This window comes from Pyrus communis, chromosome 16, assembly GCF_041283825.1.
Source record: "Pyrus communis isolate YQ-2024b chromosome 16, ASM4128382v1, whole genome shotgun sequence".
Taxonomy (NCBI): Eukaryota; Viridiplantae; Streptophyta; class Magnoliopsida; order Rosales; family Rosaceae; genus Pyrus; species Pyrus communis.
In genome coordinates, this window is record NC_142580.1 from 18,806,869 (window position 1) to 18,877,726 (window position 70,858).

At 38.8% G+C, this 70,858-nt stretch overlaps 7 protein-coding genes, 1 long non-coding RNA gene and 1 pseudogene across 9 annotated transcripts in view; 5 read left to right on the forward strand and 4 right to left on the reverse strand.

Annotated features, from left to right (window-relative positions):
• Positions 1-14,922: 14,922 nt before the first annotated feature.
• On the reverse strand, positions 14,923-16,513 carry LOC137732819 (chloride channel protein CLC-e pseudogene; annotated as a pseudogene).
• Positions 16,514-25,265: 8,752 nt separating this feature from the next.
• LOC137732463 (uncharacterized) lies at positions 25,266-27,917 on the forward strand. 2 transcript variants are annotated; one of them, XM_068471771.2, is made up of 7 exons: positions 25,266-25,392; positions 25,953-26,032; positions 26,307-26,426; positions 26,521-26,599; positions 26,965-27,051; positions 27,455-27,505; positions 27,710-27,917. In XM_068471771.2, exons 2-7 carry the CDS (start codon positions 25,977-25,979, stop codon positions 27,785-27,787), a joined length of 471 nt encoding a protein of 156 aa, XP_068327872.2. In that variant the 5' UTR covers positions 25,266-25,392; positions 25,953-25,976; the 3' UTR covers positions 27,788-27,917. The 2 variants fall into 2 exon arrangements, with proteins under 2 accessions (XP_068327872.2, XP_068327873.2); XM_068471772.2 differs by lacking the exon at positions 25,266-25,392 and adding an exon at positions 25,611-25,732.
• Positions 27,918-32,824: 4,907 nt separating this feature from the next.
• LOC148690099 (uncharacterized) lies at positions 32,825-33,499 on the forward strand. The gene has a single exon (XM_088688223.1). It carries the CDS (start codon positions 32,825-32,827, stop codon positions 33,497-33,499), a length of 675 nt encoding a protein of 224 aa, XP_088544349.1.
• A 3,005-nt stretch (positions 33,500-36,504) lies between these two features.
• LOC148690100 (uncharacterized) lies at positions 36,505-37,326 on the reverse strand. Its single transcript, XM_088687181.1, has 3 exons — positions 36,996-37,326; positions 36,688-36,896; positions 36,505-36,576 (listed from the first exon to the last, which is right to left on the reverse strand). Exons 1-3 carry the CDS (start codon positions 37,324-37,326, stop codon positions 36,505-36,507), a joined length of 612 nt encoding a protein of 203 aa, XP_088543307.1.
• Positions 37,327-37,638: 312 nt separating this feature from the next.
• On the reverse strand, positions 37,639-38,391 carry LOC137719812 (uncharacterized). The gene has a single exon (XM_088687182.1). It carries the CDS (start codon positions 38,389-38,391, stop codon positions 37,639-37,641), a length of 753 nt encoding a protein of 250 aa, XP_088543308.1.
• Positions 38,392-48,530: 10,139 nt separating this feature from the next.
• On the forward strand, positions 48,531-49,453 carry LOC137731997 (uncharacterized). Its single transcript, XR_011068298.2, has 2 exons — positions 48,531-49,036; positions 49,138-49,453. It is a non-coding gene; the product is annotated as an uncharacterized LOC137731997 (long non-coding RNA).
• Positions 49,454-55,402: 5,949 nt separating this feature from the next.
• On the forward strand, positions 55,403-65,364 carry LOC137731998 (oxysterol-binding protein-related protein 4C). Its single transcript, XM_068471273.2, has 7 exons — positions 55,403-55,649; positions 57,089-57,238; positions 62,327-62,572; positions 62,734-62,830; positions 63,421-63,706; positions 64,017-64,119; positions 64,863-65,364. The coding sequence occupies exons 1-7, from the start codon at positions 55,647-55,649 to the stop codon at positions 65,118-65,120; spliced, it is 1,143 nt and encodes a 380-aa protein (XP_068327374.2). The 5' UTR covers positions 55,403-55,646; the 3' UTR covers positions 65,121-65,364.
• A 1,198-nt stretch (positions 65,365-66,562) lies between these two features.
• LOC148690101 (uncharacterized) lies at positions 66,563-67,935 on the forward strand. Its single transcript, XM_088687183.1, has 3 exons — positions 66,563-66,713; positions 67,369-67,523; positions 67,609-67,935. The coding sequence occupies exons 1-3, from the start codon at positions 66,563-66,565 to the stop codon at positions 67,933-67,935; spliced, it is 633 nt and encodes a 210-aa protein (XP_088543309.1).
• Positions 67,936-70,596: 2,661 nt separating this feature from the next.
• LOC148690102 (uncharacterized) overlaps positions 70,597-70,858 on the reverse strand; it is a 935-nt gene continuing 673 nt past the window's right edge. Inside the window, exon 1 of the mRNA XM_088688121.1 lies at positions 70,597-70,858. This exon is cut by the window's right edge and continues 673 nt beyond it. Within this exon, the coding sequence (XP_088544247.1) occupies positions 70,711-70,858 (148 nt within the window). The 3' untranslated portion in view covers positions 70,597-70,710.

The following is a 70,858-nucleotide window of genomic DNA, read 5'->3' on the forward strand; positions in this document are numbered from 1 at the left end:
GAAAGTTAGCCCACCAACCTGCATCAAATCCTGCAGAGAGCGTAATTAAGTCTGGATTAAACACCTTGGCAACAGGAACCAAAACATGGTCCCAAACTGCAAAATAGTCTGCGTCCCCACACTGGCCATTTTCCCAGGGGACATTAATGTTGTATCCTGCTCCTGGTCCTTCTCCAATCATAGTATAGAAGCCGTCACCATTAGCTGGATAAAAACTTCCAAACTCATGCCTGAAAAAAGCACAACACCATACTGTCATCAGAATTAGGAACTTTGATCTTATGCAAGACAAGTCAACCAAACAAGTTACATACTACAAGCTCCAATGTGATAACTTTTGATACAATGATAGAAGTTAGAAAATTGAAAATTACAGAATCCTTGAAAAGTGTAAATTAAACCTTGTAGGAAACTTAAATTCAAGAAAAGAACAAAGGAATCCCAAGCAGCACATCTTAACAAAACACTACATGATGGAATCTAACTTCAACTTTGTTATGTTAAACATAGGCTTAGAAGATCAAGGAAAAGAACAAGTATCAATTCAAAATTCTGGCATAGCTATGAACCGAGAAGAAGAAAACACGAGGATCCTTCCAGAACATCTTTTGAGTACCGTTACCATGATGCACATCCCATACGGATGCTAAGAAGCATCAAAACTCGTCGAAAACATAATAAACAAAGCTCGTGTCGTCAACCTAAAGCAACATATACAATTTCCTAGTAATGTCAAGAAGCATCAAAACGTTTTATATATTAACAATCACAAAGCACGAAAACTCATAACAAACAAACATAATTTTCCTTCAAATTATGAAATAACAATCACAGATCAAAGAGAAAAATAACCTTTTTCATCATTGATTTATGAATTACTCGCATAATTCACAAAGCAATTAAATCATTTCTAACCAAAATAAAAAACTCAAGAACAAACAAGAAAAATTGATCAACATTTGGACCTAAAACTACTTGAACCGCTCAATTCCATTGGCATAAAACCACAACAACTGAAACTCTGGGCACCAAACTGTAAAAACTAATATAAAAATGGAAAGATGAATAACCTAATAACGAAATCCATCAGATCTAAACAGATAAGCAGGGATCGAATCAGCAATCCAAATAAACAAATCGAAACAAAAATCAAAATACTCAAATCCAAAAACCAGATGCAAAAAAGGGGTGAGATCCGAAGAAAGATCAAGAAAATCCATGGCAAGAACAAGCTGACGGCGAGATCAAAGACTAGCGCTGGCGGCGAGGGCAAGGTGTGAGTCGTGTGACCGTGTGAGAGATTGAGAGAGACAGAGCGAGAGAGAGATGAGGCTCACTGGCTCAGGGCCTCAGGCTGCGCGAGACTGAAGAAGAAGAACTGAAGGCAGGGAAGGCCGGAAGGGAAGTTGGGAACGAGAGAGAAGAGGCTTAAGGGTTAGGGTTACAACAGCGGCTTTAGTTACAGGGAGTCAGGGCAGGGTTTTGCTATTTGTTAAGGCTTAAGGGTTTTGTTAAAAACATTAAAAAATTAAAAATAACCTCACAAATCCTGGAGGCATGAGGGTTCGAACCCATGCCTTCAGCTTGTAAAGTTTCTTTGAAACCAACTTGGCAATAGGTTTTGTTTTGTTATGATTGTATGACTAAACAATTTATAAATATTCAAAAAAATTATATATATCTATCGGTTCGGTTCGGTTTCCGAGCCTCAAAAACCGAAACCGAACCAACCAAATTCGGTTCGATTCGGTTTTGTAGTTTCGGTTCGGTTTTTTTTTCGGTTCGGTTTTTTTCGGCCTCGGTTCGGTTTGGTTTTCGGTTTTTTTCGGTTTTCGGTTTTTTGAACCCACCCCTACTTGGCATGATGTGGGATTTAGGTTGGCAAGGGTCATTTTGGAGATAGTGTCTATGAATTGCTTCATGATAATTAGGTGGATAATCAAGCATTCAACGTCTATGTCCAAGGTCTTATAGTATCGTTTTATTACATAACTGTATAATTGTGACAACCGTCTCGAAACATTTTATCGCAAGTGTGAAAAGACGAAATTGCCCTTGGACGTTTTGTGTGGTTGTGTGGTTTTGTTTGTTGTGATTGGATGCCCAAATTTGGACCACACACTCACACCCTCTATGTCACTCCCGTTGACTCTCTCTCTTTCCTCCCTCTCGGATTTTTTTTGCATTTTCGTACAAGTCGTACGGACATCACCCAAATTAGCCATTTTTCTTCACGGATCGAGGTTTTTGATGTCATATTTGTATTCCTTGTAACCATACGATCTCATCTATACCATTTTTAGGACGTGAAGCCGTCGAAAAACCCGAGAACCATAACCTCCGATTTGAGGTACTGTTCATGCACATGTAAATGTGAAGTTTTTGGAAGATTCTAAGCTTATAGGAAGCTTTAGAACACTCTTACGAAGCTCGAAGAAGAAAAACGAGGTGCTTTGGACGTAGGGAAGTCAAGTTGGCAAGATTGAAATTTTGGCCGGATTATCAAGGGTTCTTTGGCCAGTTCCGGGGATTTGAGGGCTTGAAATTGGTAAGAATGTGTTGTTCTCATCCTAAGCTTCATTTTGGTGACAATTTCATGAATTTTGGTTGAAAATCGAGTGAGATATGAAGCTTTGAATATTTTTCCAGTTTTCGGCGATGGCGTCTGGTTATTCACCGGAGAAGAAAAGAGAATATTCCGTCAAAGTTGACAGAATATTCCTAACAGCAGGTAACAGCATCAGGTTAGTTTTAACGGAATATTCTTTACGGCGTTAACTTTTCTGTTAGGCGTGCCAGGCACGTGGCCGCCCGTGGGGGCGCGTGTGGCCGTGCCTTAGCCAGTGCGTGGCGGCTTTAAATTAACGTTTATATAGTTAATTAGGTGGTTAAGTTATTAGCTAGTTTTTTTTATGCGCTTTAAATTAACGTTTAATAGTTGTTTCGCATATAGGTGAGACCTATCCTCAGGACGAGCGCAGTCAATCGAGGCTTGGGGGCTACGACCCTTCCCTATACCAGTGAGTAGGCTTTTGGTTTTCCGTATATATCTATATACTTGAGATTTTTCCCAGAAAATCGATTTAAATAAAATTAAGTTTGAAATATCATGCCTATTGATTTATACTTAGACTATGAATTATTATGATATGTGCATATTATGCTTTCACGCGGTGGATGCTCAGGTAAATACCAGGTGTGTTGTAGACTGTTTATGTGAATTGATGATTATTTGAGATGTGTTGAGAGCTCATAAACATGCACCTCGGTGTTAGTGCTCCCGCCCAGAGTTAGGGCACAGTCTTTCACGTGATGTTCACCTCCCGCACCTTACACTCATCTTGGATCCAAGTTAGGTGCACAGTCCTGTTGTACAAACCACTATAGGTGGTTCCAACTCGTAGGTGACCCATGATTATTCGCACAATCTTCACGTGATCGTAGCACTTGAGCGTATCTATTACACCCAGTCCTGTTGTACAGGCCACTTTAGGTGGTTCCGACTCGTGTGCAGGTATATTTGTTGAGATGTGGATTTGAGCCGTACAGGTCACATTAGGTGACTCCGGCTAGATGGATGAGCTCTAGATTCAACCATACAAGTGACGTTAGGTGACTCCAGCTAACATATCATTTGCATTGAATTATATCACTTGGCTTACATGTTTTATGCTGAGATATTTAACATGGCATATATGTGGATTTTGCTAATTCGAGAATGGTTTCGATATATGTATGTATTCTATTTTCTAGGAAATTATATAGGTTTTACGGCGAATGGTTACAATCTTTGATAATTGAAATGGTTTTGAAAAGCTTTGTTTTTGTCTACTCACACTTTCTGTTTTGCGCCCATTCAGGTTCTAGTTAGGAGTGCCTTTTTGGTGGCTTGCGAGGAATGCACGGTAGCTCTGACAGATTATCACCATTGTACGATTACCTTTAGTGTTGTGTAATTAGTATTTGTCCTGCTGGACTGCACTTAGGCTACTTATGCTCTGGTTGTGAATTCACACTTATTTCGTCTTGCACCTTTACTTATCTAGTGCTTTAGTTAGTTTGGTTTTTAATTATTCGCATTTATTATATTATTATTGCTTCTCCATTGGGCATATGGCTACGTCATGCTCACGTGACGGCCAACATGCCTTGATTTCGGTCGAGGTGTGTCAGTTTGGTATCAGAGCCTAGGTTTGGCAGTCCTGCATATTTGGTGAATATTGTAATTATTTTGGCGTCTTCTGTTGGAACTATGCTGCCTCGTAGAGAGCCACGTCGTTCAGTTGAGCCTAGTTTCCCCGATATAGCTTAGTTAGGGGAAGCTATAGCTCATGCGATTCAGTCTTCGCTTCGCCTTGCTCAGAGAACTCCTCTGGAGACTATGTATAACTTAAAGTTGGATAAGTTTAAGTGTCACATCCCCGCCCGGGTAGGACCACTTCCCGGGCCCGTTCCACCACCGTAGCACGATATTGTCCTCTTTGGGCTTACCATTCCCTCACGGTTTTGTTTTTGGGAACTCACGAGCAACTTCCCAGTGGGTCACCCATCATGGGATTGCTCTAGCCCTCTTCTCGCTTAACTTCGGAGTTCCTATAGAACCCGAAGCCAGTGAGCTCCTAAAAGGCCTCGTGCTAGGTAGGGATAGGAATATACATTTAAGGATCACTCCCCTGGGCGATGTGGGATGTCACAATCCACCCCCCTTAGAGGCCCGACGTCCTCGTCGGCACACACGTGACTAGGGTTAGGCTATGATACCAAATTGTCACATCCCCGCCCGGGGCGGACCACTTCCCGGGCCCGCTCCACCACCGTAGCACGATATTGTCCGCTTTGGGCTTACCATTCCCTCACGGTTTTGTTTTTGGGAACTCACGAGGCACTTCCCAGTGGGTCACCCATCATGGGATTGTTCTAGCCCTTTTCTCGCTTAACTTCGGAGTTCCTACGGAACCCGAAACCAGTGAACTCCCAAAAGGCCTCGTGCTACGTAGGGATGAGAATATACATTTAAGGATCACCCCCCTGGGCGATGTGGGATGTCACAATCCACCCCCCTTAGGGGCCCGACGTCCTCGTCGGCACACCACGGCCAGGGTTAGGCTCTGATACCAAATGTCACATCCCCGCCTGGGACGGATCACTTTCCGGGCCCGCTCCACCACCGCAGCACGATATTGTCCGCTTTGGGCTTACCATTCCCTCACGGTTTTGTTTTTGGGAACTCACGAGCAACTTCCCAGTGGGTCACCCATCATGGGATTGCTCAAGCCTCCTTCTCGCTTAACTTCGGAGTTCCTACGGAACCCGAAGCCAGTGAGCTCCCAAAAGGCCTCGTGCTAGGTAGGGATGAGAATATACATTTAAGGATCACTCTCCTGGGCGATGTGGGATGTTACAATCCACCCCCTTAGGGGCGGCACACACGCGACCAGGGTTAGGCTCTGATACCAAATTGTCACATCCTGCCCCGGGCGGGACTACTTCCCGGGCCCGCTCCACAACTGTAGCACGATATTGTCCGCTTTGGGCTTACCATTCCCTCACGGTTTTGTTTTTGGGAACTCACGAGCAACTTCCCAGTGGGTCACCCATCATGGGATTGCTCTAGCCTCCTACTCGCTTAACTTCGGAGTTCCTACGGAACCCGAAGCCAGTGAGCTCCCAAAAGGCCTCGTGCTAGGTAGGGATGGGAATACACATTTAAGGATCACTCCCCTGGGCGATGTGGGATGTCACAATCCACCCCCCTTAGAGGCCCGACGTCCTCGTCGGCACACACGTGACTAGGGTTAGGCTCTGATACCAAATTGTCACATCCCCGCCCGGGGCGGACCACTTCCCGGGCCCGCTCCACCACCGTAGCACGATATTGTCCGCTTTGGGCTTACCATTCCCTCACGGTTTTGTTTTTGGGAACTCACGAGCAACTTCCCAGTGGGTCACCCATCATGGGATTGTTCTAGCCCTCTTCTCGCTTAACTTCGGAGTTCCTACGGAACCCGAAACCAGTGAACTCCCAAAAGGCCTCGTGCTACGTAGGGATGAGAATATACATTTAAGGATCACCCCCCTGGGCGATGTGGGATGTCACAATCCACCCCCCTTAGGGGCCCGACGTCCTCGTCGGCACACCACGGCCAGGGTTAGGCTTTGATACCAAATGTCACATCCCCACTTGGGACGGATCACTTTCCGGGCCCGCTCCACCACCGCAGCACGATATTGTCCGTTTTGGGCTACCATTCCCTCACGGTTTTGTTTTTGGGAACTCACGAGCAACTTCCCAGTGGGTCACCCATCATGGGATTGCTCAAGCCTCCTTCTCGCTTAACTTCGGAGTTCCTACGGAACCCGAAGCTAGTGAGCTCCCAAAAGGCCTCATGCTAGGTAGGGATGAGAATATACATTTAAGGATCACTCTCCTGGGCGATGTGGGATGTTACAATCCACCCCCTTAAGGGCGGCACACACGCGACCAGGGTTAGGCTCTGATACCAAATTGTCACATCCCGCCCCGGGCGGGACTACTTCCCGGGCCCGCTCCACAACTGTAGCACGATATTGTCCGCTTTGGGCTTACCATTCCCTCACGATTTTGTTTTTGGGAACTCACGAGCAACTTTCCAGTGGGTCACCCATCATGGGATTGCTCTAGCCTCCTACTCGCTTAACTTCGGAGTTCCTACGGAACCCGAAGCCAGTGAGCTCCCAAAAGGCCTCGTGCTAGGTAGGGATGGGAATATACATTTAAGGATCACTCCCCTGGGCGATGTGGGATGTCACATTGAGGGTTATAAAGGACATGAAGGGGTAGAGCGGTGTCTTGAGCATCTTGAAAAGACTTTTCGAGTGATGCAAAGTTAAAGGAATCTTCCTTCTAAAAGGTGGGTCGAGATGACTATATGGTTCTTAGGAAAAGAACCAGCATCCTGGTGGGAACATGAGGCTTATCATTTGACCCCAGAGGAAATTGCTGACTGGGAAGGGTTTAAACGGTTGTTTCAGAAAATGTTTATTCCCCTTGAGTATATTGATTGCAAGAAGCAAGAATTTACTCAAGTGAGACAGGGGAAGATGACGGCGAATGAGTATTATAGGAGATTCACTGACTTGTCTCATTATCATCCGGATGTTGCTGCTAATCTGGTTGAGATGCTCTGTCGTTTCAGATTTGTTACTAAGAAGAAGTGGCATTCTATGGCGACCACTACTCCTGATGCTTCTTACCAGGAGTTCTATGAGATTTTGTTAAGGATTGAGGATTCAGAGAATATGCCTAGTGAGAGTGAGGAAGAAAAGAAGGACGGCAATCAGAAGAAAGATGATAAAGGTAAATGTCAAGCATCTCAAGGACCTCGCAAGACTCAGAGCTTTAAGCGAAGTGGGGCTAGTTCTAGTTCTTCCAGTGGGGGTTTTAGTGCCATTGGTCAGGGAAGAGGTGGTAGATTTTCTGGGGGTCCTAGATTCTAGAGACAGGGGGATGCTAGTAGAGGAATGGCTCTGTTGTGCCGCAGATGTAACAATAGACATTTTGGAGAGTGTAGGCGGGGCATCAATGGATATTTTACTTGTGGGCAGATAGGACATAGAGCTATAAATTGTCCTCAGAATCAACAGAGGCCCCATCAACCTTCCTTGCCACCACTAGCGCTGATCCAGCAAGTTCCAGGGTATGGTAGTTATGGTCAGAGTGGGTATCCTCAGTATTCTGGAGGTTATACGCCATATCCTCCCATTCCAGCTGGTGGATCTCAGTGGTATTAGGGAGGACAGCCCCAGCAAGTAGAGATTACTTCGAGTAGTGTAGGATCTTCTAGGCAACCTGGTCAGCCAAGTCATGGCCGTGGTGTGCAGGGGCGAAATAATCAAGCTAGCAGAGGTCGTGGAGGACGACAACAAGCCCAGGGACGTGTTAACAATATCTCTCTGCAGGATGCACATAATCATCTGGACTTGATCATGGGTATGTTAAACATTCTTGGTCACTTTGCTAGAGTTTTAATTGATTGTGGTTCTACGCATTCTGTCATTTTTCATACATTTGCTCAAGTGACGCAACCTCATCCTACACCCCTAGGGTATAATTTAGAGTTTGCTATGCCTAAAGGGGAGAGATGTTATGTTGGTTGTGTATATCCAGGATGTCTAGTGATGGTAGAAGATGTAGTTATGCCAACTAATCTTATCCCGTTAGATATTGTTGATTTTGATGTGATTTTGGGCACATATTGATTGCATTATAATCGTGCCAATATAGATTGCTACGGGAAAACAGTTACTTTCCATCATCCTGGATTACCTGTGGTTACTTTTGTGGGTGAGCAGAGTGAGGTGAGGCATGGCGTTATTTCTGCTGTGAGAGCAAAAAGGTTATTATTGAAAGGTTGCCAAGGATATTTAGTACATATGGTGTTGAATGATGTTGCTCCTAGTAGTGTGGAGGATGTGAAAGTATCATGCATTTTCCTGATGTATTCCCTGATGATTTACCTGGATTGCCGCTAAACTGAGATGTGGAATTCACTATTGATTTGTTTCCAGGTACAGATCCTATACTTTGACTCCTTATCGAATGGTTCCTACTGAATTGAGGGAATTGAATATTCAGTTGCAGGAATTAGTTGATAAGGGTTTTATTCAGCCTAGTACTTCACCCTGGGGAGTTCCAGTGTTATTTGTGAGGAAAAAAGACGGAACTTTGAGGCTATGCATTGATTATAGGCAATTGAATCGGGTAACAATTAAAAACCGTTATCCATTGCCATATATAGATGATTTATTTGATCAGTTTCGAGGCGTTTGCGTATTTTCTAAGATTGACTTGAGGTCTGGTTACTATTAGTTGAAGATTAAAAGTGAGGATATTCTTAAGACGGCTTTTAGGACTCGATATGGTCATTATAAGTTTCTTGTGATGCCATTCAGATTAACTAATGCACTTGCAGCTTTTATGGATTTGATAAATCGAGTACTCCAGCCATATTTAGACAAGTTTGTCATTGTCTTTATTGACGATATTCTGGTATACTCTAGGTCTAAATCAGAGCATGTTCGACATATCACTTTGGTGTTGAAGAGATTGAGGGAACACCAGTTGTATGCTAAGTTTAGCAAATACCAATTTTGGTTAGATCAAGTGGCATTTTTAGGACATGTTATATCCACCCAAGGTATTTTGGTGGATCCTCAAAAGGTAGCAGCCGTTGAGAATTAAGAGCAACCACGAACTGTCACGAAGGTACGGATTTTCCTTGGTCTAACAGGTTATTATCGACGGTTTGTTAAAGATTTTTCAGTTATTGTTTTACCACTAACGAGGCTAACAACGAAAGATGTTAAATTTGAGTGGGATGATAATTGTGAGTGGAGCTTCCAGCAGTTGAAATATTGTCTCACTCATGCACCTGTTTTGGCGCTTCCAGATGATAGCGGCAATTTCCAGATATATAGTGACGCTTCCTTGAATGGTTTGGAATGTCTGTTGATGCAACATGGTAGGGTGATTGCTTATGCTTCATGACAATTAAAGCCTTATAAGATGAATCACCCTACTCATGATCTGTAATTAGCAGCCATTATCTTTGCTTTGAAGATTTGGAGACATTATCTTTATGGTGAAAAATGTAAGATTTTTACGGATCATAAAAGTTTCCAGTATTTTTTCACTCAGAGGGATCTTAATCTTCAGTAGCGGAGGTGGATTGAGTTGCTAAGTGATTATGAATGCACGATTGAGTATCACCCTAGTCGTGCAAATGTGGTGGCTGATGCACTTAGTAGGAAGACTCCAGTTAGACTTAATGCTTTATATGCTTGTCATATTCCTCTTCTTGTTGATTTGAGGTCCATTGGAGTGAAGTTAGGGGTGGAAGAACAAGAAGAAGCTTTACTTGCTAATTTCCAAGTTAGACCAATTTTAATTGATCATGTGCTTAAGGCTCAGATAAATGATGAAGAAATCCAGAAGTTAATTGAAGCAAGAAGTCAGGGGAAAAAGAAAGATCTCAGAGTTCGGGAGACTGACGGCATGCTTATATAGGAGAGCAGAATGTACGTGCCGAATAATGCGGAATTAAAGAAAGAAATTTTGGATGAAGCGCATTGTTCGGCTTATGCAATGCATCCTGGAGGTACTAAAATGTATCATACCATTCGACCATTTTATTATTGGTCGAGTATGAAAAAAGGAATTGATGAGTATGTGAGTAGGTGTGCCATTTGTCAGCAAGTGGAAATGGGAAAACATTACTATGGATTTTGTGTACAAGCTTCCTTGTACACATAATGGTTATGACATCATTTGGGTGATAGTTGATCGGCTTACAAGTTAGCACATTTTATTCCAGTGAGGGAGAAGTATTCTTTAAGCCGATTAGCTGAATTATTCATATCAAAGTTTATGAAGTATCATGGAGTTCCGGTTAGTATTGTCTCGGATCGTGATCCTAGATTTACTTCTAAGTTCTGGGTAGCATTTCAGGAAGCTCTTGGTTCGAGGTTACTGCACAGTACAAAATATTATCCTCAGATAGATGGACAATGAGAAAGGACTATGCAAACGTTAGAGGATATGCTGAGATCTTCAGTTTTACAGTTTGGTGACGTTTGGCATAAGCGATTGGATTTGATGGATTTTGCCTACAACAATAGTTTTCATTCAAGTATTGGTATGGCACCATTTGAGGCACTTTATGGCAGGGCTTGTTGTACACCTTTGTGTTGGTCTGAGGTTGGCGAAAGAGTTTTGGAAGGCCCTGAGATAGTGGAGGAGACTACTCAGAATATTCAGGTGATTAAGTCTAACCTGAAAGCGGCCCAGGATCGACAGAAGAGCTTAGCAGATAAACATGCCACTGACAGGGTGTTAATGTAGGTGATTAGGTGTTTCTAAAGTTATCACCGTGGAGAGGTGTTGTACGGTTTGGGAAGAAAGGTAGGCTAAGTCCTAGGTACATCGGACTGTATGTGATCACCGAGAGAGTCGGTGAAGTTGCTTACAGGTTTGAGTTGCCTCCAGAGTTGTCTAAAGTGCATGATGTGTTCCATGTTTCCATGCTTCGTCATTATGTTTCAGATCCGTCGCATGTGATACCTCCTCAACCTTTGGAAATTAATCCAGATTTAACTTATGATGAGGAGCCAGTGACTATTCTGGATTGGAAAGATAAATTTATGAGGAATAAGACCGTGCCTTTAGTGAAAGTTTTGTGGAGGAATCACTCAGGGGAGGAAGCTACTTGGGAGACAGATGAGTGTATGAAAGAGATGTACCCACGCCTGTTTTATGATTACTAGTGGTTTGTATTTATTGTGTGAATTTCGAGGATGAAATTTTCTTAAGGAGGGTAGATTGTGATAGCCCGTCCCGAAACATTTTATTGCAGGTGTGAAAAGATAAAATTGCCCTTGGACGTTTTGTGTGGTTGTGTGGTTTTGTTTGTTGTGATTGGATGCCTAAATTTGGACCACACACTCATACCTTCTTTATCACTCCCGTTGACTCTCTCTCTCTCTTCCTTCTCGGATTTTTTCTACTTTTTCGTACAAGTCGTACGGACATCACCCAAATCAGCCATTGTTCTTCACAAATCGAGGTTTCTGATGTCATATTCGTATTCCTTGTAACCATACGATCTCATCGATACCATTTTTAGGACGTGAAGCCGTCGGAAAACCCGAGAACCATAACCTCCGATTTGAGGTATTGTTCATGCACATGTAAATGTGAAGTTTTTGGAAGATTCTAAGCTTATAGGAATCTTTAGAACACTTTCACGAAGCTCAGAGAAGAAAAACGAGGTGTTTTGGACGTAGGGAAGTCGAGTTGGCGAGATTGAAATTTTGGTCGGATTATCGAGGGTTCTCCGGCGAGTTTCCGGGGATTTGAGGGCTTCAATTGGTAAGAATGTGTTCTTCTCATCCCAAGCTTCATTTTGGTGAAAATTTCATGAATTTTGGTTGAAAATCCAATGAGATATGAAGATTTAAATATTTTTTCCAGTTTTCGACGATGGCGACGGCGACGATGTCCGGTTATTCACCGGAGAAGAAAAGAGAATATTCCCTCAAAGTTGACAGAATATTCCTAACGGCAGCTAACGACGTCAGGTTAGTTTTAACGGAATATTCCTTACGGCGTTAACTTTTTCGTTAGGCGTGCCAGGCACGTGGCCGCACCTGGGGGCGCGTCTGGCCGTGCTGTGGACGGCGCGTGGTGGTGTGTGGGTGATCAAAAAAATTTTCTAAAAATATGAGGATGTTCCTGAGGTTGTGTAGATCATGGTGATATATTCAAACACCCCATTTGAGCAATGTTTGAGAAGTTATTAGCTAGTTTTGTTTATGTGCTTTAAATTAACGTTTATATAGTTGTTTCGCATATAGGTGAGACTTATCCTTAGGACGAGCACAGTCAATCGAGGCTTGGGGGCTACGACCCTTCCACATACTAGTGAGTGAGCTTTTGGTTTTCTGTATATACCTATATACTTGAGATTTTTCCCAGAAAATCGATTTAAATGAAATGATGTTTGAAATGCCATGCCTATTTATTTATGCTTAGACTATGAATTTGTATGATATGTGCATATTGTGATTTGACGTGGTGGACGCTCAGGTAAGTACCAGGTGAGTTGTAGACTGTTTATGTGAATTAATGGTTATGTGAGATGTGTTGAGAGCGCATAAACCTGTACCTCGGTGTCAGTGCTCCTGCCCAGAGTTAGGCACAGTCTTTCACATGATGTTCACCTTCCGCACCATACGCTCATCTTAGATCCAAGTTAGGTGCACAGTTCTGTCGTACAGACCATTATAGGTGGTTCCGACACGTAGGTGACCTGCGATTATTCGCACAGTCTTCACATGATCGTAGCACTTGAGCGTATCTATTTACACCTAGTCCTGTCGTACAGGCCACTTTAGGTGGTTCCGACTCGTGTGCAGGTATATTTGTTGAGATGTGGATTTGCTGTATAGGTCACGTTAGGTGACTCCAGCTAGATGGATGAGCTCTAGATTCAGCCATACATGTCACGTTAGGTTACTCCAGCTGACATATCATTTGCATTGATTGGTATCACCTGGCTTACATGTTTTATGCTGAGATATTTGACATGGCATATATGTGGATTTTGCTAATTCGAGAATGGTTTCAATATATGTATGTATTCTATTTTCTGGGAAATTATACAGGTTTTACTGCGAGAGGTGACAATCTTTGATAATTGAAATGGTTTTGAAAAGCTTTGTTGTTGCATACTCACACTTTCTGTTTTGCGCCTCTCCAGGTTCTAGTTAGGAGTGCCTTTTTGGTGGCTTGCGAGGAATCCACGGCAGCTCTGACAGATTATCACCATTGTAGGATTACCTTTGGTGTTGTATAATTAGTATTTGTCCTGCTGGACTGCACTTAGACTACTTATGCTCTAGTTGTGAATTCACACTTATTTCATCTTGCACCTTAACTTATCTAGTGCTCTAGTCAGTTTGGTTTTTAATTATTCGCATTTATTATATTATTATTGCTTCTGCACTGTGCACATGGCTACGTCACGCTCACGTGATGGCCAACACGCCTTCATTTCGGTCGGGGTGTGTCAATAATGAAAACAAAATTAATCTTAAACTCTTAATTGTAAAGCAGACTATACTAATATAACTAATCATTAATTAAACTAACAACTCAATTAATCAATACCAAAAATCATACAAATTATTCAATAAAACAAAATTTAATTCAACTAATCAATATGAATAAGCATATACATTATTCAATAATTCAATTAATCAATCAATAATCAAGAATTCAATTTTTAACCTAAACAACAATTTCATTCATCAATACTCATAGAATTTATATTGATTATCACAACTCAATAATGATATTAGTGTATTATTGTCACATCCCGGCCCAGGGCAGATCACTTCCCGGGCCCGCTCCACCACCGTAGCACGATATTGTCCGCTTTGGGCTTACCATTCCCTCACGGTTTTGTCTTTGGGAACTCACGAGCAACTTCCCAGTGGGTCACCCATCATGGGATTACTCTAGCCCTCTTCTCGCTTAACTTCGAAGTTCCTATGGAACCCGAAGCCAGTGAGCTCCCAAAAGGCCTCGTGCTAGGTAGGAATGAGAATATACATATAATGATCACTTCCCTAGGCGATGTGGGATGTCACAATCCACCCCTCTTAGGGCCCGACGTCCTCGTCGACACATTTCCGACCAGGGATTGGCTCTGATACCAATTTGTCACATCCCGGCCCGGGGAGGATCACTTCCTCGGCCCGCTCCACCACCGTAGCATGATATTGTCCGTTTTGGGCTTACCATTCCCTCACGGTTTTGTTTTTGGGAACTCACGAGCAACTTCCCAGTGGGTCACCCATCATGGGATTGCTCTAGCCCCCTTCTCGCTTAACTTCGGAGTTCCGATGAAACTAGAAGTCAGTGAGCTCCCAAAAGACCTCGTGCTAGGTAGAGATGGGAATATACATATAAGGATCACTTCTCTGGGCGATGTGGGATGTCACAATTATCCTATAATCGTATATTAATTAAATAAAAATAATCAATTAGGTTTGAAATAATATAAATTTAGAAAATAAAAAAATTTATCTCAAAATTGGGAAAGGGCTGCTAACGTGGCGTTTTGATGCTTTATAGGATTGGGGCACACATTTGAAAATTGAAGGGATTTGTCGTTTGGGAAATGTGGAGCGGGTTAGATAGGAAAGGAGACTAGTGGTCCCCCCGCAATATTATAAATTTTTTTTTTTCAGATGGCAAACGAAATGATGCCGTTTTACTTTTAAAATTAAACAACAAAAGCCATGCGCATAGGGAGCCGCACAACAGTATGAACAAACAGAAACACCATCGTGTTTTCCAGTTTCTGACCAAACCAGAGGGGTTTAGGACTCCGTCCTAGGCATGTTTTCCGACGAGGGGAGTGGCAACCGCCACTCCTCGCCCCTATGTAACTTCGCCACTGCCAGGCCATATGCTTGCGATGATGCTACTTCCAAGACGGAAATATGAAGTATATGATTGGACTGAGCAACTGCAGAACTGATGTTTTTGCCGTATGACATTCCTGTTGCTGCACCAATAAAAAGTGATGGAGCATAGTAGGCTCCATCTAATCCAGAAGCTCGACACAATGGGGTTGCACCTATCTTGACTACTACCAACTGAAGCAACAGATCAGCTGGGAGGCTCTTCTCAAGTGGTCGAGATTCCAGCAAAATGTCAACACTCTCAAAACCCCAATAAAGAATTTCAGAATATGCCAATGCCATCAGCCCAATAGCCAAGCCACCCACTATAGGGAACGAAAATTTTGGTAGGCCAACAGTCTTGTGAAGATTGTCAACAAATACCAACATGTATGATGTGCACTTTGATAAGGTTAATGAAACCAAACCACATAGGACACCCAGCAATAGATATAGCGGAAGCTCTGAAATTGATTCGAATACGTCTCAAACAATGACTTGAACATCAACCTCTAGATATACTAAAGGTATGCCTGAAAAATTCATCCCAGTAGAGTGAATAAACTAGTATTGTAACACAATCATATATGAAATTACCCATTTGGAATATGCAATGTAAATCAACTACCTAAATAATGGGAAAATTCAGAAACCATATTCAGTAAAGGCAAATCACATTACCAGGAGCAAGTAAATACTCCGAGATTACGTACTGATGCCATAGTCAATTGCAGAAATTATTTAAATAAAAGAACCATTTTTTGTTCACTCGGCACATAAGTTTTTATATATATATCATTTTGAAGAATCAACAGATAATTGGTAGTGTACTAGCAGGTGAGCGGAAGTCATAGTATGGGACCTTAAAGGCTGGTTCAGAACAAAGACCAGCTTCTGAAACTACGGAAGCTATCACAGCACTAAGTATGACCATAGAAGTGGTATTCACAAGTGAAATGGATGAGGAATTAGTTGGTGATGGACTCTACGGGAAAGAAACAACCAGAAATAGCAGCATTAAACCCTGTCAAAAGAGAACAACAATTACAATGAGGGTATACATGTATTGATAATGGCAGCATAGATATACACAAAACTGAATACCAACCAGAAGAAATTCCAGCAACCACATGAGAGACCCTTCTTTGTGAACTTTTATCAAACACAACACCAATAGAAGTTCCAATCTCAACGCTAGGACCTCGGGACCTAACGAGTTCCCAGTCCCAAGTGTGACACAAGCAGCAATTGCCTTGACAAAAGTACACGATGCTGCCTTGAAACCATCAAAAACCGAAATAGGCATTCCCATTTTCACTAATAAATTCTCTCCTTTTTCTCCTCATTGCTCATTGCCATTGTTATCTTGTGAACCATCCACAAGAGCATCTCGAAACAAGTTTATTATGGCAACAATCAAACTGTTAAGGGTAATAGAGGATCACCATATCACAGTGCACTCAAGGCACCAGATTAGTGTTTACCATAGTGGTAAAGTAATTAGTAGATACGACTGTTATGTAAAATTGGTGACTAGGCAATAGACAGTTATTTATATGTCTATGTCCTTTTGTATAGTGCATTGTGAAAGTTAATGAGAATCATTCTTCACATATTCATTCTATCTCTACAAATTCTCTCTCTCCCTCTCTCTCTCTCTCTCTCTCTCTCTCTCTCTCTCTCTCTCTCTCTCTCTCTCTCTCTCTCTCTCTCTCTCTCTCTCTCTCTCTCTCTCTCTCTCTCTCTCTCTCTCTCTCTCTCTTATTACTGCAAGATATTAGACTTCTACACAAAACCCCAGAAGCTGGAACCAGAATCACCTGTAGACATTGAAATTTTGGTGAAATAAATGTTGACAAACGCATTAAAATTTCAACATGCTGAGGCATACATGTCACGTGCCACGTGTCGTACAAATTGAACGCATGGCTTGTAACTCAACAAAATAAGAAGAAATACCCTTGGAGGATTTAAACAAGTTTCTTTTCTCATTTTGGGCAACGACAAGGCAAGCACATGTCAATCCATTAAGGATCAAAACAAGTTTTTTTTTTCTCATTTTGGGCAATGACAAGGCAAGCACATTTCAAGTTTAAAATGGTATTAAGTGGAAAATTAGGTAATGGTGCATGGAAAGAAAAAAAAATATTTTGTGGTGGTGATTCATTCTCAAAATCTATAAATAGGCTTCTCCATCACAAGGCCAATACACCAATTCACAAATACATTTCTCTACTCCAAAAATGGAAGAGAATATTCCCCACACATCCAAAATCCTTGAAGCTTTGAAACTCTAAAGCTCTCAAGCATCCAACCTCCAAATTCCTAAGAATCCCGAAGAATGGAGAAAGCACTCTTCATTCTTCATCAAATCCTTGAGGCAATCGTTCATCCAAGATCAAGCCCTGATGGCCCTTGAAGATCCGTTCATCCTCATTCATCCAAGATCAAGCCTCGACGGCCCTTGGATCAACAAACAACTATTTTTCAAGATTAAGCCTCGAAGACCCTTAAAGATCCGTTCAACAACTGTTCATCCAAGATCAAGCCCCGATGGCTCTTGGATCAACAAACAATTGTTCTTCAAGATCAAGCCCCAAAGGCCCTTGAAGATCCGTTCAACAACTGTTCTTCAAGATTAAGCCTTGAAGGCCTTTGAAGATCTATTCATCTTCGTTCATCCAAGATCAAGCCCCGACGGCCCTTAGATCAACAAACAACCGCTCATTCAAGATTAAGCCCTGACAGCCCTTGAAGAAGCTCTCAATCGTTCATCCAAGAACAAGCCCCGACGGTCCTTGGATCAACAAACAACTGTTCTTCAAGATCAAGCCCCGAAGGCCTTTGAAGATTCGTTCAACAACTGTTCATCCAAGATCAAGCCCCGAAGGCCCTTAAAGATTCGTTCAATAACTGTTCTTCAAGATCAAACCCTGAAGGCCCTTGAAGATTCGTTCATCCTCATTCATCCAAAATCAAGCCCTAACGGCCTTTGGATCAACAAACAATTATTCATCCAAGATCAAGCCCCGATGGCCTTTGGATCAACAACTGTTCTTCAAAATCAAGCCCCGAAGGCCCTTGAAGATCTGTTCATCCTCATTCATCCAAGATCAAGCCCTGACGACCCTTGGATCAACAAACAACTGTTCTTCAAGATCAAGCCCCGAAGGCCCTTAAAGATCCGTTCAACAACCGTTCATCCAAGATCAAGCCTCGACGGCCCTTGGATTAACACACCCGTTCTTCAAGGTCAAGCCCAAAGGCCCTTGAAGATCGTTCATCGTTCATCAAGATCAAGCCTTAAAGGCCCTTGAAGATCGTTCATCATTCATCCATTCTTCAAGATCAAGCCCAAAGGCCCTTGAAGATCACTCATCGTTCATCAAGACCAAGCCTCAAAGGCCGTTGAAGATCGTTTTCTTTGCAAACTACAAACGATGAAATGTTTTTTTCCTACTCTCCTTTCGCCTATTCTCTGCATTTGTAATTCCTTATTTGTTTTGGTGAAATGTGAAGTTATTTTATGTGTAATAAATTGCTAGGTTTATGTTTGAGTAGCTTCTCCTTCAAGTGTTTGGATTTTGTTAAGTTCTAGGTAGTATGTGAGATCCTACATCGCCTAACAAAAAGGGAGTGATGTGCTTTATATGTACATGCCCACCTCCATATAACACAAGGCCTTTTAGGGACTCACTGGCTTTGGATTCCATATGAACTCCGAAGTTAAGCGAGTTCGGGCGAGAGTAATCCTAGGATGGGTGACCCATTGGGAAGTTCTCGTGTGAGTTCCTAGAAACAAAAAAGTGAGGATGTGGCCCAAATCGAACAATATCCTGCTACGGCGGAGTCAAGACTGGGATGTGACATAATGGTACCAGAGCCACTCTGTTGTTCGGTACAGATATGCTAGCGAAGACACTGGGTTCCCTTTAAGTGGGGTGAATTGTGAGATCCCACATCAAGTAACGGAGAGTGGGTGATGTGCCTTATATGTACATGCTCCCCTCCTTATAGCATGAGGCATTTTGGGAACTCACTGGTTTCAGATTCCATCGGAACTCCGAAGTTAAGCGAAATTAGGCTAGAGCAATCCCAAGATGGGTGACCCACTGGGAAGTGCTCGTGAGTTCCCAGAAACAAAATCATAAGGGCGTGGTCGGGGCCCAAAGCAGACAATATCGTGCTATGGCGGAGTTGGGACTAGGACGTGACATAGTATTATTCTGCAGTTTTTAGTACATAATTTGAACAACATGACCTTATTAACTACTATAACAAAGATGAAGAATTATTGAAGTTAACTTAATTTCAGGTTTGTGTTGGTCCATTACATATTAATAACAAACATTTGACATGTTCCTGACTAGTAACCTTGCATAGGCTTGTGACTGTTATTTATTTCAATAACTTATTAATCTTGTGTACAAGTCAAAAGCTCCCATTTGATGGACGATGACTCCTTTGTCTGTTGTCTTTTCTTAAGCTTAACTTATTGAGGGCTTTCCATACAGGATTTAACGGTAGTTTATATTGGATTTTTTTTAATGTCAAATACTGTTTTTAGTTTTCAAATTCTCTTCCTGTCTATTTATTTTCTTCCTCTCAATTTTTGTTTCCAAATTTACATTAAGTTAGAGTAATGAAATTGGTATACATCTTGGTGTTATGGGGACCTTACATTAAGTTAGAGTAATGAAACTCATATACTTTTGCATTTAGCCTTTTTGGGTTGCTTGAAAAAAACCTATGCATCTGAGACCCACTATAACCCCATCATGTTCATTTACTACCATAACCAAAGCCAAACAGTTATCGAATTATAAGAACTTCTATTTCATAATTTAAAATTTAAACCACAGCTTATGCTTAATGTGGTTTTATTTGGCGACTTACTCTGATGCACAATCCACAATCCAAGTACAATCCACAAACACCGTTTAGTTTACCCTGATGCACACTTACCTTTCTATACACATATGAAATTTTTATACTTTCATGATTTTAGGATTGAAGGTGCTCAAGGTTGAGATTAATTAAGTACAAGACCAAAGCTTCAAGTACGTATGTTGTCTTAATGATTGCAATTTACAATTACATAGTATTAATGCTACCTCTAGCCAAATTATCATGGCATCTGAAAAGTAATGATGAGTATGAAGTATTGTGCATGTATTGAAAGCATGCTGGTTATTTCAATTTGTTATCTAGCATGCTGATTTTTGTGTGATTTTGCTATTTTCTAGTATGCTTATTTTAGTATCTAGTTGCTCTTGAGTTGGGATATGTCTATTTTTTTAATTAGCTTCTTGACGTTTTTGGTTGTTATATTATATGTCTATCTTAACAATTTTACATATATATTTTATTAGGGTAATGCTAGGGAGTTCAAATTATTTAAACCAAATCTGCAAACCAAATGATGTTGTTGTAGATGATTTGATTATTAACTTAGTGTCTATTAACGTGCTTGTTTCTTATTGGTGACACATCATTTGGTTTGCAATTCGGTTCCCTAACATTATCCATTTTATTATGGCAACATATGGAAATAAGGGTGTGCAGCTCAATACTAGGAGTCTAGGATTGAAGTGATTTGACTTCATGGATCGACAATGGAATCGTAGTCAGGTTCACCTTAGTTCCGAATATAGAGAAGGGGTCAAGTCATTTATTGACATTGCTTGTCAATGTGAACTAGAATAATCAAATACCATGTCCTTGCAGAGTTTGTCATAACACATTTTTTTCAATTAGTTGAAGATGTTCATCTTCATTTGTTGAATTCTAGTATGGATGTGAATTATGATGGATGGATATATCATGGGGAACATATCCATCAAAAACATAGGTCACTGACTTTTGTATTTTGTGACGCTGATATCGTCACATATTAGATTTATAAGTGAAGACAGAAGTATCATGTAAAAGTAAAATATGTGGCGACTCTACCTTTTTGTCACTTAAATTATCGTTGACGTTGTATAGGCGACAATAAATGGGATGTTGGAATTTCGTCACATATAGTCATATGTGACGAATTTTCATATATATGTGATGAATGTTGGTCGCTACAAGAGTCCTGTTTTCTTGTGGTGGGTGCTTTGCAATGGTTTTGAAGGATATATAATTGTGTTTTCTCTTCAAGTGATGGTATGTGTTTACCTTGTGTATTTAAAGGTGTTGGATCCAGCTTGTAATGTTTAAGTATTGTGAGCTTATCTAATTTGTTGGGTAGGTGTGGATCTTCCGTAGCTAAGGAATCATACTTGCGAGGAGTTGGTTTTGGATTGTGTTATTTTGTTTGTTTTGTTTGTGGTTTTGTGATGCCTCATAGAATGACGTCTTTGTCGAAGGAGCATAGTCTGTTGCAAGTTCATCAAAAAGTGATGCAAGGTTTTGTCCTTGTGCGCATTGTGACTTTCCATGATAGTAATGCTAGAGTGAGATTGACTTTGTTAATTTACAGGAAAAAAAAACACACGAAGGAAAAAAAAGGCTAAAAAAAAAACTCAAAAATTGTGTTTTTTGTTATAGTATGAATTTAGTGAATGAAGAAAAAGGGAGATCAGCTAGAGAGAAGAGGAGGGAGAGAAGTGCTTGAGTAATTCGTAAGTCATATTCCTCATGCCTTGTGCCTTCATTTATACTAACAAAGGAGAGAGAAACTTGCTCAGTAATACAAGTTGTACAAAGAAAATCTTCTAAATCTCATAGGATTTGTATACATAATCTACTAAGATTTACACAATCATATTCCTAATTAAATTAGAATTGCATCACTCCTTCATGAGTGTGTAAGTACTCAAGTAGATGACACATCAAGTCTTCAACGATAATGTAGAGGTAGTTGATGAAGTTATTGACACAATGAATGAATGTGAGTCTAAAAAACAAACTGAAGAATGCATATAGTAGTAAAATTTACAAAACCTGGCTATGTTAAAAATCAAGGCAGGATAAAACCCATAGTCTAAGGAAAAGGATGAGAAGATACATTATGTCAAAACTAAAGGCCTTCACAATGCAAGTACAACGCACACAAAGGTATGACCAACCCATGATAGGTGCCTCATTAAAACTTCGTTAGGTAGCAAAAAGTTAGTGGAAAAAAGATCCTAATATAAGGGGAAAAGAGTACATTAGGTCAAATGAGTGTACTTCTGGATACTCCCCCTGAGTTTGACTAAGCTTTCAAATGATAATACAAGCATTGCAAATGAGATAATTTATGCACACAAATTTCTTGAACAAATTTTTGGAAGCTTAGTGACTTTGTGACGAGATCAACAAGGTTCTACTAAGATTAGATATGCTTGACTTCAATCTTATGATGCTTTGTTGATATGATGTTGAATATGCTTAACAAGAGCTCTTGATCATATCTCTCATGTATGGCTTATGTAGGTGCAATGAGCTTGTATTGATTTGAAGATTTCGCAACTAAAGTTTATTTTGTCGACCTCCAAGATATTGTAGTATTCCTAACGGTAAGGATATAACTGTCTAGGAATGTGCCTTGTGCGGGTTTGATAATAACCTTAGTTAGTGAACTTCGGGTTCCACAACCTCTTCAAACCAATAGTGAAGGAAGTTTCATGTCTAATACAATGAGCTAAGTATAACAAAGAGTAAAGTTGAATTTAGATATAAAACTTTGCGTTCCACAACCCCTTTAAGGGTCTCATTTGCATCTAGCGACATTCATTCTCTCACTATTGTGCTTTTGAGTGAGCAACATGGTAGTAATCAGATTTGAGAATTCAGTGAAGTTCTATTCTCTATGTTGTTACTTCAAGGGTATGTTAGAGTGAGAAGGATGAGAAAAATCTTCTCCGATCGAGATTCACTCAAATTCTATAAACTTCAAAATTGTATCTATTGATAGACGTTAAGGTTTCAATCATATTTTTCTTCACGCAAGACCATCTTGCATGATTGAACGGTCTATAGAGCGAGCCAAATAGCCCTGGAATCCCTTTTAGTGAGGTACTTCCATTTTTAATTTTCTTAGGCATAAATCTTCGAATGAAGATAATGGAGGAGATTTAGCTTAATTCATGCCATGATTGGCTTTAATGATTTTTCAGTTTCTGAATAGTCAAGTGGAGTATCATGTCTTGTACCCACATAGAGTAGTTTCGGTCAGAAACTTCCATGTCAGTGAGATAAAATTTGAGGCGGTTTCGATAGTCCATTGAATGGAGAGAATAAGATTGTGGCTGATGCTATGAGAAATAAAAACCTACATAAAAGCATCTCCAAATGAGATGTCAAAATACTAAGTGGAATGCCATTGCGCATATTTGACATCAAAAGTCTCTCCAACCGAAGTGTTATTAGTTGACTAGATTTCAAGGCTTTGTGATTTGGAGTCAAATTTTGACATCAATATCAAATTTATTGTTAATTCATCTTAATGGTGGGTTCCTTATTCCACTAACATTTCAACCAATTTGGTTCGAGAAGTACAAAATTTGACATAAGATTTCATATTGCCACATTAGCCATCAATTGTATTTTGACTCTTATAATTTGATATTTCCTTTGGAGATGGTCTAAGCATCAAAGTTAGAACATTGGGTTCTAACTCAAAGTTTGGTTTATTGAAAACCTTCATGTTTTTCATGGGTGTATTGTTTTATTAAAGATTAAGGTTTCAAAGACACTAAATTTGAAATTACAAATTCGATATAAATGAACTTCTAGTTCAAAACAAAGTACTTGCAAGAACACAAGATACAATGTACAACTAGTATAGTGAATTTGGGTTGCTTTGGGGACCCAATGTGAGTAGCCTTGGAACTACGAAAGGATGTCAATAGTCCCAAGAAAAATGATAAAACATAGAATTGTAATTTATAAAAAATGGATTGCATGCCAAAAATATGTTTTTTGTCAGAATCATGGACTGAGGGTCTCTAAATTAATCCAAAAGCTCAGGCCTAAACAGGGGTCGACAATGTAAGCAAGAAAATATAGTGGTCCAAGCTCATATTTGGACTGGGTGGCTGCGACCCAAGTAGAAGAGAAGCCTAGATTATGGGTATCAACCGCAACGAAGGCATCTTAACAAAAACTTGGCACTAGCTGAAGCAAAAAGGTAAGCCTAATTTTTTGGGCTTGGATCATGATGTGCAGCAGGCCCAACAAATTGGGTTGCAAAAGCAAGATGCCAAACGACATTGTTCTTAAATGGGTGCAGGTCGTGGCTTGCGTGCGCGATTAGGGTTTTGTTTATAATTTTCTTAAAAAACCATAGTTTCCTTGTATTTTCATGCTTTTCTTTGTACTAGCACAATTTACCCTAGCAATATCGAATATCATAATATTGCATAGGAAAATCAACATAATAAAACATGAACAACATGCATAATTGAACAATATATGCAACATATAAAGCAGAAATAAGTTGGGGTTCATACATCATGGTGAATGTTTTTCATGCTATCAAGGCTTATAAAGTATCGATTTCGTATTTTAGAAGAAATCGAATTGGATGGAAACAATAAAAGCCTATGAATGGTGGTTGTAAAAGATCATTTTCCAAAATCCTTGGATTTCTTAGCGCAACAACATGAGCGTGTTGATAATGTATTACATTATGAATTTAGTGAACAAAGAAAGATGGAGATCGGCTAGAGAGAAAAGAAGAGGCTTAGGAATTCGTGAGTCATATTCCTCATGCGTTTTGCCTTTATTTATACCAATAAGGGAGATAGAAACTTGCTCTCAAAGATAATACAAATTGTACAAGGAAAAATCTTCTACCCATATGATTCCTCTACATAATCTAGAATGATTTACACAATTATATTCTTAATTAAGTTAGAACTGCAATATTTTTAGATTTATTGCATGACTCCTACCGAAAAAGTTAAAAATTTCTAAAAATAGGTAAAAACACTAGAACCCTCAAAATTTTGGATGATACTTCCAAAAGAGTGAGGATCCTCAAATCACATTCGTTCATCATACATCGTGCGGTCAGAAATTATTGTAAATTTTTCGATGAATGAATGTGATTAGAGGATTGGAGGAATATGATTTCTGACTGCACAATAAACGATGAACGGATGTGATTGGAAGATCTCCGGGATCCTTACAAAGAGGATCCGGCGAGGATCCTCTCCCCTTCCAAAATATTCGAATTGGCATGAATTTACGAAATTCTGAAATATCTAAAATTGACCGCTGATCAATTTGGGACGTTTAAGAAACGTTGGGGGACTAAAGTAGGACAAAACAAAAATTAAGGGGGCAAATTTGAATTTAATGTAGTTGTCAGCTCTTGAGTAGAGCAGCGGCTTTTGATGGAGAGCAGCAGGGCATTGGGTATTGGCAAGTCGCTTATTACAAAAGCTCGATTGGCCACGACCCACTCAGGTACTTTGTGATTTCTCTCATCTTCTGTACCGTAATTATACATATTTTCTAATGTTTTGAACCCCCAAATATGTTTAGTTTTTCATGGATTCCAAGTTTGTTGCTTTTATCATTTCGTCAAGAAACAGAACGCAGCTGCGTTTTTCTCCTTCCGAGAGATTTTTCCAAGTGCCCACGTGTGGAGGAAATGGTACATTTTCCCGTGTCTCTCTACTTGTATTGTGACACGTGGAGTACCTGCTTGAATATCGGGCACCTTGAAAATTTCCTCCTTCTTTTGGAGCACTGGATGTGTTCGATGAAATGCCCGAGAGAGATGCACGTTGTGCGTTCACTTGGCGTACGTAACTTCAAAAGATTTTCAGTTGGCTGCCTTTCGGTTTTTTTGGCGTTGGTTTTCAGTGGAAATAGCTGGTTTCAATTTGATGTGGGAAAATACAGAGTTGATCATTAGGAGATATCCATCCTATGCTTGATGATTCATGAATCTTTTGAGTTTTTTCATTCTCTCGTATTATAGTGGCAATTAGTGGCATAACTACTATCAAATTAACGTGCAGGATATTTTTTGTGTTGCTTATTAAATGGGGGAGGCATCACTTTTTGATAAAATGATCAGCCATCTACGTGCAACATCCAAGTATGAGCATTATATTTTTACTTAACTTGTCATTTTCCATCTTAAGATGATATGTCTCTGTTATTCTAAGGCCTTTAACTACTGTTTTTCGTATCTTGAACTACTTCCATTGGTCTTGAATCTTGATGAAGTATTTAAAAGTTCAGTTTAGGATGTAGGCACTTCTTAATTCTGGGCTTTGCCTACACCGCCTCTTGTCATGTTATCTAATCAATTTGACTGTATTATGTTTGTTTCACTTCAGTCTCCTTATGTTTATGGTCTGTAATGTAAGGTATTATACTGGCTATCCAAAGGATCTTGGGCCATCAAGGGTCATCCATTTTACATCAGAACGCGAGTTTGTCCAGCTCCTTCATGAAGGCCATCCCGTGGTTGTTGCATTCACCCTCAGGTCATCTAGAGCTGGTCTCCATCAATTTTTTCTTTTTGATGTTAAACCTATACTCTTCAATTGAAGGTTTAAATACTCGATTTGGATAATGCAGGTGTAATCTCACAAAACATCTTGATGGAGTATTGGAGGAAGCTGCAGCTGAGTTTTATCCACATGTAAAATTTATGCGCGTGAGTAACTAAATACTACCATTAATTATTAATGATATCAATTGTTTGCCTTCAACAATGAATGCTCAAACATGTTGTGCGCTAGCATGAGCCTTGAAAACATATTTATAAGCAGTGTGTGTGATTAAAGCCCATGCCCTTACCTTTGGCCCTTATAGCCCAATGGTTTTATTGGCATTGTTTCGAAGAGGGAAGTTTTACGTTTAAAGAAGAGAGCTGCTCACACCAGAAAGAAGAAAAAAGATCTGTCCTCGATGAAAGCATGATTCCATGATTCTTGAGCCAATTTTCACATAATTTTATGTTAATCTTCCCTTGGAAACAGTAGTCTCTTATATGTTTTGTTCTTGCATTGGCATTTTCAGGTCGAATGCCCAAAATATCCTGGTTTCTGTATAACACGGCAGAGGAAGGAATATCCATTTATAGAAATATTTCATAGTCCACAACAAGTAAGACAACATATCTTTCTCTACAATTTTCTTGTTTTGAACCTTGAACTTGAAGCGAGTCTGTTTCGTATTTTATAGCATTCAAAAAGTCTTGGTGGCATGCAGTATGATCAGGATTCCATCATGCATTTAATTTTTCATTGTAGCGTGCTAAAGGCCATCAAACAAATTCCGGGGTAAAAATGGAAACTAAATCCTGTATCGACATCATAAAGTTTCCATTTTAGCCCGAATTTGTACCCTTCTGGAAAGTAAGGGAAAGTGGTGTTTGTCCATCCATGACATGCTTTGTTGATATGCTGAAGGTTTTCTTTTGTATTTTTGACTGAGACACCTCTTAGGCACTATGCAACTGCTCGTCTTTCGCTTATTGAAAATTTTTCTGATTCATGCACAAAACCAGGGAAGGGTTGCTGATGCAAATATTACAAAGTACTCTGTGAAAGTTCTTCCCGTAAGTTTCCACTCTTGCTTACAGATTATGTCGTTTCTTTCTCAAGTGAATTTTCCTCTGTCATATTCCAACCTGATTACATCGCTCCATATTCTAGGGAAACCATTTTTACTTTTATGTATGCATACAGAGACTCGTCATCTTTTTTCCCCTCCATTTTTATTCTCACGCGTTGTCTGTTTTGTCATATCTGCTCATTTCCAGTTCAATTACGACACCAGTGCCTACGGATTTAGAGAGTTTTTCAAGCGGCATGGGATACAGTCGTCAAGTCCACAGTGAAAATCTGGTGGCGAATGAGTACGAGTTTGCAAGTTAATTAGTTTTTGTTTATTCGTTGATCAAATTATACAAACCTTGGTCTGTATGTAATGATTTGAGATCTTTGAACTAAAGCCGAAGTTTACTGATTTGTCTAATTTTTCCTAAACCTTATATAGTATGATTGTTATATTATTTAACAACTATGTTACAATAAATCTCAAACCTTACAGTTCCAACTTAAGGTGAAACACAAACTTATTCTCATCTCATTGCCATTAAACCTCGCGTCATAACATTTTCGTTTCAATAAACGACTCGAAATTGTCGGAAGGGAAAGTAAAGGGGTGTGTGCTTGAAGGTCTTGATGGATGCATACCATGGGTGTGCGTCTAGATTTCTTGCTACTTCCTTCGACTGTGGACCTGGAAACATGTCAATGCCTTACCAAAAAGTTTGCAGATTGTCTTACCTTTACCAAAAAGTTTGGACTCCTTTCCTCTTCCCAAAGTTTGTTATACCCTAATCTTTACAAGCCTAACATACTAATGTTCAAGCTTGGCTTGTTTCTTGCACGAGCCTAGTTTTGTCAAGCCGAATCCAACGCAAGCTCAAGCTGTTTTGAGCTAATGCTAGTTGGTCCAGTCATGAGAGGAGGGAGATACAACACAGAGAAATTACATGAATCCGTTTCACGCAAGTGTTTCTTCATGTATGCAGCAGATATGATGAAAAAGTGATAGTAAGAGGTATCTAGTACATTAAAGATGCCTCGACATACGTGCATACATATAACAATAACTTCTTGAAAGCAGCCGGTTGCCAAACTCTTGAAGTTCTTCAATTCTGCATGTTCTTCTACCAGTAAGCCCATCACTGTATAATAACTTTGCTGAGAAGAACAAAAGTCAAAGAAATTTGGATAATTTGCCTATACACCCTTTGTCGACATGTCATCATCACGGCCGACTCATATCCTGCAGTACCACCCGGAAGGTTTGGATATGTATAACTGAGAGTTCCTTTCTATCGAGGGAGAAGCACTTGGTGGGATTTACTCTGGATCTATTTTAGTCATCTGAACTATTTATTTTTTTATTCTCAACTCAAGAATATCCAACAAAAACTGAATTATTTATTTTTGTAATTCTCAATTCAAGATCATCCTAACAAAAAATAAGATAAAATCTGAAACCGTTAATGAGTGTAATTGGAGTTAAGTGAATGGACGAGTATGATACTTCAAGAAAAAAAACAAAAATGACAGCCATTTGATTGAGTGATCAAACGACTTCAGATTTCAATGGTTTTGTTCAAGAAAGACCTTTGAGAGAAGACTTATATATTTGGAATATTAAAGAGCATCCCGCTGGGATCCCAAAGAGTGGCCAAACATAGGGTTGGTAAAGCATTATGGGACATCTACGTGTGGAGTTATATCTCATAAGACCTCGAAAATAGATTTTTCTTTAATACAATTTAGCATTGAATGATGCGGGAAATAAATGACTCAAATTGAAAATGGAACATTATCACAAATCTAGCAAAAACAAGAAGGAAAAAGAAATTACTAAAATCTAGTAATTCAAATTAACTTTGTTTTTTTATTTTTTTATTTTTTTTTATTTTTTGCAAGTAACCTTTACCACAATGGTGAAAAGGAGTTTGGTCCTTGCATGATGGGGTGGATTCGAACCCCGTCGGGGCTAATCTAACATTTAATATAGCAAAATCTATCGTATGACAAAAAAAAAAAAAAAAAACAAAAACTTTGCTTTATGTCAATTACGCAGCAATGTGAAGACCTATTTGGTAGTATTCCCTGCCTTTTTGGCGTGAGAGGATCCAGCCTGAAGACTTGTTTGGTAGTATTCCTTGCCTTTTGGTGAGAACTGATCCTTGCCGGATCCTCTTTGTGAGGATCTCAGGGATCCTCCAATCACATTCGTTCATTGTACATCGTGATACCAGTTTTCGTCAGGTACTGTTTATATTCAATTTTAAATAATAAAAATTACAATGATTTCTGACCACACAATGTACAATGAACGAATGTGATTTGAGGATTCTTCGGATCCTCACAAAGAGGATCCGGCGAGGATCCCCACTCCTTTTTGGCTGCAAAAGCGATTTCAGATTGTAGTTTTGCACGCATAAGACCCTCTCCAAAGGAGATGTCAAATATGCCAAATAGGATTAAAAGACATTCAAGTGTTCTTCAATGGATATGCCATATATGATTTGGCATGTGAGTCATTTAATTCCTTGCTTTCTAGCTGCCTTTTTTTACAGCAAACAAAGAAGGAGTCAAATATATTTACTTTAATTTTCAATGCATGGGTCTTGTTGATGCAGAAAATCGGCGAGGACTTTGGTACAATAGAAAGGGTCAAGTTTGTGACCTTCGCTAGGTTGCTCTGGTCATTAGTGTGGATAAGTATGTAAATGAATAGAGACAGGGAAGCAAATAACACAAGATGTACGTGGTTCACCCAGATTGGCTACGTCCACAGAGTAGAAGAGTTCTCATTAGTTGTGAAGGGTTTACACAAATACATAGGTTCAAGCTCTCTTAGTGAGTTCTAGTGAATAGTTTAGTACAAATGACATTAGGGATTATTGTGATAGAATGATCCCCTTGTATAGAAGAGAGTTTCTAGCTTTGTTCTGACATTGACACATGTCGTGTTGTGATTGGCCTCTGATATCGACACGTGTCACGCTGTGATTAGCTTCTGATACCGACATGTGTCCTGTTGTGATTGGCCTCTTGGTTGGAGGAAAAGTCTTGTGGGTCCTTGACGGTATGTTGTTGACCGATGCTTAGTAGTTTCGGGATTGGTCAAGTATGGGACAAACAGTGCTCCCCTAAGTTCCCGAGTAAGGGAAGCTCCTCGGTTGGGGACTTGCAAGATCCAAGCCATTGAGTAATCACGAAACTTCCAAGTACCGAAGTGTGGTGTCGCCTTCACTTGCCTTCTCTGTCCTGTAAGTAGATGTGGCATCTTCCCTTGGAAGTACTTTTCCTTCATCCAGGAGTGGTATCTTTTGTTGGCGTTGACGCACAAGGTAATGTATCATTTTCATTTGAAGCTTACTTTTAGTTTCGGGTTTGGTCAAGTGCGATACAAACCATATAGTAGGAGTCCCCCAAGTCTTTAAGCGAGGAGATCTGCCGAAGGAGGTAACAGACAAGGTAAGCAATCAAGGTTCCAAGCAATCAGTCTCAAATCGGTAGGTTGATCTTGAGTTCCGGCTGATTGTACTCATTCTCCCTGTCTCTCATTCAGCAATAAGGATAAAGAGAAGAAACGGGGAGAAGAGATGATATGAGGTACTCTTATTTTTGGAGAAAACGGACGAATCGGCACGTGTTTTGTTGTACTTGACTTTCCACAAGTGTATTCTTGAACTGGGCTGGAGGGTTTTCTGGTTTCCTCCAACGTAGCAAGCCGACTCCAGAATTTGAGGGTCAAAACAAGTCCGTCAGACCTGGAGTATGTTCGATCCTGATGATATAGGATACTTTTGCTGTTTGACAAAGTAGTAGATGTGGTATGGCGAAGCTTTGTTCTTCGACGACAGTGCTAGCAAAAGGCTATTGAGGCTTCTCGATCTCTTCAATTAGAGCAATGATGCCGAGCTTGGATTTGACTTAGACTCTTCCGTTTGGATTGTGCGGTTTCACAAGAAGGGCCGTCGTGCTGTAGTGATTTGTTCTAGCTCGCCGTTGAACCTTCTGCTTCAATTTTTTGTATAGCAGAAATGGTGCGTAACCTTTGCATTTAAATGGTCCTTCAAAGCACTACTTCTCAGTGACTCATCCATGCTTGGCAGCTTCAGTGTAAAGAGCCAATATCGTACCAACTGTTTTGAGGTATTTGCCGAAGGAATTCATGACCTTGACAACAGTTGAGGATGAGTACTCGAGAGCAATGCTAGGCAAGCGACCAGGCAAAGGTTCCGGGCAATCAGTTCTAGATCGGAAGTTTGATTTCAGGTTCCGACTGATTGCATTCTTTCTCCTTGTCCTGCAGGTAAGAGCAAGGGCAAAGGAAAATACAGGGAAAAAGCATGATATGGGATACTCTTGCTTTCAACCCTGATGATATGAGATATTCTTGCTCTGATGTGGCTGGTTGGCATGGGTTTTATCGAAGGAGAAGAAAATAGAGTATTTCGAGAAGCTAGATTGGGAGTGCCATTTCGGATGTGAGGAAGGGTTGAGTATTTTTTTTTTATTTGGCAGGTCTACCTGGCGGTGGAGGATGGAGGTCGACATATATAGGGATTGTCCCAACAACGAGTGGTAATGCTGTTCCTTTACCCTTCTCGGTCAAAGCAATGTAGTGGTTGCTGCAAGGTTCACGTGTTTTAACTTTGTCAGAGGACTTTGAAAAAGTGGTTTGTGGTACCCAGAAAGCTGATGTTGCGTGTGAGGATTGTGGACAAATTTTATTCAATGAAATCCAACTTCTCGAAGTTCAGGGAGCGGTGCCTCTTCGATTTCTAAGCAGGCAATCTTGTTGGGGATATGGTTCTCGAGATTTGGAGAGCGGTGCCTCTTCGATTTCTGGGCAAGCAATCTTGTTGGGAGTGTTTTCTCAGATGTGAAGAAAAGTTGGGCATTTTTGCAAGTCTGCTTTGCCATGGAGCACAGAGGTTGACACATATAAGAATCTTCCAATAATCAAGCAGTGGTGCTATTCCTTTATCCTTGTGGGTAATAGTAGGGTAACTCGGCCTTCAACATTTACCTGTCTTAACTTTGTCAGAGTTCTTTGGCAAAGTTGTCCTTGGTATCCGAGGAACTGATGTCGCATGTGAAGATTGCTAATAAATTTTAACCCAAGAAATCCGCTTCTCGAAATTTTGAAAGTGGTGCCTCTTCGATTTTTGAACAAGCAGCCCTATTGAAGATCTGACCTTTTCTTTTATAGGAGCACCAATTAAGTTCAAGGAGTCTATTCTGAAAGTTATTGCTTGTAGGAATTTTTCCCTTATCTTCATACTTTTGAGACTTACTGTACCTCATTTTTTTCTTCATCTTTTTTTAGAATGTCTGGCCCGTTCGACCGTCGTTTGGACTTGAATGTTGTAGGAGAGGTAGCCATGTCTCCTCAAGATAACATATGGTGCCCATCCTTCTTATCTCCTACTGGTCCCCTTACTATTGGGGACTCTGTGATGAAGAATGATATGACCGCTACGGCGGTGGCTAAGAATTTTCTCACTCCCAAAGACAACAAACTACTTTCCAAACGATACGATGAGTTGGCTGTTAAGGATTCTCTGGCTTTCAATGTTCAGTGTGCAGGTTCTGTGTCTAATATGGCCCAACGCCTATTTGCTCGAACTCGCCAAGTTGAATCATTGGCGGCTGAAGTGATCAGTCTCAAACAGGAGATCAGAGGGTTTAAGCACGAGAATAAACAGTTGCATATGCTCGCACATAGCTATGCTACAACCATGAAGAGAAAGCTTGACCAGTTACAGGAATCCAAGGGTCAGATTTTAAATGATCATCAGAGGTTTGTGAGTTTGTTCGAAAGGCATTTATTGCCTTCGTCCTTTGGGGCTGTACCACATAATGAAGCTCCAAATGATCAACCTCTGGTGCCTCCTCTTTCTGGGGTTCTGCCCAGTACTGAGGCTCCAAATAATTACCCTCTAGTGTCTCCTATTTCTGGGGCTTTGCCGAGTGTTGAGACTTCTCCTGAGCAGCCTTTGTGAAGGCGCCCTCTTGTTTGTTTGTTTTGATTCATGTGTATGCACGTATTTGTAATTTATCGAAGATATCAATAAACAAGCTTTACTTCATTCAACGTGTTGTGTTAAATACACTAAGGTATCCTTCACTAAGTTCTTTGAATTTTTTATTTTGTTGAAGTTTGCATGTTGAAACTCTGTGGGTAGACCCTGTGGGTTAAGGTAATGCTCCCTTAATTTCTTGAGTGAGGAAAACTTCTCGGTTGGGGACTTGAAAAATCCAAGGCACTGAGTAGTCGCGAAATTTCTGAGTACCAAGGTGTAGTAGTATATGGTAGGAGTCCCCCAAGTCTCCGGTCGAGGGAGGTGTCTTGCTAGTAGGCAATTTTCCAAACAAAACTTCACCATTTTCCTTTCGAAGTGGTTGCCCAAAACTCCTCCTTCATATATATTTGGTATGAAAGTTGTTTAGGCTCAAAGAAAGAAAGGCCTAGGCTCATCTTTCTTTCTTTCTTTCCTTTTTTTTTTTTTTTTTTTTTTTTTTTTTTTGAATTTTCGAATTTTTGAATTTTCGAAAATGTTTTTTTTATTTTTATTTTTTTTGGGTGAAGCTTTGATGTTGAAGTTTTGTAGGTGAAGTTTTGGTGTTAAAGCTTTGGTGTTGAAGCTTTGTAGGTGAAACTTTTGTATTGAAGCTTTGTAGGTGAAGCTTTTGTATTAAAGCTTTGTAGGTGAAGCTCTTGTGTTGAAACTTTGTAGGTGAAGCTTTTGTAGGTGAAGCTTTTGTATTGAAGCTTTGTAGGTGAAGCTTTTGTATTAAAGCTTTGTAGGTGAAGCTTTTGTATTGAAGCTTTGTAGGTGAAGCTTTTGTGTTGAAGCTTTGTAGGTGAAGCTCTTGTGTTGAAACTTTGTAGGTGAAGCTTTTGTGTTGAAGCTTTGTTGGGCACCATAAATTGATTTTGCTTCACACCATCTTGATCAAGAGTTTGTGAAGCTTTTGAGAATTGTAGTTGCTTTCCATTGATGAAGCTTTTTAGCTTCACACTATCTTGATCAAGAATGTGTGAGGCTTTTGACATTTGTTGTTGCACTTCACTTGTTGAAGCTTTTGTTGGCACCATAAGTTGGTTTTGCTTCACACTATCTTCATCAAGAGTGTGTGAAGCTTTTGAGAATTGTTGTTGCCCTTCACTTGTTGAAGCTTTTGTTGGCACCATAAATAGATTTTGCTTCACATTATCTTGATTAAGAGTGTGTGAGGCTTTTGACATTTGTTGTTGCCCTTCACTTATTGAAGCTTTTGTTAGCACCATAAGTTGGTTTTGCTTCACACTATCTTCATCAAGAGTGTGTGAAGCTTTTGAGAATTGTTGTTGCCCTTCACTTGTTGAAGCTTTTGTTGGCATCATAAATAGATTTTTCTTCACACTATCTTGATCAAGAGTGTGTGAGGCTTTTGACATTTGTTGTTGCCCTTCACTTGTTGAAACTTTTGTTGGCACAATAAATAGATTTTGCTTCACACTATCTTGATCAAGAGTGTGTGAGGCTTTTGACATTTGTTGTTGCCCTTCACTTGTTGAAGATTTTGTTGGCATCATAAGTTGGTTTTGCTTCACACTATCTTGATCAAGAGTGTGTGAGGCTTTTGAGAATTGTTGTTGCCCTTCACTTGTTGAAGCTTTTGTTGGCACCATAAATTGATTTTGCTTCACACTATCTTGATCAAGAGTGTGTGAGGCTTTTGACATTTGTTGTTGCCCTTCACTTATTGAAGCTTTTGTTGGCACCATAAGTTGGTTTTGCTTCACACTATCTTGATCAAGAGTGTGTGAAGCTTTTGAGAGTTATAGTTACCCTCAATTTGTTGAAGTTGTTGAATTTCCCAATTTTTTTTTTTTTTGGGAAAATTAGAAATTTGAAAATGTGGGAGAGACAACATGTACAAATTTTGCTTCCACACTGTTGAGGAAGAGATTGTGATGCAAGCCACACCTTGTAGTAGTCGAAGGTTTGGATGAACCATATAAATTGAATTTGCTTCGAACAGTCTTGATCAAGAGTGTGTGAAGCTTTCTACGAGTTGTAGTGTTTGCATTGTTACAGAGGAGAAATGTCTGAAGCAGATGTAAGAGGGCTGATGAGCTTGATTTTCGTATACCATGCACTGGAGCCGTTATTGGCTTGCAATAAGACTTTGTTGGTGACTATAACTCTTGTTAGGCATAAGTGCTCCCCTGGTTGAGTTGTAAAGCTTGAGGGTTTTTGATTATTTGTGAATGCTAGGAGTTCACATGTATAAGTTGTACCACTCGTCTTCTGGTTGGTGGAATGAATGGTGAGTTGCTTTCATCACTTGGTTAGTGGTACGAATGTGAGTTCCTTTATCACCTTTCATCACATTTCATCTCCTGGTTGGTGGCATGAAGGTGAGTTCCTTCTTCACTTGGTTGGTGGCATGAGTGGCAAGTTGCCAAATGATATTAGAGTACAGGTTGTACATTTTATCACCTGGTTGGTGGCATGAAAGAGAGTACAGGTTGTACATTTCATCACCTCGTTGGTGGCATGAAGATGAGTTCTTTCTTCACATTTTATCACTTGGTTGGTAAGAATAAAGGCAAGGTGTCGAGGCACATTGTAGCAAGTGTCGAATGACACAAAGTGTGTTGAACCCTTTCAAAGCACAGTTGGCTTATGTATGGATGTGTTGGAATGTATGATGTTTATGTATGAATATGTTGGAATGTATGATATTTATGTTGATTGACATGAGTGATGCTTATGAATGTTTTGCTATGCATGAAAGGATCCCTTGTTTGGATATAAGTCATGTTGACATATACTTAGACTTTATTTCATGTTGTACGCATTCGTGTTGAAGCTTCAAACCTGAGCGTTTCAGTGATAGGGATGTAAGGGAGTTAGGACCAAGTTGGCTAAATCACCTCTTTATTGAATTGATACCAAATGGCCTTCATTACATAGGATGCCGAATGCTCGTAGCTCAACACTTGTACAGTTTGAGTCTACTTGTAATAGTACTTCAAGTGATCAGCGTTCCATGGATGGCCAAGGGTCTTGCCATCGGAGCTCCTTAGCTTGTAAGAACCGAGGCAACTGATGCCAATAACTTCAAACAGTCCATCCTAATTTGGGGTAAGCGTGCCTTCACTCGGGACTCTGTCGCAAAGTAATATTTTCTTCAATACCCAGTCCCCTACTTTGAAAGAGCGAGGTTTGACTCTTGAGTCATAGTAGTTGGAGATGCGCTGCTTGTAGGCGACATTCCTCAAGTGAGCTTGGTTTCTGTGTTCCTCGACTAGATCCAAGTTGAGGGTGAGTTGTTTGTCATTTTCACTTTGCATGTAGTTTTGGACTCGGAACGTTGCTTGCTCAAGCTCAACTGGGACAACAGCCTCTGTACCAAAGGCAAGTGAGAATGAAGTTTCTCGTATTAAAGTTCGCTATGAAATGCGGTATGACCAAAGAACTTGGGGTACAAATTCTGGCTAACAACCTTTAGCCTTGTTCAAGCTGGTTTTCAAAGTGTGCTTGATTATTTTGTTGATGGCCTCAACTTGTCCGTTAGACTGGGGATGAGCTGGGGAGGCAAAACATAAGTTGATGTTGAACTTAGAACAGAACATCTTGAACTTCTTGTTGTCGAACTGTCGCCCATTATCCGTGATTATCGCATTAGGAATACCAAATCTGCAAAGGATGTTCTTCCATATAAAGTCTTCTATTTTTGCCTCAGTAATGGTTGCCAAGGGTTCTACTTCGGCCCACTTTGTGAAGTAGTCAACTGCAACGATTGCATAGCGGACCTTGCCCTTTCCTGCAGGCATTGGGTCGATCAAATCAAGTCCCGCCGAAGGGCAAACGGCTGATCATAGGAGTAAGAGGCTCGGGAGGGGAGTGATGAATAGTTGCGTAGCGTTGACACTTATCACATGAGCGGGATATTCTGATGGCATCTTGGTGGAGTGTTGGCTAGTAATATCCTTGGCGAAAAGCCTTGTGTGCTAGGGATCGAGATCCAGCATGATCTCCGCAGACTCCTTCATGTATTTCTTGAAGGACAATTTCCGCTTTCGCAGGTGTGAGGCACCGTAAGTATGGTAGGTTAAAACCTCGCTTGTAAAGTTGGTCATTAATGATCAGGTAGTGGGTAGACTTGTATCGAATCTATTTAGCTTAGACTTTATCATTTGGAAGAGTGCCATGAACAAGGAATTTATATATTGGGGTGATCCAGCTATCCCCCTGTTGCAAGTTGCACACTTCTGTGACCATGGTGCTTGGTGTTGCCAAAATTCGACATGAATTTTTCTCCCAATCTTGTCTTCCACTGCTGAGGCGAGGTGAGCCAAAGCGTCTGCATAACTGTTTGCCGCTCGAGGGACTTGGGTGATCTGGTAGTGGAAGTGCTTGAGAAAAAGCTGCGTTTGCGCAAGATACGCTACCATGGAGTTATCCTTACCGTCAAAGTTGTTCGTGACCTGGTTAACCACCAATTGGGAGTCATTAAAGATATTAATTTGTTTAACTCCAAGGTGTTTGGCCAAACGTAAGCCTGCTAAAAGGGCCTCATACTCAGCTTCATTGTTTAACGCCTTGAATTTGAAACGAAGAGCATACTCCATTGCCACTTTGTCTGCGGTAGTCAGGACTAGTCCTGCTCCACAACCCTGTTGGTTCGATGAGCCATCAACATATAGAGTCCATACTGGGAGTGTTGGTTCTACCTTCCGGGTTTCCAGGGGTGATGAAGTCGCTGCCTCAGGTGTAGGAGAAATGTCAACGGGATAAGTGAATTCGGCAATGAAATCTGCAACTGCTTGGCCCTTTTCAACTAGCTTTTGGTGGTAGGAGATATCAAACTCTCCCAGTGCTATAGCCCATTTGATCATTCGCCCCGAAGTGTCAGGATTCTGAAGTATTTGTCGAAGGGGGTGATTGGTAAGCACGATGATGGAGTGTGCTTGGAAATAGGGGCGAAGTTTCTAAGCAGACATGACTAATGCTAGGGCTAATTTCTCAATGTTGGAGTATCGTGTCTCTGCATCTTGTAGAGCCTTGCCAGCGTAGTAGACAGGTCGTTCGATACTACCATCCCTACGAATGAAGACGAAACTAACTGCTGAAGCTGAGACAGATAGATAGACAATTAGGGTGTCACCAACTTCAGGTTTGGAAAGCAGAGGGGCTTTACTCATGTACTCCTTGAGGTTTTTAAATGCTTCAGCACATTCATCGATCCACGTAATGTACTTCTTACTTCCCTTAAGTACTTTGAAAAAAGAAGCGCATTTGTCTGTGGCCTTAGAGATGAACCTGGTCAAGGCTGCCACTTTGCCAGTAAGGCTCTGGATGTCTTTTGAGGTTATTGGTTCTTTCATGTTCATGATTCCTTTGATCTTCTCGGGGTTAGGTTCAATGCCTCGTTGGCTAATCATGAAGCCCAAGAATTTTTCAAAGCCCACACCGAAAGCGTATTTGTTGGGGTTCAACCTCATTCGATACTTCTTCAGGATGGAGAAGGTTTCAGACAAGTTGGCAATGTGTTGGTCAGCATGTTTGCTTTTGACTAACATATCATCAACATAAACTTCCATGCTTTTCCCAATCTGTTCAGCGAACATTGAATTGACTAATCTTTAGCATTCTTTAGGCCGAATGGCATAACTTTATAGCAATATAGTCCTCTATCAATGGTGAAGGCCGTGTGTTCTTGGTCCGAAGGGTTCATGAGGATTTGATTGTACCCTGAGTAAGCATCCATGAAGCTCAAGAGTTCACACCCTGCTGTAGAGTCTACAAGTCTATCAATGAGAGGAAGGGGAAAGCTATCCTTCGGGCATCCTTTGTTTAAGTCGGTGTAGTCGACACACATTCTTCATAAGATCTTTTGAAGCAAAAGACTTTCCTTGGTCGGACTTTTCTTAACAAGGACCACATTTGCTACCCACGTTGGATAATTGACTTCACGGATGAAGCCTATGCTTTTGAGTTTTTCAACTTCTGCCTTCATTGCTTTATATCGTTCAGCATCATAAGATCTTCGCTTCTGTCTCATCGGCTTGGTCTTGGGATCAATACTCAAGCGATGACAGATGATATCGGGAGAGATGCCTGGCATGTCCTCATATGACTAGGCGAAGACTTCAGTATTCTTTTGCAAAAAAGAAATCAATGCCAACCGAATGGGTGGTGACAAAATGGTGCCAATCTTCACTATGCGATCTGGATAATCTTTTGAGATAGAGATCTTCTCCAACTCTTCAGCAGGTTGTGCTTGCTGGGTGAAAAAGTCATCTTGAGGATCATCGGGTTGATTGTGACCACCGTGAATATTCAAGTTGGCTTTGTTCGAGCTGGTCTTGATAACTTGGTCATGTATAGAAAGTGTTTCTTTGGGTACATGCAAGTGTTGTTGCTTGACTGAAGTGTTGTAACATGATCGTGCACTAAGTTGATCTCCTTTGATGTAACCATTGCCATAGGGGGTTGGAAATTTCATCAACAACATATGTGTAGATACCATGCCCTTGAGATCATTAATGCCTGTGCGCCCAAAGATGACATTGTATGCCGTTGGGCAGTCAACCACCAAGAAGTTAGTGGTGATGGTGGCTGTGCACGGGCCTATACCGACGGTGAAGGGTAAATGTACGCTCCCTAAAGGTTGCACGACATCACCAGAGAAGCTTATCAGAGGAGAAACCGAGTGATCGAGCAAGTGTTCAGCTACATTAAGTGTTTTGAAAGCTTCAGCAAAAATGATATTGACCGACGCCCCCGTGTCTAACAGGATTCGTCGTACATCAAAGTTGGCTATGTGAGCCTCCACAATCAGTAGGTCGTTGTGAGGATAGATGATACCTCTTTCTTCCTCAGGGTAGAAACATATTGGCTCCTAGTTAGGCTTTTGATACTTGCCTCCCCTAATGTCTTCCACGTGAAACACTTGGTGGCCAGGCTTCAACGTTCGTTCATTGTTTTTCATGGCCCTATTGGAAGATTCAGATATAGGTGTGCCACCGCTTATGGAATATATCACATTCACTTGGCATTGGTTGCGGTTATCCCATGTAGGGTGAAGAAGGAACTGGTCAATTTTTCCTTCACGTGCCAAAGCTTCAATATAATCACGGAGGGTGATACATTTCTCGCCGTCATGGCCATTATACTCGTGGTAACCACAAAACATGTATGTGTTCTTCGTGGACTTGAAATCTGGCTCCCTCGGTCTTGGCTTTGGTATCAAGTGAGCTATATTGAGGTAAATGGCCGTGCATGTGGCGTTCAAAGGTGTGTATGTCTCATACCTCGAGGTAGGACCATTCTTGACACGTGTTTGGCCCACTGCATTGACTGCCTGGGGGCGGGTATTATCGTGGTGATACCTTTGGTTATCGCGATAGTGCCCCTTACTCTTTTTATTAAAATGAGACTGGTGAGGATGGAAGTCTTTCCTCTTGCCCTAAGAATGATACGCCTGTTGACTTAACGAGCTATTAGGTAGGGCAGGGGGAAGCGTTGCTGCTGTTTGGAAGGTTGAGGTATTCTCATTCGGTTGGATTTGGCTTCCACTCCCCATTTGCTGATAAGGGATGGTTGTAGGGAGTTTCCCTTGATATGTTCTTGCCTCGGCGGAGGCATGGTTATAAGCCTGTGCCATTACCTCAGAGTAAGTCTTCCAAGTGTTAGCATTGATCATGTACTTGAAGAAACAATCACGTAGCCCTCCCGTGAAGGCTTTAAGGGCGGTCTTGTCATCTGCCTCAGCGCAACGAGAATACTTATGGCTGAAGCGGCCGGCATACTTTCGTAATGACTCATCCGGCTTCTGGCGAATAATGTACAAGTCATCTACGGAATGCAAGCGATCTGTCTGGAAGATATGTTAAGAGAAAAATAGTTTCCTCTGTTCCTCAAATGAGTCTACTATCTCAGGTGGAAGACGGCAATACCAATTCAGAGCTCCGCCAGAGAGGGTAGAGGAGAAGAGAAGACATCGTTCTTCGTTAGTATGCATCCGGTATGCCATGGTGGACTCAAAGAGGTTAAGGTGTTCAATCGGGTCCTCCCTTCCAATGTAGAGTTGTAAGCCAAGCTTCTGCTTTGTCTTTGCTTGGAGGGGGTGTCGAGGATCCTCCTTGTAAGAGGGCCAGGCCTAGGTTGATTCCAGTCAGGTATTTCGGCCTGATGTTCAGCCTTCAACTTGTTTACTTCCTGAAGGAGTTGTAGGACAAGGGGGTCTTGAGTGGAGTCAGGTACTGCTGGATCCTTCTTCCGTAAGTCTCCATCTCCTCTTGGAAGTAGGAAAGCTTGGTCAAGGGCATGGGATTTTTTTTTGGACTCACCATACTGACTTTCAGGGCGAGCCTGTCGAAACGCCCCTGAGTCCTCCGTACCTTCATATTCCTCTAGGACATGTCGCTCATTCCCTAGATTGGCAATTGGCTTGGGGCATGGAAGATGACCGAACCTTTTAGAAACCCTTAGACCATTGACCTTCGAGCTTATGTGGATGGGGTTCTCTCGACGTTGCCTCAGGAAGTCCGGACAATCGCAATAAACGGCTTTTGATCCTTCTACTTCTTCTGCAAGAAGGTGTCTTCCTCTACTTCTCCTGCTTCGGGTCGAAGCAGCTGGGTCAAGAGAGATCTCGTGTTGATCAACACCTTGATGAGTAACTTGCTCCCCATTAGGGACATCTATGTTGAAGACAGGTGATCCCTCGTGTTGGGGGGCATCCAGGTGGTGGTTGACTTCCCCGGGGGCGATGAGTTTGTGTGTTTAAGTATGCCTAGCTTCATAGAGCATTCCAAAGAGCTTCTCATACTGCTCCTGGAGGATCTCATTCTTTATCGCTATCTTGTTGTTCTGAGCCTCTAGCTCATTGACTTTAGCCTGAAGAGCAAACCTCTTTCGTTCTTCTTTCGTTGCTTTGGACTAAGTGCGAGGGGGGTGTCGTTCTGCGTGCTATGGCTCCCTTCATTCCCCATGTTGGAGAGGGGTGTCTGGTCAAAAGAAAGTGTGTGAATGGTGGAAACCAGCTTGACAAAGCTGGAGAGAGTAAGAATAAGTGTGATTCCCACAGCGGCGCCAAATGTTGATGCACAAAATCAGCGAGGACTTTGGTACAACAAAAAGTGTCAAGTTTGTGACCTTCGCTAGGTTGCTCTAGGCATTAGTGTGGATAAATATTTAAATGAATAGAGGCAGGGAAGTAAATAACACAAGATGTACGTGGTTCACCCAGATTGGCTACGTCCACGGAGTAGAGGAGTTCTCATTAGTTGTGAAGGGTTTACACAAATACATAGGTTCAAGCTCTCTTTTAGTGAGTTCTAGTGAATAGTTTAGTACAAATGACATTAGGAATTATTGTGGGAGAATGATCCCCTTTTATAGAAGAGAGTTTCTAGCTTTGTTCTGACATTGACACGTGTCGTGCTGTGATTGGCCTTTGCTATCGACACGTGTCACGCTGTGATTGGCTTCGGATACCAACATGTGTTGTGTTGTGATTGGCCTCCTGGTTGGAGGAAAAGTCTTGTGGGTCCTTGACGGTATGTTGTTGACCGGTGCTTAGTAGTTTCGGGATTGGTTAAGTATGGTACAAACAGGTCCCATTAACAACCAATATAATACAATCTAAAACTAATTTTGATTATTTTTTAATAGTTAATGTAACTCTAGGCCCAATAAAATAATAAAATAAATATTTGACATATTCATTGGAAAAGAAGAAAATTTAGCCCTTGTATGCAATTTGTCACATCAGTCATCAAATAAAATTTTGACATATTATATTTGACATATCTTTTAGAGATGCTCTAAACTACGATGGATGGTAAAGCTAAAGAATTGCAAATTATAATATTGATTAAGTTGTGACCAGCAGGCTAAAGATCTCTGTATTTGACCAATTATTTGCAACTTTATCATCATATTCTATGGAAAAAGATCCTGGCCGGATCCTTTTCCTGGAATTCATAAGGATTCCATGATCGTGATCGTTTATAGTACATCGTGCGGTTAGAAATCATTTCAAAATTTAAAATTTAAAATTAAATATAAATAGTACCTAACGAAAACTGACTGCACGATGTACGATGAACGATCACGAGATCCCTAGAATCCCCAAGAAAAAAAATGATCATTTTCCATATTCTTTAAGACGTAAATGTTTCTTTTTCAAAATTAATGTTAATTTAGGAATGCTAAATATATATTTTCATTGTTTTATGTTGTCACATATATTGACTTGTAATCAAGCTTTCGATGTGTAGATTTTTTCTTCCTTTCTATATACAACGATAACAAGTGGGGTGATGATTGAGCTTTACTATGAACTTCTCATAATTTAGTATCGAAATTACTAAGTCATTATTCATGGAGTCAAACATCAGACATCCCACTTAATAGCAGAGAGAAATTCTACTATTGTAGCTCTCGTGGCGATGTGTAAAAAACTTTAATTTCCAAGTTCAATAAATATTACCCAAGTCATTTTCAAGCTCTGGGAGTGTCGCTGCTAGAAGGAAAAATTGACTTTTTATAAGCAGCCAAGCCTACCCCTACTTGTTTGTTTTTTAACAAATAATATTATCTACCCTTGCGTAGTCATTTGTCTATCTTCTTACTACGCTTCACACATAGCTAGTAACGTTTGATACAAAATTCCTAATTTCCTCCAGTATTGGACATAGGCTTCTTTTGATGTTTAAGATTGATTTGGCTTGAACAACTTATTAAATTCAATGAACGTTGATTGCAAATATGGATGCCAAATTGCATACTTTGTCCAAGTGAAAGTAAAAGCTAGAGAAATCACGAAGAAAACTTTCTCTCCGAATCCCCACAAAAATGGTAGGATTCGAAAAAATATGTTAGTTGACGTCTATGTATATATTTCTGTTTAACATTCATTGAATCTAGTGGATTGTCGAAGCCAAGACATGAAACGAGCTCATAGAATCTATATTCTGTAAGCTGCTAGATTAGTCGGGAATTTAATCTCAGATGAGTTTGCGGTTCATTTTTTCCTCACTATGTCGACAAAGGGAACATATTGATGTTAATGGAAAGCAAGAAGAGATGGACATATTGATGTTAATGGAAACCGTAGTTGTCAAAAGGGCCCTTAATTGACAGGAACAGTAGTGAGGGCCATCGTATATGATGACATTTTCTTCATAATATCAGTTGTACTGTGTGAGAGAGAGATGAGCAATTAAATCTTTCAACAATACATCATACAGTTGGGAGGAAAGGGTTAATGAATGAAGGTAGTATTAGGTAGCCCTATTAATATACTTCTATGTAAAAGAGATGGGTAGAAACAGTTGGAGGAAAGGTTTAAAGAATGAAGGTAGTATTAGATAGCCCTACTAATACACACTTTTATGTAAAACAGATAGGTACAAACTTATACGATTATCAATTTTTCTTCTTTTTTTTTTTCCCGGAGAAAATTATGGTTTGTAAACTGACGGTCTAGTCTAGTTTCAAATTTATTTCTCTTTTTTTTCGTACATTAAAAATTTATATATATATGGATCCGAACCCAAAGTCTTGGTAAGATAATGGTTAATGGATTGACGTTGGAAATATGTCGTACTTAATAGCTAATCATCCTTAGTGATATTTCATGTAATTGTTACAATTAATGAATGGAAAATTTAATTTGTTCATATATATAGACTAACTTTATACACATAGTAGGCATAGGCAAATACTCATAGGTATGAGTAAGCGCGGTTAACAGACCATTTAAAATTCATAATTACGGTTATCGGTAACCATTGAGATAAATAAACGGTTATCGGTATAACCATTTATATGTGAAATCTAAATAAGTGGTTGAGAGTATTACTCGCGGTTATAAATGGATACCCATTTAACCGTTTATTTTAATATATGTAAAATAAAAAAATAAAAATAAAATCTAGAACCCTAAATTAATCAATTTTAAGGTCAGAAAGATCTTACTAATTCTGAGTTTGAGTTTATTTATCATGCATTGCATGCTAAAGTTAAACATATGTTGGTTAGAAGGGAATTAAATTATTGACGTGTTTCATGGATATATAACTACGTTCGTCTTGCTAATTGCGGTTATAAATCAATGTTTCATGATCATGTATATGGATGTTTTGTTAATTCATTTCCAAATTCTTATTGTGGCTATAAATTAATGTTTGATGTTCAGACGCTAGGTAAGAAAAATATCAACGATTCGTTGTCAAATATGACGGTGTTTAATCATCAGAAAAAGAAAATTAAGACAAATTTTTATTTATTTATTTTTAAGTTGTTAAAAAACATGTAGACGTGTATAAAAGGGGTAAACGAGTTAAAAATGGAAAAACGGGAATGCGGTTATAGTTAAATGGGTACGCGGTTATGAGTATGGCTAACCGTTTATAAACGGTTATGGGTATGGGTATAACCGTTTATGCAATTACTCAAAGGGTAAACAGTTATGCGAGTAAAAGTTTAAACCGTTATGGGTAAATAATTGCAGTTATCCACCCTCATAACCATTGCCCATCCCTACACCACGAGCAATTCAAGAATCATGGTAATAGAGAGTTTGATTCTAAGAGACCTTACCCTTAAGATCGTATATGATGGCATTTTCTTCAAAATATCAGTTGTACTGTGTGAGAGAGAGATGAGCAATTAAATCTTTCAACAATACATCATACAGTTGGGAGGAAAGGGTTAATGAATGAAGGTGGTAGCCCTATTAATATACTTCTATGTAAAAGAGATGGGTAGAAACAGTTGGAGGAAAGGGTTAAAGAATGAAGGTAGTCTTAGATAGCCCTACTAATATACACTTTTATGTAAAACAGATAGGTACAAACTTATACGATTATCAATTTTTCTTCTTTTTTTTTTCCCGGAGAAAATTATGGTTTGTAAACTAACGGTCTAGTCTAGTTTCAAATTTATTTCTCTCTTTTTTTCGTACATTAAAAATTTATATATATATGGATCCGAACCCAAAGTCTTGGTAAGAAAATGGTTAATGGATTGACGTTGGAAATATGTCGTACTTAATAGCTAATCATCCTTAGTGATATTTCATGTAATTGTTACAATTAATGAATGGAAAATTTAATTTGTTCATATATATAGACTAACTTTATACACATAGTAGGCATAGGCAAATACTCATGGTTATGAGTAAGCATGGTTAACTGCCCATTTAAAATTCATAATTACGGTTATCGGTAACCATTGAGATAAATAAACGGTTATGGGTATAACCATTTATATATGCAATTTAAATAAGTGATTGAGAGTATTACTAGCGGTTATAAATGGACCATTTAACCGTTTATTTTAATATATGTAAAATAAAAAAATAAAAAAAAATCTAGAACCCTAAATTAATAAATTTTAAGGTCAGAAAGATCTTACTAATTCTGAGTTTGAGTTTATTTATCATGCATTGCATGCTAAAGTTAAACATATGTTGGTTAGAAGGGAATTAAATTATTGACGTGTTTCTTGCATATATAACTACGTTCGCCTTGCTAATTGCGGTTATAAATCAATGTTTCATGATCATGTATATGGATGTTTTGTTAATTCATTTCCAAAATGTTATTGTGACTATAAATTAATGTTTGATGTTCGGACGCTAGGTAAGAAAAATATAAACGATTCGTTGTCAAATATGACTGCGTTTAATCATCAGAAAAAGAAAATTAAGACAAATTTTTATTTATTTATTTTTAAGTTGTTAAAAAACATGTAGACGTGTATAAGAGGGGTAAACGAGTTAAAATTGGATAAACGGGTTAAAAACGGGAATGCAGTTATAGTTAAATGGGTACGCGGTTATAAGTATGGCTAACCGTTTATAAACGGTTATGGGTATAGGTATAACCGTTTATGCAATTACCCAAAGGGTAAACAGTTATGCGAGTAAAAGTTTAAACGGTAATAGGTAAATAATTGCAATTATCCACCCTCATAACCATTGCCCATCCCTACACCACGAGCAATTCAAGAATAATGGCAATAGAGAGTTTGATTCAAAGAGACCTTACCCTTAAGATCGTATAGTATATGTTACTAGTTTATAGGATTATCAACTAGACAACTGCGGCAATGAACTATTCTTCACTTATATAATAATATAAGACGTATCGCCCCATGTTCCGTACTTTAAAAAATCTTTTCCAAACAAGAAGGGATGTGGACTAATTTGGAACGTTAATTACAATAATATAACACACAATGGCCTACAGCAGTTAACCATAATTATAGATTCATATTAATTCTTATTTCCATTTTGCTAAGCATACTAATTGTTATTCTAATTCATTTGAAAGATTATTATTTTCCTATTAATCACCAATTGTCCTCTTATGGGATAAAATTAGTGACTGCCACTACTACAATATTAGTTTTAGATGTCGAATGATGATGGCGGTTTAATAAGCCATTACGTTGGATAAAAGATATCCGACACATCGTTCAATTAGTGTCGAATAACAATGAAATCCTGTCGGTTATATTCGACATAAATTCCTAACGGATATTTAGTGTCGGATGCAACCGCCATAAAATTATTATAACCGCCAATATTTTTGAATTCTTTCTTTTTTAATATTTTTAACATATTCCACCAGTTTTTAAGTTAATGGCGGCGGTTATAACCGACAAAAATTGAATATTTTATTACTTTAGTTTCTGGCGGTTATTATATTTAGTATTCTGGTTATTATAACCAACATAAATTGACTATTTGATTATTTTAAAATGTTATATTGATTATAAATAAATAAACACATAGTCCTGTCGGATATAACCAACAGGAACAAAGCAAAACCCTCACTCATTCTCAATTCAACTTTTGATGACCTCGAGCCCAGAGCCCACACGACTCTTTCCTTCTGCGAATGTCCACATTGTCCTTGGTAAGCCTAGAAGCTTAGGATGCGCACACATATCGTACATCAGGAAAAGGATCTCCCTAGGATTCCAAATGAAAAGCCATAGGTTTCTCTCATTGCTTTCATCTAAGTGTAATTATAAACCCTAGGTCCTTCTTTCTCTAGAAACCGAAAAAGGTCTTCTCATTTCTCTCAGCCCTTTCTCAAATCAACACAAACCTTAGGTAGAAGCCATAGCCGCTCTTCCATCAACCATGAGAAATGTCTTCATAACTCTCGACCTACACTCAATCTAGTCTTCATTGTTGTTCAACACAAACCTTTCGCCTCCATTTCTCTCGATCTAAAACTGTAATACATGCTGCCATGGCTCTTGGTCCCATTCATGGAAGCCATCATCTGCACTGGATCTCGGTAGCGAAACCCCTAAGTCAAAGGTAAAAATCTCATTTTGCTTCCATGGAGTTCTATTGAGTTTATTGTCATGGAAAAATCAAAGAACTAACACATCCATGCAACTTTTTTTTTTTTTTTTTGCGAGAGTACACGGATCTACAACAAGGGAGGCGCACCAACACCCAAAAGTTCCAGATCCATGGCGGATTGTCCAAGACTCCCCTATCTGTAGGTAAAAACACAATCACCCCCAAACTTCGGTTCTAATGTTATTTTCAAAGTTTTTTTGTGATGTGATTTTTACACTCATCCGTGTTCTGATGTATGCACAAGAGCGGACTCCAAAGCTTGGATACTGCATTACGCAAGAGAGACAAAACAGAAATCAAAATCCAAATTAAAGCCCTCAGTTGACTGTGTTGGTTTTGCATGTCGAAGATCTGTTGATTTGCAAGAATGATAAAGTTTGGGGGTAGTTTGTGTAGGGTGCTCATGGATCCATTCGCTGGTTGTTTTGTTGCAGGAATACTTGAGATCCGTTTGCTGGAAAATGCAATGAATGTAGGGGAGGCCAACTTGAAAGGGAAAGAAATGATTCAGAAAGTGGTTTATATTTTTTTTATTATTAATATATTTTCTGTCGGTTTTATCCAACAGATAATGCTTTTATTTATTCATTATTAATAAATTCTGTGTCGGTTATATCTGACATAATTTCTGTCAGTTTTAGAGTATTTTCTGTCGGAAAATTCATTTCCTGACTCTTGCAATTCTGTCGCTTATTATATCCGCCATTGCATCCATTTTCTGTCGGATTTTGCTTAAAGTCCGACAGTAATATACGTTCCTTGTCGATTATCATAGTGACACTAATAAATGGTTTCGTAGTAATGTGCCTTGACCACAATAAGTTCATAATCTTTTTCAATAGAGCATATAGACCAAGTACCGATGGACCAAAATGTCACGAATGGCCAGTTTGAGATTACTTTTGTTGACAATACTTCGAGAAATACTTTCATGAAGCGTTTCGATGACCTAAATGCACATTGCACAATGAAATTTGATATTGTATCAAATTTTTTTTTTTAGATGAGATATTGTATCAATTTACAATTTTGTTTCTTTTTATTATTTTTTTTTTTAAAACAAATCATAATATCTACACTAATATGAGGGGTGTGAGGAACTAAATGAGACATAGTGGGAGTAATGCACGACAATTCGCAGTGTTCTACAGGAACGTTAGTGATCTTATCTCCTCCTAACGACAGGAAGACTGTTTTATTGAAGTGACAATCTGCAAAAGCGTGCAGATCTCCTATCAAGGGCTCCAAGTAACGAATAATGGATGACGAATCATAACCGACATAGATTCCCATATTTCTCTAAGGACCCATTTTGGTACGTAGTGATGGCATTATTAGCACAAAGACTGCGCACCTAAACACACGTAAATGCCAGACGTCAGGCTCGCATCCAGTAACCAACTGTAATGGTGAATAAGGTTGGGTAGCCATGGGCCTCAGGTGAACCAACATAGCTACATGCAATATTGCATGGCCCCAGGCAGATATCGGCAAATTAGTTCTCATAATCAAAGTCTGAAGTATCGTTTGAAGGCTCTTATGAAAGCTTCTTCCAGGCCATTTTGGGTGGGAACATGGGGTACAGAATGTTCAACATCAATCCCAAAATAATCGTCAAAAATATGTGACGTAAACTCTTCAGCATTATCTAGTCAAATCGACTTGATCAAATAATAGGGTGGTGAGCCCTAAGCATAATAATTTGTGCTAGGAGTTTCGCAAATGTGGCATTGCATTTGGATAATAAGCAGACATGTGACCATCGTATTGATGCATCAACCAACACCATGAAGTATCTAAATGGTCTGCATGTTGGTTGGATAGGTCCACAAATATCCTTTTGAATCTTCTTAAGAAACTTAGAGGGGTTGTGAATAATCTTTGTAATTGTGGGTTGAATGTTCAACTTCCCCAGGAAGCATGCTTTGTAAAGCGGATGGCCAAGATAAGATTTCAAGTAATGCCCATGAGATACTTTAAGGATATGGCGCATCATATCTTGTTCGGGGTGTCCCATTCGATCATTCCAAAGCAGGAGAATGTCCTGAAACCCATCCATAGGGCCAACCACATAGTGTTTCTCGAGGGCTCGAATGGTTGTTATGTATAACCCACTTGGGAGACGTTCCAGCTTCTCGTGAATACGCTTCTAGCCATATTCGTAAGAAGTGATACAAAGAAATTCAGAAAAATTCTCTTCAATGGTTTCAACATGATATTGATTATCTCGAATATCTCTAAAATTAGCAACGTTCTTCCAAAACGTGGAGAATATAATGTCTCTTTAATCGTTAATTCAGTACCATTGGACAATATTTACAAGCCTTGTCGTATCCTTCTATCAGGTTGGATAGGCTTGAGAAGGTTCTCAGATGTGCATTCTTAGGTACGAAGTTAGTAAAATAGTATTTCTCACGTAGTATGGTGTGCATAGTTGCTATCAGCTAGACAACTAACTTCCCCACTAGTCATACCTAGAAATAAATTAATTGAATCGGTCGCATGTATAGATATGATTCCATTCATTCAATTAATCAATTCGAGAAATAATATCCATAAAATAATCATCCATAGTTCAAAACAAACCAAAACCAAACAAATAATTCCAAAGACTTAGACAAATTTTCCAAAAATTAAACCATAAACCTAGAATTTAGGGGAGGGGGCTTCGGCCACTAGGGGTATAAAAACACCCTAACATGTCTTAGAAAACTAAAACTTTATCCTTCTATAGGAGCGGATGCCTCTTTAAAATCTGAAACCTCCAGAGTTGTAGTGGCATTTTCTCGATGTTTCACATGCATAAAGTTAGTCTCATGACCAGAATGATACTTGGCAATAGCCTCGGGGTTAGCTCGGCATATGCGTGACCAATGATCCTTTGATCCATAGTGATAGCACATGTCCATTTCAGTGGAATCCGATTGAACAGTAGCTTTTTCCTTGTTCTTGAAGTTTGGGCCTTAGGGGCAAGGGTTGGCGCTTCTAAGTCAAATTTCCTCCCTTGGATGGGCCTCTATTCGATGGACCTTGGGCCCGTGGTGGGCCTTCCCACCCATTACCACGGCCATGACGAGGTTTCCGTCAGTTGTGGCTGCTAGAATTGGTCGCATGCCCTTCAGGCTGAGCGTTCTAGCCAGTAGGTCAAGCTTAATGATTTTTCATCAAAAGCCAATTTTTCTTTTAAGTGAGAAGTAGAACAGAAATCAAATTTGAAAATTTAGTGAACTTTTATGCCTTATATTGTTGATGCAGGACTATTGGTGGCATTGAAGGTCCAATAGGTCTTTTCCGAGAGATCTTGTTCAGTTAAGTCTTCTTTACAGAACTTAAGTAGTGATTGAATTCTACAAACTTCAGAGTTGTACTCATTCACAGACTTAAAATCTTGGAAGCATAAATGTTGTCAGTCATGTCTTGGAAGCGTAAATGTTGCCAGTCGTGATCAAAGCAATCCGCCAGAGCGAGCTAGAGGGTACGTGGATCCTCCTCTACGAGGTACTTGGTCTGCAGTGCATCATGGATGTGTCTTCGGATGAAGATCATAGCAATAGCTTTCTGAGCTTCGTTGACGGGTTCATCATCGATTGGTTCCTCGATAGTAGCTCTAAGACTCTTTGCAGTAAGATGGAGCTTCACGTCTTAAGCCCACTTCAGGTAGTTTCTTCCAAAGCGGTGAAATCGAGCTTGTTCAAGTTCGACATGTCCCTAAACAAAGGGTACAACAAAACGTAGTCAGTCATATAGAAAGCCATAAACATACATTGTAGAACATTTGGGTTCTACAGACATGTATTGGTTTAATTTAAGCATGAAAGCTATGGGTTTCATGTGGTAAGTTTTGAATAAAAACTTTGGGTTTCAAAGGCACTAAATTGGAAACTACAGGTTCGATTTAGTTATGAGCGTTTAGTTTATATAGAAGTACCTGCAAGAACACAAAATACAATATACAATAAATTGTAGTGGCTTTGTGGATTGCTTCAAGAACCCAAGTGTAAGTGTGTTGGGACTACGAATGATAGTCAACAGTTCAAAGAAACGAAATAATTTATTGAAATGTTAATGCCAAAAAGTGGACTTTAGGCTAATAATTTTGGATTAATTGTCAGATTAATGGACTGCTGGTCACTTAATTAATTCAATAGATTGGACCATGCAGGGTCGATTGTAGAAGCAAAAAATTAATAATAACGTTCAGGTTAAAATTATTTAAAATGCCAAAATTAGCATTGGATTCGAAAAATCATAGTCCAATTACAGTGGGCTTGGGTGCTGTGAGTAGGGCAAAGCCCTAAAAGGCTTAGTGGGCTCGGGTGGCTACAAAAGCAGCCCAAAGCATGACTGCAGGCCACTGTCTGAGAGGTGGGAAACCCAGCAGCAAGGCTGCTGGCATTTTGGGCAAAACGACACGGATGTTAAGCCTAACACGGGGCTGGCCTGTGATGTGGGTGCGCGCGAAGTCAGCAAGGCTTGCTTCAGTTTTGGGCCGCAGGGTCAAACCCAGCTATTTGGGCTGGCTTGAAATTAGCAGGTCGTGGCAATGGTAAAAGCCCAGTAAATGGGAACATACCGTGCTGGCGTGGGTCGAATCTTCAAGCCCTATCAAGAACAAGCCCAACATGGCTTTAGGCATGCGAGTATAGGCTTGGGTTGGACTGGGGGTTACAGGCCCGTGTGGTAGTCAACCCAAGCCGAAGCCTGGTTGGGTTCGAGAGAGGCAGCAAGCCCAGAAGGGCTGCGAGCATGGTCTAAGGTGTCAAACAACACCATTCCTTACATGCCTTGGATTCAGGCCAGCGCGGTGGTCCCGCGATGGTGCCACGATGGTGCGGCGGTGCTGCCGTAATTCCTTTTTTTTTTTTTTTTTCGAATTCTAGGGTTAAAAACCCTAATTGCTTCTAAATTAATTTTGATGCTTTGACTCACAATTTAACATAGCATAATTGCGTAATGCATGAACAAGTATATATATTGATAGAATATGCGAACGTATGTACAATATATATATATATATATGTAATTGAAAGGAAAATATAAATATAGGGAGTTTATACATCATGGGGAATGTTTTCATGCTTCAAGGTTTTTTCAAATATCTTAATTTTTTTTAGAAGAACATGATTGGTAGAAAACAATTGAAAGCCTTTGATTTTGTAGAAGAGAGCCTCCTCCTACAATCTTTCAGTTCCTTAGCTTCTGGTAAGAGCATGCTGATAACGTGTTGTAGGTCTATTTGACTATACTGTATAAAGGACATAGAGGAAGAGGGGCCGGCGGCAACAGAGAGAGAAGAGAGACATTTAATTTTGAGGTGTGTCTTATTGTATCACCCCCTTATGCTTTTATTTATAGTAGTAGGATAGGTAGAATCCATACCCTAATAGGATTACATCTCTAATAGGAATTAAACTACTAAAGGGAATATACAAGATGCTCCTAGATACACTAAAGGGGGTGTAGTCAAACTTATTTTAAAAGTGGTAGATTTGATAAGATTTAAGAGGATTAAGGACTCTTACAAAATTCATATGGATTTTTAAAGAATTTGAATGCATTGTGGTGGATTGTGGTGGAAGGATTTGAAATCCTAGGGGGTGAGGTTGGATTCTTTTTAGTCTTGGTTATATATACTTTTGGCTCTCAAATCCCACAAAATCTACAACTTATTGAAATCCTCCAAAATCTTTATTTTTTTAATACACTTGGATTTGGATGGATTTTAAAATCCTTTAAAATCTTTTAATTGACTACACCTAGATTTTAAAGGATTCTAAAATCCTTTAATTGACTACACCTAGATTTGAATGGATTTCAAAATCTTTTAATTGACTACACTAGGATTTTAAAGTCTTTTAAAATCCTCTCAAATCCTAGTTTGACTACACCCCCCCCCCCAAGATTTACACAATCACATTCCTAATCCAATAGGACTGCAACATTTTTAAAATTTTTATTGTACTGATACATACAAACATACATACATACATACATATATATATATGCGTACATGTACTTCACATCTATTAATATACATTTTCAGAAGGAATTATATTGTTATATTGATTTTTTATTCAATCAGAATTTTTAAAATATTTCCATATTTTTTGTTGGCCAAAAATTGAAAACTACAAAGGTTTTAATCAATGAGTATTAGTGATCAGAGACCGCATCCAAAGTCTACCTTGATTTGAGGATACTACTTCTATGTAATATTGGTGCATGACGCTCTTTCATCCCTTCAATCGGGTTCAAATCCTTGGCAAGATCTTTATCGATGCCCATTTTATTGCACCCTATCCTCTATTTTGTACATGAATGCTCAAACATATCAATTAATTTTTCTCAATAAAAAAAAAAATTTGGAATTTTACTTTCACACATTCTTTTTAACCTCTTACACACCCTTATTAAATCATGAGTATTGATTGGATTTGATTTTTTTAATCCGATAACAATAAATAGGGAAGAGTATGAAAAGCTAAAAATATATGTGAAAATTACTTTCCTAAAATTTATACCCCGTTGGTACCACCACCAACACAACCCCATCGCGTTGTTCGAAGGAAGGGGCCTATAAAAAGGCCTTCTTCCCGTGATAAAAACAAAACCAGCCAAACAACCCCCTCTTTGATTCTTAGTTTCCGCCACTTCTCTCTTTCTGTTGCATTTCACAAAAACAAAAGCACACTTCTCTCTCTCTCTCTCTCTCTCTCTCTCCACCATCTCTGCCTCAGCTCTCCGTCTCTTCAAATGGTATGTGAACACCTTTCTCTCTCTCTCTCTTACAACGGTTTTTGTGTGTGTTTGAATGATTGCTTAATTAATTGGTTTAGTATTAATTTCATATATCTGTGTACACAACTCAGAAAAATCAGAGATGAAATCAAACGCAGCAATGGTTTTGTATCATTTGCTTGTATTGGTTTCGAAACTTGATGGTCAAATCAAACGCAGCAAACACTTTATCAAAATATGAGCTGTTTTCCGGCTCATGAGACATCGAAACGGCTGTTTTCAGAATGTTACCGTTGGGTTTTTTTATTGGACTCAGACTCAGACCTTATTATGTATTAAATATATATTGGTTTTTCGCGCAAAGGAAATGAAAATAGCTTTGTGAATTGTGATGGTGGCATCTTTTTCGTTCCTTATTATTATTTTTTTATGTTGTATAATGCCACTTGTTTGACATTAAGATAGCTTTTGTATCTTGTAACATGCCCACTGTTTCTAGTAGACCTTGTCCTACGTTTTTGTTTAATCCCTTAATTTCCGAATTTAAACCTTGTCTTTTATGCTACTTTGTACTACGGTTAGTGATATTCATCTTTATTTATAAGTGAGAGATCTTAGGTTCGATTCTCGCCAAAGACGAATTTGATCCACATTATTGTAGTTGATTCATTGTGCGGCTTACCACACTCTCTCACCTCCTTAAATATATAATATCGTTTGTTCAAATAAAAAACTTATCCTTCATATTTGTTTTGTTATCGTTTGAAGTGAGCTTCATTTCAATTCCCATTTTCAATTTGGTGTCCCTTGTTTTTTTGCTTTCGGTTTTATTTGCTTTTTTAAGTAAAACCAGCTTTCTTTAAAAGGTCCGTCAAATCCGATGAAGAAACTTTAAGGCAGTAGTTGTATGCGTAGGGAAACCTCCTCCATTTTTTCCCCCTTTTTTGAGTATCTAAATTGCCTTCATGAGCAAGCAACAAATAACCCTTACATATTTGTTGCTACTTTATCTTTTATCACAATTTTTGTTTTGCAACGGTCACACACGAAACATTACTCATTTTTCGTCCTCTTTTAGGATTTAACTTGACATTCATTCCCCGATTCAGCTACCAAAACAACATATGTCATGTTTGTGGACAATTCTTTCTGGATTTTTTAGGTGATTCGTCGGAGGATTAATAATTGGTCATTAGAGACATGTACACGCATCAGTAATTGCTTCGTTTCAATAACATTCTATCATTAAAAAATTTGAAAAAATTCTAAAAATTCTTTCTTTTCTGTGTCCCATGTTCCATGGTTTGTGTCAATTTATGGGCCACATATAGCACTCTACTCTGTCGTTTTTCAAATGGCAACTTATGCAGCCAAATAATGTTTTCCTTAAGATGTTGGTATTGACAAATCTAATAATTAATTAATAATGGGAATGATTTGGTGTGGTGTTGATGAAGGAGGAAGAGAATACCGGAGTTATTCTTTTGACAAAGCCCTTGTCACTGGAAGGGGATTCCGATGGTGATTACAGAGCTCCTAATCTACTTCAACGCGTCCTAAGCCTGTTTAAAAACGTACGGCCAGGATCTGATCTCACACGCTTCCAGGCAAGTCTTTTGTTCTATTCATTTAGTATGCTTTTTAGTTAAAATGGTTTTTTTGTTAAATTGGTATAATTCTTCATTTTGGTCTCTGATATTTAAAATCGATAGAAGTGGTCCTTAGTTTGTCCACCGTCAACAATTTTGGTCATTCTGTGAAAAATCTCCATTAAATTGAGATTGTCCACAATGGGTAGTTTCTTCAACCCCTCCCCTTGAACTGGTGTTTTCTTCAATTTAAAGAAGTGGTCTTGAGATTGTCCACCGCCAACAATTTTGATCCTTCTGTAAAAAATCTTCGTTAAATTGAGATTGTCCACCATGGGTAGTTTCTTCAACCCCTCCCTTGAACTGGTGTTTTCTTCAATTTAAAAAAGTTGTCCTGAGGTTGTCCATCGTTAACAATTTTGGTTATTCTGTGAAAAATCTCCGTTAAATTCAGATTGTCCACCATGGGTAGTTTCTTCTACCCCTCCCCTTGAACTGGTGTTTTCTTCAATTTAACGGAGATTTTTTAACACAATGACCAAAATGATTGACAATGGACAATCTCAACGACCCTTTTTTTCAATTTTAATAAATGGGAAAATGTAGCATTTACTCAATAGTTTTACACCTGAAAGAAATAATTTAGGGGTCATTTGATAACTATTTTGTTTTTCGGTTTTTAATTTTTTTTTTAAAAAAAATGAAAACTAAAAGCACAAAAAAAGCCATAACGTAAATTCTAAACGCCAAATTTTGAAAACTCTACGGTCGTTTAATAATACTTTCCTTTTTAGTTTTCTTTTTTCTTTTTTTTTAAATTGAAATCTTGTTGGGTAACTATTTTCAGTTTCAAAAAATTGAAAAGTAAAAATAAAAATTGAAGGGTAAATTTTGAAAACTCAAGAAAGTAGTTTGATCGAAAGTAATTACTAAACAAGATTTCAATTTTTAAAAAAGGTGAAACAAAAGCTAAAAACTGAAAAACGAAATAACTATCAAAATGGCACTTAAGAAAGTAGTTTTCAGTTTTCATTATTTTTGAAAAGTGAGAATTGAAAATAGTTCCAAAATAAATTCAGTTTTCAGTTTAAATAAATGAAAAAATAACCAAAAAAATGAAAAGAAAATGATTTTCAAACGCCTCTTAACTTTTCACTTCAACGTGGGAAATAAACTTGAAATTTCAACTTATTTCAATGAACTTGGACGAAAGAAAGACCATGAATTTTGGAAGCTCGCTCGAGCTGCTTGTATAATTAAGAAGCAAGCCTCAAGCTCGAAAAAAACTAACAACCCAAGCTTGAGTATAGTGATGCTAGGTTTGGATCGGTTGTTTCCAGCCCTAGTTAGGGATCACGAAAAAGAGAGGTAGTGACTGTGGTAGCAAAATTCCGCCATCTTTAATCTTGACAAAATTGTATCTTCAAAACAAATTACATCTTTGATCAAGTACCAAAACCTCACGTGCTCACGAGGTGGGGGGGTGGTTTGGCCAATAAATCTTTGATGCTTAAGTTACCTTCTTTGAAAAGAATGAGTGTTTAGGATTTGTATGCGTAGCAAAAACGTACCAAAGTTTGGTGGAGATTAAGTATTTATGAGGAAGTGGCCGACCTAGGTGTAGAGTTTTATATCCTACACATGGGACTTCCCATTGGCCAAGGTTATATCATCTGTAGGATGAATGCGGAAATAATATTACCACGATATTAATTAGGAGATAATATCTTGAGATAATGATATAAGCATCATTGATTGATTGTGATAGGGATTCCTTACTTGATTGAGTTGATCTTCAATTGGGAATGCATTAAAGGTAGGATTTGGTGATTAATTCTATATTTAATGCTAGTTACTTTTTCATGGAACGTGAAGAAGAGCTTTGAGCAATCGTAATTAGCTGCTTGGACCTCTAGGGTTGCTGAGCTGCCTGTAAAAATATTTGTGTGCCTTGCCCACTTAATGAGGCAATCTCGTCTTCTTCGGAAAAAAAAAAAAAAAAAAAAAGTCCATGTGTCGTCTTTAGGATTTTTAGGATTATTTTTTGCTCTACAGGGGCAGTTTGGTAAAACGATAGGCTAAAAAGATATAAATATCTATTTTTTCAGTTCTTAATTATATTTAATTAATTCTATATGGGCAATCTTTTTTTTTTTTTTTGGTCAAACGATAGATTTTGTTAGATTAGGCGTTAAATTAGCCACCGACGAAGTTCGAACCCACGCCGTCATGCAATGACTCAACTCTTTTCCACTAATGTTAGGGATATCAACTTTGTAGACCATATTTATAAAACAAATGGTGGCTGCAGATGCAGCTATGCCACATCCTTAATCAAAGGCTTTTTAGCCAAAATGCTCACCGAGATTTGCATAATTTATCATTTTGGTCCCTGAGATTTGAAATCAATAGAATTGTTCCCTGAGTTTGTCCACAATTAAATCATTTTGGCCATTCCATGAAAAATCTCCATAAAATAAGGATAAAATGACAAAAATACCCTCAATTTTTGTCAAATCATTTTGGCCTATTGTTTATTATATTGTGGGTACTTTTATCACTTTGATCCTTATTTAACATAATTTTTCACCGAATGACCAAAATGATTGATGATGGACACTCTCAGGGACCAACTATTGATGATAGGCACTCTTAGGGACCACTACTATTGATTTCAAATCTCAGGGACGAAAGTGAAGAGTTAGGCAAACCTAAGGGACCATTTTGGCTAAAAAGCCTTAATTAAATTGAAGTTTGAAAAAGTCTTAGTTATTATTAATCAGTTTTTAGGAATAAATTATTATTTTGAATGCATAATTGATTATGTGAAATCCAAAAACATTTGGAAAATCTCTAAAAGAGATGTCAAAATGTCCAAATCAACATTAACAATAAAAAAAAAAAAAAGGGAACAACAATATTTCCAACTGAAAAACCAAATTTGATGTGGCATGGCAGAGATTAACAACCCCACTCTTGTTGTCAAAATTGACAACAACTTCAAATATTTTTTAATTAATTATTAAATGTGTTGTTTTTTCTTTTAAAACATTTATTATAATAGTTTAATATAATAAAATATTAATTTAAATTGACATATTGGGTGAAAATCAAAACTTTAAAAGATGTCAAAGTGTCACATAAGCTATCAAATTTAAATTTTTTGTTTAAAATTTGAGATTTCCTTTGGAAAATAGATATCTCAAAGTGCCAGAAACTTGGACCCATACACTAAGTGTCATAATATAAATGGTTGAAAATTGTTTTTTGGGTAAATTACAATTTGCACCCTCAAGTTTGGATACAATTACAACCTCATACAACATTATTAAAACATTTTAATCTCCTAAAATTAATAATATTTCACTTCACTTTCGTATAACTATTAATTAATCCGTTAAATTAACTTTAAGTGATTACGTGACAAAAAAACAATTAAACATTAAAAAGTCAATTTAAAAACTAAACTGAATTAAAACAAAGTGAGCCCTACCCACCTTCTCTCCAGAGTATGTAGCTTTACATTTCTGGCTTTACTGGACGAAGCCCATTTCCATATCCATCTTTCGGTAAGGAGTTTTCAGGAAATACCATGAATCCCACCTGCCCTTGTTTGCAACGCGAGCATGTGTGGTGACTTTGACTCGAATGTGGCAGCTTAGGATGTAACTGATGGAGCAGTTTAGGATATTTTAAAAGATATTGTATAAGGTTGCAAATGACTTTGAACGTGACTTGAATGAATTCATGAAATAATAAAAAATGTATAAGATAGAAATGTTTTAAAAAATGTTATAGAAGTTGCAAGCGACTCCAAACATAAAAGGTAAAATGTAATTGAGTATTCAACCACTTGTGTCATACCTGGTCGTGTTTCCGACACACTAAAATATATTGGCTTTGAAGATACTCTTGGTTAGTTCCTATGTCTCTTTCGCTGGTTGTTCATGGCCCTACTCCCTCTCCCAAAATTCCCCGGAGACAAGTTCCCGACGCCATTAACATTATGCCCACCTTTTTGTTCTTACATTCCGTTTGATTTTTAATTTAATTTCTTACCGCACCAACTTTTTGTTGTTAATGCATCAGAACGATCATGATCGTATTCATCTTTTGGTGCTTCTTCCTCCACTTCTCGTAACTATGCCTCTTGCCTTGTCCTGGAAATCACGAACCTCACGCTTCGTGCTTTTCATGAGCCGCTCCAAGGCAGTTGATGTGCGCATCCAGGCTGCCCTAGGCCTGCCGGAGCGGGCACGGACAAGGGATCGGTGGACTGGGGACGATGACGAAAGGGTAGGTCTGGTCAAAATTTTTCTCACTGGCGAATTGAGGTGGAGGGTGGAGTGGAGGGATGAGGGTGAACGGAGGACGGAGGTCTCTGACTCTCCGAACTGTCTACAAAGTTGGCCTCCTTACCCCAGCATTACCCTTTCTATATATACTACTACTTTTCCCCTAAAGTTCACGGCTAACTGGATGAAAGGTTGAGAAATGTTTAGGTCCTTAACTGCTTGCACTTCCAAAACTGGTGTTTGATCCTAAATTCCCAGTAGCAGCATAGTTTTCTCCAACAAGTAAATTTGCCAAGATCCAAGGGAAATAGCAGTAGAATGAGATCCGAGTAATTAAACCTAAAAGAAACACAACTCTGAATAATTCTACAGCAGTTTTGTTTCTCTCCTTTCACATGTTGTATGGAACAATAATACCTACAAGTCTTTACATAAACACTGTATGTCTGCAACTCTCTCGAGTCTTGATTGTTGACTCTCCACGGTGTTGTCTCTACCGCCTCGGGAGTTGTATCTGCAGATTGAGATTCTTGACTCTCGAGTCTATTTTCTACTAGAGCCACTATTGCTCCATTGATGATCCGTCGTGTTGTTGCCTATATATGATTTCAGTGATATGTTAGTAAATATTTAGTAGACCCTTGCGCATCTACTGTGCTTGCGTACGAAAATTAACATATATATTACATCTGTAACTGATATTTTTTTTTACTTCATGCACTTCGGTTGAAAAACTAAATATCACACAGCAGTGTCTTCTTGATTGTATGGTCAATTTAACTGATATTTTTTACTTCTCCTGCAATTTCAGCTGTCACCGCAGTTTAACATACCAAAGTCACAGCTCCAATGTTTCGGTGAAGAAGTGTACTGCACTGGTTATGATTTGTTAGGAAGGTGCAACAAAGCAGAAACCCCTCATGACAGGTTCACAGCTGTTGTATCGTGGAGCATTTCTACTTTGCGTCCAGTGATCTTCGGGATTGCTCCGTACAACCCCATTCTTGGAGAAACCAATCATGTTACAAGAGGGAATCTCAATGTTCTACTTGAGCAGGTAACTCTATTTGTTATTTCTGCTAAACCTTGCTCAAATTGATGCTGCCTTGATGGCCAAGCTTGAACTCGATGTCACTAACTACCTGGCGAGTGGCAAGTTTGTGTATCTTTTTGTAGAGATGGACTAAGATGATTTCTTTCTTGGTTGCATTCTTTCAGGTTTCACATCATCCACCAGTTACTGCTCTTCATGCAACCGATGAAAAAGAAAACCTTGAAATGATATGGTGTCAAAATCCTACTCCCAAATTCTATGGTATGCTCTTCTTCGTAAGATCATAACAATGATCATTATAAGAGAAGCAATCCTAATCCTAGGTTTTCCGGTTATTATAGACCTCGCATGTTTAATAAACTAAGTGTCAAGTTCTTAGAAAAATGGAAAACAAAATATACTTGTTACAGACTGCTTAGGACATATCTTCCTTTTCCTTTCTGAAAGTGCTATTCAAGCTCCTTTGCGAATCATTCTTTGGTACATTTTAGTTTCATTCTCTAACTGTCAGATTATACCAAATATTAGTCCGAAAGGGTTCTTTTATCTTGTCCTTGACAAGCTATTTTTCATTTGTGATCTAGTTAACTCGTTATATGTTACTCATACAATACAAGGATGTGCATATTTTTCAGTTCACTCTAGCAGTTTACTTTATACTTGTCGGGAGCTCAAAAACCATGTAATAATATTCATCTTGTCAAGAACTTTGAACTCACCAACAATAACAAAGACTTCAGTCTCATCTTAACTTTACCGGTGTTTATGCTAATTGACTTTGTAAGTATTTTCTTTAAATATTCTGTTGTGCTTAAATGTCATATTAATTTTCATCAAGAATCATCTTGCAGGTACTTCAGTGGAAACTAAGGTGCATGGAAAACGGCAGTTGAAACTCCTGAATCATGGAGAAACTTATGAAATGAACTCGCCAAAACTCTTAATCAAGTTCCTCCCATTGCCTTGGGCTGATTGGGTTGGTGAAAATAGAATCCGGTGTCATGAGACGGGCCTTGAAGCTGAGTTATATTATGGAAGTAATTCATGGATTAAGGGAAATCCTAGAACAATTAAGGGAAAGATCTTTGACTCAACAACATTTGAACTTCTTTATGAGATACATGGTCGGTGGGATAGGTAATTTAAGGCTTCACTCTTCTTTCAAAGTGCCGGTATGTAATTTGAATACAGATAGAAAACAGTGGTTTTATTGCATGCATTTAAAGAAATTAAAAAAATAACCCAACACTGATTACTTTGAAGTTACACCTTGATGCTACAGATACATTTTACGCAACAATCTTTAACCGTAACAAGTGTTAGCTCATACTGTCTATCAGCTTGTCTACTAACTATACTTATGATTAGCCTTGAAAAATTATACTGACATTTGTTAAGACATCCATTTCTATCTAGCTGTAACTCTGGATCTTTGATTTCAATACAGAACTGTCAAAATGAAGGACGTCAGTAGCAGGAAAGAAACCGTTATATACAATGCAAATGAAGTCATTTCAGGACTGAAAACTCCGATTGTTACGGATTTGAAGGTAACTAGTTTCTGCCTCTCTATCTTCGTTTCTGTTAACTTTCATTGCATTCAATCAATGTGCCCTACAAAACCTGCAGAATGATTTCTCTTCATCCATGTACAGTCTTCGCCATTTTAAGTAGAGAAATTTCTTTTGTTTCTTTTTTTGTTCCCCTTCATGTTCAATAAGAATAAGATACAAAAATTAGTGTAGTTATCCCTTTCCTAAATCCAGTAATCTCTCTGCCCACATGTTAGCATATATGAGATTGTAGAGAATTGTCAACATTCGAAAGTTACGGAAACTTACAGACTTATAAGGAATTGTGCTACCAGCATATTCCCAATTGGGTTTCCCTAAACTAATTTAATTGTATCCAAGCAGGTTTTTCAATCCATGTTAAAGTCTCAATGGCCCCACGTGCTTTTTATTCTTCGTTATGTGTTCTATATGTGTTTGACTTGACCGTGGTCATACCTATATATGAGAAAACGCATGGGAATATTGAGAAATGCCCCGCATTAGAAAATTGAGTAACCTTGTATAATAAGTTATCCATTAGTCGGCAATGAACCGCCGGTCATATCGGTACACTTCCAATATATATGTATTTTTCATTTTCTTTGGGTTGGTATGTTTTTCTTGTATAAAGAAAAGAAAAATATGCATGGATGATGTAGCCATTTATACGTTTCACGTGGACTAATCAATAATGATTTATTAAAAGATTGGATTATTTTACCAATTTTTGGAATAATCAGGGGGTTTGCCCAAGTGAATCAGCTGTGGTCTGGGGACTGCTGAACCAAGCAATTGTTGGGAAGGACTGGGGCAAAGCAAGAGAAGCGAAGAAAGCAGTAGAAGAAAAACAGAGGGAGCTCCTGCGAGAGAGAGAATCGAGAGGTGAAACTTGGATTCCCAAACATTTTACAGTGACTCATAGCAAAGAAGGTAGTGGGTGGGACTGCTCACCCATCCAGCAGCTGGTCCCGCCGGCTCCTATTTCTGTTCCCTTGTAACTATTTGGCATCATCATAAAACTTGAAACTTGGCAACTAGATTATGATGATGATGATGTTGTTGTTGTAACTGTTAGTAGCTTGACTAGCTTACCTGTAATGGTTACAAATTTTAAGTTTCTTGGTTAGAATTTTAGGGTTTCCAACTACATACAGATGAAGAGATCTACCAAACCTGGTTTTCTTCAAATAAATGACGTAGTTGTGGAATTCCAAACAAATTATAATACGTATGTTCAATCTAGGTTTTTTTGTTTGGAAGTGCTTTTCAAGTGATCAAAAGTGCTTTTGGTGAAATGTTTTTGGGTTTCAAAAGCACTCGAATAGCATTGGAAAGAATCACCACTTATGTGCTTCCTGCAAGAAGCACTTCAAGTGTTTTTTTTTTTTTTTCAGAATTCACTTGCATTTTTATTACAAATCGGTTCTAAAAGTGCTTTATTTATTTCAAAAACACTTTCCATCACATTTGTGTAAGTGTTATTATTTGTGTAAATTGATAACTGGCATTCCAGAAGAAATTCGAGATGATATTACTGACATTCTAGAAGAAATTCTCACATTCATGGTGTCGGTTGAAATTGTGGAATTAAACATCATCTTTTTCTGTTTCCTTCTTGTCTGGCAAAGAATTAAATGATTGTAAAAGAATAGCAAAAAATGAAATGAATTTTCAAATTTTGGTGGCATTTGAAGGAAAATGTTGTCTGTTTTGCATAGATGTCACACTCATGCTTGGTGGCATTAGAATTACTTCCACTCATTTATGGATGGATGGCAAGGACAAGGTTCTCAAAAAGCTACCTTTTAAAGGACACATCTATAATTGCAAATATCACAGACTTCCTGCTATGCTATGAAAAAAAAAAAATATATATATATATATATAATAAAGTTGTTGAAATTTTGATAAAATATTTTTTGTAAAAGTGTTTTCAACCAAAAAAAAAAAAAAAACATTAGTGAATGAGTGTTTGGTAACCTTTTATATAAATTGTTGTGAATATGTTAAATGATTAGAAAAACATATTTAATGTGATATCTTTGCCTTGAAGATTTGGAGGCATTATTTATATGGAGAAAAGTGTAAGATCTTTACATATCATAAGAGTCTTCGGTAACTTTTCACCCAGAGAGATCTTTATCTCCGATAACGGAGGTGGATAGAGTTGCTCAGTGATTATGATTGCACGATTGAGTATCGTCCTGGTTGTGCAAATGTAGTGGTAGACGCGCTTAGCAAAAAATCCCAAGGTCGAGTTAATGCTTTATATGCTTGTCGTGTTCCTCTTCTCGCAGACTTGAGATCCACTGGAGTGAAATTAGGGGTGGAAGATCGAGAGGAAGCTTTACTTGCTAACTTTCAGGTCTGGCCGATTTTGATTAATCGTGTACTCGAGGCACAGGTGAATGATGAAGAAATTCAAGAATTAATTCAAGCAATGTCACAGGGGAAAAAGAAAGACCTCAGAGTGCGAGAATCTGATGGTATGCTTATGCAGGAGAAACAGATGTACGTATTGAATATTGCTGAGCTAAAGAAAGATATTCTTGATGAGGCACATGTTTCAGCTTATGCAATGCATCCTAGAAGTACTAAAATGTATCATACCATTCGGCCTTTCTACTATTGGCCAGGCATGAAAAGGGAGATTGCCAAGTATATAAGTAGATGTGCAATTTGCCAGCAAGTTAAAGCTAAAAAGAAGAGACCTTTTGGGTTGATGCAGCCACTGCCCGTTCCCCAGTGGAAATGGGAAAATATTACTATGGATTTCGTGTACAAGCTTCCTCGTACACGGAATGGTTATGACGGCATTTGGGTGATAATAGATTGGCTTACTAAGTCTGCACACTTCATACCAGTTCGGGAGAACTATTCCTTAAGTCGATTAGCTAAGTTCTTTATCTCAAGAATTGTTAAATACCACGGGGTTTCGGTTAATATCATTTCTTATCGGGATCCTAGATTTACTTCTAAGTTTTGGGTGGCATTTCAGGGGGCACTTGGTTCAAGATTGCTTTATAGTACGACATATCACCCCCCAGATTGACGGACAATCCGAGAGGACTATCCAGACATTAGAGGATATGCTGAGATCTTTGGTACTACAATTTGGTGATGCTTGACATAAGTGTTTGGATTTGATGGAGTTTGCTTATAATAATACCTACCATTCTAGCATCGGGATGTCGCCTTTCGAGGCACTCTATGGTAAATCTTGTCATACCCTTCTTTGTTGGTCAGAAGTTGATGAGAGGGTATTAGTGGGCCTAGAGATTGTGGACGAGACTACTCAGAATATTCAGGGAATTAAATCTAACGTGAAAGCGGCCCAGGATAGACAAAAGAGCCGTGCTGACAGACATGCCACAGATAGAGTGTATAATGTGGGAGATTGGGTATTTTTGAAGTTATCCTCATGGAAATGTGTTGTACGGTTTGGTAAGAAATAAGTTAAGTCCTCGATATATCGGACTGTACCAGATCACCAAACGGGTTGGTGAAGTTGCTTACACACTTGAGTTGCCTCCAGTGTTGTTAAAGGTGCACGATGTTTTTCATGTCTTTATGCTTCGCCATTATGTTTCTGATCCATCACACATGATACCTCCTCAGCCATTAGAAATTAATCCAGATTTGACTTATGATGAAGACCCAGTGACGATTTTGGATTTGAAGGATAAAGTTCTGAGGAACAAAACTATTTACTTGGTCAAAGTTTTATGGAGAAACCATTTAGTGGAGGAGGCTACTTGGGAAATGGGGGATCGTATGCGAGATATGTATCCACACTTATTTTACGGATATTAGTGGTTGTTATGTTAATGTATGAAATTTCGATGACAAAACTTTCTTAAGGGGGTAAGTTGTGACGACCTGTCCCGAATTATAATATATTTTATCCTCGAGTGCACTGAAATGACTATTTTGCCTTGTGGGCCTTGTGACGTGGATGTAAGTATATAGTCTTCAATCATTTTTCCATCAACGCGAGTAAGTGGTATTCGACGTTACGAGAACGTGGATGTAAATTAAGGCCGAGTCGGGTACGTGGTGAAGATGTTGTAAAGGAATTGGGTTGGGTTTAATTGCATGAATCCAAAGCATGCAACCCAATTAGGGCTTGAGGCTATTTTAATATGGCCAACCTGTGGCCACACATATATGCACACGTGCAACCTGCATCATCTCCCTCTTTCTCGAATTTTCTTCCCCGTCCATACAACCGAGAGCATTCACCCTCTAAGCTAAACCAAAACACTACGGATCGAACTTGGTGTTTCCAGATTCTTACTCTTCTTGAACCCTAGAACATGGTGATACCTTTTGTTAAGTGGTTTGACTTCAAAAACCCGAGACTCCATAAGCTCCGACGAGGGGTGCAATTTTCTCTAACATGATCGCGAAGGTTTTAGCTAGTTTTGAGGACTTAATAAGGTACTATTCTTGCTCCACTAGCACTTTGGAACAATTTTGGAGCAGTTTTGACATTGGGACACTCAGGTTTGTCAAGTTGCAAATTTGGCCGAACTATCGAAGAATTTTTCCGACCATATACCGTTGGTTTTAGGACTTTAAACAGGCAAGGACATGTTCTACTCGTTTGAAGCTTCATTTTGGTATAAAATTCATGAAATTTGGTGTTGAAAGGACAGATATATTGAGATTCAAAGTTTTTTCAGAAACTGGCAAGTGCAGCGGCGGTCGGCGATGGATTCCGGCGAATCATCGGAGAAGACAAAGCATATTCCGTCAACTTTGACGAAATATTCTTAACGGCATCAAGTATATTTAACGAAATATTCTATTTTTAACGGAATATTCCCTAACGACGTTAGGGTTACCGTTAACATGCTAGGCACGTGCTTGCGCATGGCCGGAGCGTGAAGGTGCGTGGGACGTCAAAAAATTATTCTAAAAATATGGGGATGCTCGGGGTGTTGAGTAGGCTACGATAGTATATTCAAACACCCCAATTGAGCAACGTATGAGAAGTTATTTCATAGTGATGGTTATGTGCTTAGTATATGTTATAATATAGTTGTGCATATTACTGTTCGACGCCGCGGATGCTTAGGTAAGCTTCAGGTGAGTATATAGTGATGGTTGTGATGGTAGTGTGTATGATTATGATGAGTTGCTTTGGTTATTCTCGAGTATAGTTTTCATATATGTTTACAGTATTATTTTCTGGGAAACTTATACGGGTTTTACAGTGAGGGGTTATTACATTTGAAAAGATAAATGGTTTTGAAAGTTTTGTTTTGCCCACTTACACTTTCTGTTTTGCGCCCCTCCAAGTTCTAGATAAAAGTTCGTGTCGGTGGCTCACGAGGACTTTACGGCGGTTTTGACAGACATTCACTAGTGTAGGTTTCTTTTATGATTTGTATAAATATTACTTAGTCTTCTGGACTGCACTTCAATACCTATGCTCTGGTTGTGTGTGTCTTTACTCTAATCACTTTCACTCGTACTTATAGGCTAGTCTAAGGTAAGATAACTAGTGGCTTTTATTTATTCGCATTTTCATATCATTACCACTTCCGCATAGCGCACATGGTTACGTCACCCTAACGTGACGGCCAGCATGCCTCGATTGAGGTCGGGGTGTGTCAAATGAGCACTAATTACTATGCTTTGAAAAAAAAAATATTTTTTTTAGAAGCATGGTAAACTCTGCTTCTATTTTTTTATGTTTTTTTTATTGTTATTAACATCAGTTTTTAAAAAAATAAAAATAAAAATAAAAAAACAAAAACAAAAAACATTTATTTTTTTTGTTTTACCAAACACATTTATGTTCCAAATTTTTTTAATAAGTTTTTTTTTTTTAAAGCATCACAATCCAAAATCAGCTCTTAGTCTCTGGACATATCAAAAGCATACCCACAACCACAAATAATGTTTGACCTTGAAATTATTGCTTAGAATTGGACGGCCAATAACTCGTAAAATTTAAGGTACCATTGAAATTAAAGGTGAATTATTTTTATTTTAAGGAGATTATAACAAACACGAAGAAAACTTTTTTCCTTTTAATCATACTATTTTAGAGGGATTGAAATGAATAGGCTTTAGTAATGAGTAATTCATCTTCTACTTTTAAGTTGGACAACATTTTCACTTCTTTCCTCAGTATACCTTGAAAAATAAGTAATCTAATCGAGTTCAATCCTAGTCACCATGTCAAAGTTTTACCGTGAATTAGAAGAACTTGCAAATTTTCTTCTACTGTAGTTGCAAATTCAAAGGGCGATAAGGTTCAGATGAGATATTTGTATCTGAAGAATTATGAATATTTCAGATAGCGTTTTCAACATATCATTTTTTACTCTTGAACAAGAAGAAAACCAAAACGAGAAAGAACAACGACCAGAACTTCCTACTTTCAATTGCCATGATGAACTGGTATTTCGGTTTTTGATTTTGGAAAAAAAAAAAAAAACTGAAAAATTAAAAACGTAATAATTATCAAACGAGTTTTTCTATTTCATCGTCCCACAAGAAAGTTCTCATTACATCAATCACCATTTTTTTTTAATATTCATATTACTGTACCTGATAAAATTGCAAAACCAACAACTACTTGACAACAACCTCCACATGCATCTCCTGCAAGTCAGACTCGGTCCTTTTGTTCAACGATCTCTCCGTTATCGTATCCAACAGCGGTTTCCACGACCGGCCCCGCGACGATCTCTGATAGCCATAATCCATCATCATACTCAAA

Coding starts and splice junctions, on each gene's coding strand:
- LOC137731998 (XM_068471273.2), top strand. Junction 63,707..64,016: donor ATACATGGTCGGTGGGATAG/GTAATTTAAGGC, acceptor ATTTCAATACAG/AACTGTCAAAATGAAGGACG. Junction 64,120..64,862: donor CGATTGTTACGGATTTGAAG/GTAACTAGTTTC, acceptor TGGAATAATCAG/GGGGTTTGCCCAAGTGAATC.
- LOC137719812 (XM_088687182.1), bottom strand. CDS start 38,391: ATGATCAAATGGGCTATAGCACTGGGAGAGTTTGATATCTCCTACCAC.
- LOC148690099 (XM_088688223.1), top strand. CDS start 32,825: ATGTCTGGCCCGTTCGACCGTCGTTTGGACTTGAATGTTGTAGGAGAG.
- LOC148690100 (XM_088687181.1), bottom strand. CDS start 37,326: ATGCCTGCAGGAAAGGGCAAGGTCCGCTATGCAATCGTTGCAGTTGAC. Junction 36,897..36,995: donor CAGCTTGAACAAGGCTAAAG/GTTGTTAGCCAG, acceptor CCTTTGGTACAG/AGGCTGTTGTCCCAGTTGAG. Junction 36,577..36,687: donor CTTTCAAAGTAGGGGACTGG/GTATTGAAGAAA, acceptor GGTTCTTACAAG/CTAAGGAGCTCCGATGGCAA.
- LOC137732463 (XM_068471771.2), top strand. CDS start 25,977: ATGGGGGAGGCATCACTTTTTGATAAAATGATCAGCCATCTACGTGCA. Junction 26,033..26,306: donor CATCTACGTGCAACATCCAA/GTATGAGCATTA, acceptor CTGTAATGTAAG/GTATTATACTGGCTATCCAA. Junction 26,600..26,964: donor CACATGTAAAATTTATGCGC/GTGAGTAACTAA, acceptor TGGCATTTTCAG/GTCGAATGCCCAAAATATCC.
- LOC148690101 (XM_088687183.1), top strand. CDS start 66,563: ATGTCACAGGGGAAAAAGAAAGACCTCAGAGTGCGAGAATCTGATGGT. Junction 66,714..67,368: donor TTATGCAATGCATCCTAGAA/GTACTAAAATGT, acceptor TTTGTTGGTCAG/AAGTTGATGAGAGGGTATTA. Junction 67,524..67,608: donor TGTATAATGTGGGAGATTGG/GTATTTTTGAAG, acceptor GGACTGTACCAG/ATCACCAAACGGGTTGGTGA.